This window comes from Brachypodium distachyon, chromosome 2 (genome assembly GCF_000005505.3).
Source record: "Brachypodium distachyon strain Bd21 chromosome 2, Brachypodium_distachyon_v3.0, whole genome shotgun sequence".
Lineage (NCBI taxonomy): Eukaryota > Viridiplantae > Streptophyta > Magnoliopsida > Poales > Poaceae > Brachypodium > Brachypodium distachyon.
In genome coordinates this window covers 21622369-21690415 of record NC_016132.3, presented here as the reverse complement: position 1 = coordinate 21690415, position 68047 = coordinate 21622369, and the positions used below count along the sequence as shown (strand labels likewise).

The window sequence follows — 68047 nt, the reverse complement described above, 5'->3', positions numbered from 1 at the left end:
GTCTCGCCGCTCGGGCCGCGACAGCGGCCGACATTTACTGGGCTCATCACGGCGGGCGGCACCGCCCCCGCGCCGCCGCTCCGGTGCCTGCCGCGGCGCCGTCCCCGTCCCCGGCGCCGTCTTCGAAGGCTGTCCCGCCGACGGCGAGCCCGTCCATCGCGCCCGCACCGGGCCCGGGCTCCCCCGCTCCGTCACCCGCGGCCGAGAACAGTAATGCCGCTGCAGCTGCTGCCTTGCCGCTCGCTTGGCCGGCCGTGGTCGTGGTGGCAGCGGTGGCTATGTTTTGAGCCCATCGTGTTGGGTGTCTTCTTCGATGCACGTCCTCCGGCGCCGACGCAGGAGTCGCATCGTTGGTCTCTCTGAAGACTCTGAAGTCCGTACGTTGTCCGGATCCGGCAACGGGGCAGGATTTGGAAGTTGGAGCCAGTTGTGTTTGCTTTACTGCACCTGAGTTTCTCGTTCTTTCATGTGTCAGTTTTTTTTTTATTTTCTTTACCTAAGTGGTGATGTCCACGAGACTGCGATGTGATGTTGTTATTTTGTCCAGAAATTTTTTAAATTCCGGCCAGACTTGTGAGAGTTGACTACTTACTGACTACTGAATGATGCACTGATGCCGTGGTGACGAACTGACGATTGACCAATGACCATCGCTTACAGAAAATGGTAATATGGCGGGTAGTGAATCTTGCAAGGTAGCAGACCGAACAAAATGGGGATACGAAAACTGAAAACGTGAACAAAATGGCGTCCACGGACATTGTGGAGCCGAAACCGGAAGACCAGGCGGACCAGCCAAACCTGAAAGGCTGAAATGCAACCGCTGCCTAGGCTTCCTCCTCTCTTCTTCCTTCCTTCCCCAGTCCCTCCTTCCGTTCTCGCGCATAGCACGAAGGAAATTACAACATCTGATCCACGTACAGCACAGCACGTATCCAGGCACCACCGCAGGACATGCTCGCTGAGAAACGCAGAAATTAACGATGGCAGGTTCAACAGAAGCCGCTTCGTCGGAGGAAAGGCCAACGATTTTCGAGCCCTGCAGAAGTAGCAGCAGCAGCAGCAGCAGCAGCGAAGATGACGAGCTGTCGGAGCCCATGGCAGGCATCGCGAAGTCGCAAGAACAGCGACATCAACAACAGGTCTGTTCAGGGCTAGCACGAATAGGCGTTCCTCAGAATTTGCATGCCTGCTCTTCTTTTCTTTTTTCTGAAAGGGTGCCCAACTCTATTTGAGACGGCCTTAGTTCTGAAAGGTGAAGGAGGCATGGAGGCTCAACGACGGGGGTGAGCTCATGTCCATGATGATGGTGGCCGGAGGGTTTGCAGTAGCCGTCGCTGCAGCTTTCATCGCCAACAAAAAGTGCTGACAAATCACAACATCACCGGCAGCCGGCGCAGGAGCTGCGGAAAGACCTTCCTGTTTTCACCCAACCTTTTGGCTTCCCATCTGTATGTTTTCGCCGTTTAACATATCAAAAGGAGCACTGTATTATTACAGGAAGATTCCTTGCAACGCTTCAAGGATCGATTACATATGTAAAAGCATTAGCCTAACTGTGCTTATTCGTGAATGACACCAGAATGGCAGAATTACATTCATTCGCATTACTACAGGTAGATCAGTAGGAGGGATCCAGCCCGAGATGTATATTGTATTCCAGTAAAACTCATGTGATATCGTTTTCACCTATAGTTGTTTGCTAACATGGTACGATGAAAACAAACTGTTCCAGATGTACAAAGAATACAAGAATAAAGTTTTTCTTTGACATATCATCCCTACAACATTGAGCTATTGACACACAGAAGTACTAGGAAGATTGAAACTCCCTTCCCCTCTTTATTACTCCATGGTTATATCTCTCAATTTCAGCTGAGTAAGCTTACAGTCTACGCCATACTTCACATAATCTATGCAGTAGGTTGTTTGATAAGGAGCTAGCTGCCACTTTCTTCCTTGAGGATTTCTTCTACTTCCTCCCTTATACCCTCACGGAATGATATGAAACCTTTACCAGCGGTAAACCGTAAATCATCGACATCTTGCTCTTCGATAAGATAGTTCTCAAACAATGATGAATCATCTTGTCCTCCGCGGACGAAAGCAAGCTTTGGTGTTATACACCTGTCCTGCTTCAACACATTAATCTTTGTTCTCAAAAGACCTGCATGATATTTTTAGTCGCCAATAATAAGCAGCCGAGACAGGCAGGCAAAACAAAGGCATGTGCCCCACAAATTGTAAAAGGGTGTACTTACAGTCATGGGGTGGAGGAAAAGGAAGTGAAGGATCAGCAGTCGATGAATAGTAAACGATGAGGTTGGTAAATGCATCGAGAAGAAATATCGGGCTCTCGCTCATGGTTAGAGCAGCACGGCTCAAAGTGTGCCGTGGGAATGCTTGTTTATTAGGTGAGGAATATGAAATTAGAACGGGATATATAGCTTTAGCTAGGGAAGATGGATCCAGTGTGCTGCAAGAACAGTAAAAAGGAGACTTATAAACATGCACTGAGAAAATTAATACGCAATGATTCACAAGAAAGCACAGGATATCACTGGAGCAGCAGCAGCAATTTATTAAATCTTGCTCTAGTAAGTAAATCAACCACATAACTTTTTTTTGGACATTATATCATAGAACCACACGGGTAACCCCAAAGAAATGCAGCTTTGGGGTGTACAAAATTGATCCAAGACTCTGTTGCAAGAAAACTTGCAAGAGGCATTTGAACTGCATTATTGTTTGAAGAGAATTATGTACCTGAAAAGGCATTGCAGATATATCCTGTAATCTGGGTGAATCCCTTCTTCATGCAAGCGAAGAAGAGGGCTCCTCAACAATGCAAACACAAATTGAGGTACCATTTGCAGCTGTGGGCACTGTGAGAAGTCAATGTCAATGTGCGATTCTGGAGTTCGTGCATCAGCTCTCAATGCATCATTATACCGAGCTATAAGGATAGCCAGCCAATCATGCACCGAATGTCTGCCTTCTCTAACCCCGTTATCCAGTGAAACCAAAATAACCTGATCATAGTGTTCCAGATGAGATATCAACCTGTTGAACATCTTCAGGGGAAACCATGTGAATGATTTAAACATACTAAATATGGTTACCTTATGAACAAGGATATGTAGGACAGCCTCTGCATCAACACTGTCATAGATTTCATTGATATTCTTAGCAGGTCGATACTGCAATGTCCTTATTCTTAACCGTCTCTTGAGACAAAACTTGTAGCTGTGGAGATGTAACATTTTAACAACAAAAGTAAGTTTAACAGTGCATGTATCAGTTGAAAATTGAAAGAAGATGGAATGAAGAGATCCGGACATGACTCTGTATGATTCAGTAAGCACAAACTTTAGTTCAGATACACAAAAAATATTGACATCACAAGAGGTAAGACACCAAAAAGCTAGTTAAAACTTGATATACAAAGAAATGTCTTTTCAATAAATAATTACAATGCTTCGTACCTTGGATTTGATGGTGGTCCATAACCTGATGCCTCTACAGGCTCAACAACACTGTACTGAAAAGCGATTTGCACAACAGCAGGTTCTGTATGCCTGTAAATATTGTAAATTAAATTAATCGACCACTTGGTGACAGTCAATTATCACTCGTGTACATAGGATTATTCCAAGAATAAGGTGTCTTCAAATGGTAATAGTTCCACATTTTCATGTTATTATTGTTAAAGAGCATAGGCTCTCTTCGACAATCTCCATATGATCATCTAAGGAAAGTTATTTGCCCCTTGGCATGTTAAGGTGCCCTTCCATGTATGTGACCACAATGATTTGGCATTCCCCTTGGCATGTTAAGGTGCCCTTCCATGTATGTGACCACAATGATTTGGCATTTGATTACATTTCACATGATTCCACTGAAACAGAGTTTGAAAAATGACATTCCATTATGGCCATAAACTAAATTTTACTTCTTCACACAACTACCCTGTGCTAGTGTCTACCTTGATCAAACTAGAAAAATAACTGAAAGGTTTTGATTTTAGGAATTTCTTTCCCACGGCATCCTAAACAGCACAATCTGTTGCTGAAGAAATCTAATTTTACAAGAATATTAAATATCATATCAGAACTTCTTCACTGGTAGGATTAGGCATCTCAGATATCTGCACAGGTGCATGCACTTGGCATAGGTTCCAATTCCACATATTCATTATTCTGGAGGAATTAATACGTCGAAGGGTGAAGATAAAATAAAATACCTGGAGAATCCATCAGAATGGGTAAAGTCAAAGTCATAGGCATAAGTAGCAAAAGAATCACAGCAGATGATATGTTGCACATTTTCATACTGAGGATCAGGGAAGAAATGGCCATACTGCAAAAAGGATGGATGCATAAATGCATAAAAATTGGATAGACATAGACTATAGTTAAGGTTCAAGTCCTTATCTGCCACTGCAAAAATATGTAAACAATTATTTGCCTCATTGTATCGATGATGTGTGGGTCCAGAACTCCAGACCCACCAAGTCAGTGACACTGAAGGTGAGTTTACAAAATTTGCAGTAACATACAAAGGATGTAAACACAAGTAGCTTGATTGCTTACAGAGTGGCCAGGTTCAAAATCTGAAGATGTTCTCAGCCTAAGAACACAACCAAATGCATAGGGTCGACTCAACAGGCGATATCTGTCATGAGCAAAATGCAAGGCATGGAGGAAAAGACCATTCACATTTTATCAGAAATCTAGGCAATTGGAATTACAAGAATAAAATACAGAAGAGAGTCAAAAGATCGAGCTCACATGTCCTGAGGAAGTGTTGAATCATCCGTATTTGCATAAAGAAATAACGACCCGCCACTTTCGATACTTAAAAACTTCAATGAAGCCAAATCGGTATATTCATCAGTTACAGCAAATATGTCTACACATACTCCTGCTTGAACAGCAACAGCTGCCTGTTTCAAAATTTCACTAAGAACACTACAGGATAGACAGTGCGAAACATATGTAACTTTTTCTCACAAAATCAACAGAAACTTACTAGATCTCTATAGAAAGGTATCTGTTCAGGAAGCAACGCAAGGTCAGCATCTTCCCCTTTGCTAGCATATTGCTCACCATATCTCCTAGTGTCTAGTTGACCATCTCCATAATCTGGAGCACCAGACAGAAAAGCAAACACCCTAGCTGTTCTTGAATTAACAAGAAATAATATCTAGTTAGGCATAAAACCGGAAAGTACAGAACTCTCAGCAAAATGCAATATCTTTACAAATGTAATTGCCTAACTGGCAAGAAGCATATTTATAAATTGTAGAAACATAACATTTGTTAACTTACCCAAAGCAAAAGTAGACCCATACTCTGAACTTAGGTAGTCAACTAGACCAGACATGGCTGTTCCAAAACCCCGGCCCCCAGGCAAAACAGTATCAGCATCCTGCCCGGAGGCAGCACCTCTCTCCCACGAAGATGTAGGTCGCAGCGTCTCCAGGGCAGCGGCAATTCGATCCTTGCATGTATCAACCTGCTCATAGATTAACTTACAATTACATGTTATCCTCAGATGACTATACCAACTTGAACCGCTTCATATAGTTCTGTAACATACAGGGGCCAAAAAGGAAAGTAGTGGCATGGCATCTTCTAGAGCAACAGGCAGTCCATCTTCCTCTAAGTCTGAAGGAATGAAAACATTTTTCACAACAGGGATTGGACCTTGTACGTCATACAACCCAATCTTGTGGCTGAATGTCATAAGCCCAAACAGGGAGCCTGGAATCAGAGCTGTTGCACAGAGAAAATCAAAATCAGGAGAACAGGGAAATGGAAATATTGAATCACTAGAAACCCAATATTGTTTGGAGCAACCAAAAATTCAGCAAGTTACACTTGCTAACCTTCTAGGGCTGCCAAAAGTGCACTCTTGATGAGTTCCAGGAACTCTTCAGAACCTATACACATTCAAAAAGGGAAATAATTGATTCTTAGAATAATCGTAAAAGCAGAGCACAACCTTGAGAGACTATTCGAGGGTCCAACTGAAATTTGATCAATGCATGCTGAGCATCGAGACTCGTAGGTGCAAATTTTATCACATAAAGCAACAAGAATTTTGAGCCATACACATTCAGTCTAATTATTCCCGTTTTATTTCATATGTTTCCCTTCTAGTTCTAGGTGGAATGCTTGGATAAGACCGTAAGAAATGTACAACTTACAGGCAAATTTTTTTGAGAGAGATTTACAGGCAAAATTAGTTTCCACCAATACAGAATTCCATGATCAGGACACATTAAGCAACAGAATTTCACTTACAAGCAAGATCCACTGCTGCCACATACACAGGCCGTGCAGGCACGCCGTCACCTGCACCATCCACCTCGTCCACTGCATCCCAACACAATTCATTGTGCCACCAAGGCCATGAGAAACCAACTCGAAATCACAAGGCTCCAACACCCACAGTCGTGCGCGCACATCGGCACAGATGGAGGCAGGCGCAAGTACCCGGGATCTCGAAGTCGACGAAGGAGGAGTTGAGCTCAGGGCACGTTTCTGGGCGGTCGAGGCGGCGGAGGGCGTCGTCGTCGAAGCCGTTGAGGGTGCCGCAGAGGGCGCAGCCCCAGCCCCAGCGCTCCACGTCGCAGAAGGTATTGAAGTATGCCCAGCAGTGCTCGCAGCGCGGGACGCGGTCGCCGGAGGCGCCGGCAGCCGGCGGCTGGCCGCGCTCGTCGGCGGCGGCGAAGGGCGTCACGGAGATGCCCCACTGGATGCCGCACGCGTCCAGCGCCTCCTGCGTCACGGGGAAGCGGGAGACCGTCGAGCGCACCGCCATGGCGACAGGGACTTCCGGCTCCGGTCGGGATCGGCGAGGTGGGGGGCGGAGGAGGCGAAGGGCGCGACTTGCGACCGTCGCGATCTGACACACTGGGCCTGACGCCTGAGACTCGAACTCACGCGGTCACGCCGCACACAGAGATGGCTGCATTTCTGCGCTTCACAACGGGTTTTTATCTGGACCGTAAATGTATGATCTGACGGCTGTACGGGGTTTAAAGTACGTCACCATTCCATTTTTTTCGTTTTAGGGAAACGCCGGGATCGTTTGGAATGGGACCGTAAAGTAGGGGGGAAAGGTGTAATGCTATACATATGAACAGAAATTCAGCTAGAAGAAAACCGATTTTTTTTCCTTGAGAGGAGAAGAAAACCAATTAAGACTGTTGGATTGGATGTAAAAAAATATATAGGTTTTGTTGGATTGTTGTATCTTTCGTGAGAAAGGATCGATAAAATGTAACAATTGGTCACCTATATAACCATTTACACGTGAAAGTTTTAGGTTAAAATTGTTCTCTTTTTTGGGTTTTGCTAGCGCACGCAAAACATGCGATTTCTGTGCCGTTGATGTGCGTTCAGAGAAGCACACAGAGCACAGGCGGGTGCGTAACCTGAACGGACAGACAGACAGCTGCAGCGAACAAAGGATACAACAAAGGAAAGACATTTCCAAAGTAGAGGAATCACAGGTCGGGGAAGCACGTGGAATCAGGATCGATGCAGAATTCGTTGGAGTATTTTTCATATGATCGATCCCAATAATAACTTTTCATCTAATCAATGATCCAAGTTTGATTGTATGATTCTTGCCACGCACTATCTATTTTGACACGGACAGTTCGCCGGTAAAGTCGCCCGAGCTCAATGATGACGCCGCAATTCTCCAAAGGAACAGATGATCACTGGCCTCTAAAATGCCCTGGATGCGCTTGTGCCAAATGCTCATCAGCTCTTGTAGATGACACGAGTTTAACCAGACGTTTCTGTTTGATTGGCTAGTTGGTCATCATGATTACAGGCACAGCTCTCAACCTCGAGAAAATGTCCTGAGAAAGAATCCCTCTTTTTAGGGGAAGAAAAAAAAAGGAGTTCTTCCCTGGATAATATCTCTCCTAAACCAGAGACAGCCTCTGGTACATGACACGTGCACCAGAACAGAATTGACAAACATATGCTGCAGCGGAGTCAGGATAACATCGCTGACAAAGGGACAAGTGTAGGAGTATGTCAAACCTGGAAAGCGTATCTGAAAAGCCTGTCGTTACTAATTTTGCCATAAACACGTTACAATGTGGTAGGAGTAGTATGATTGTACGAATAACGAGCTTATAAAAACAACTGTTTCCCTTAAGAATATGTGTCTCGGCTGAACTAACTAGCAATGTGGAAAAGAATCAAGATAAGCTTACCCAATTTCATACTAGTACTGTATAAAACTGATCAAACTGAACTATCAGGCAGTGAACGAACAATACCAATCGTTCGTGCAATGTATATCTACTCGTGGATGCCCGGCGATCATAAGAAAAGTGCTGCAAGTAGTAGGACAACCACCCCCACCGGAAACGATGCCTGTAGGAGGGAACAAACGCGAAAGCATGGTAAGCTTACAGCGACAGAGCCAAGCATGGTCACGGTCATGTACAGTTCTTTGTTAACAGTTCAAAGCACTTCCACTTTTGGTCGACATGTTGGTACTTGGTAGGATTAGTAATCAATTAGTAGATGAGAAAATAGAGAGTTCTTGCAGACCGTCTTCTTCGTTTCTTACTACTTACCGTGATCGGCTTGGAAGAGGGAAACCCCGACGCGGCGGGCAACGAGCCGAACGACGGCGACGACGCACCATCATCAAACCCGAGATCGTAGACCGGCGTGCCGTTGGGGTAAAACAGACCGTAATTCCTCTCGGACGCCAGCCCGGGCTTCAAGTCCTCGTTGAACAGCGCGAACACGAACACGTCCACGGGCACGTCCGGCCTGAGCGGCGTCCCCTGCCCCGCGGCCACCCGCTTCATCAGGTTCCCGTTATACGCCGCCGCGTTCCGCACGCCGGCGCCGACCTCGTCCTCGTCCCCTTTCGACGGCCACCCGGTCTCGGAGACCCTCACGGCGACGTCGTCCGCGTGGCCCAGGCGCGCCATGGCCGCGTACACGGCGTCGATCTGCGCGTAGAGCATGTTGTCGTAGGTGAAGTTGTTCCCGGGGTCGCGCACGCCGGGGTTAGGCTCGAACAGCACGTACGGCAGCGACACGGTGCCCGGGCTGGCCTTGTACGCGAAGAACGGGTACGCGTTGATCAGGAACGGGGAGCCGACCTGGGCGAGGAAGTCCAGCATCGGCCGGATATACTCCACTACGTCCTCCCGGAACGCCCCCGATGACGGAGGGTAGCTGCTGGCTAGAACGTTGAGGGAATGCGACGTAGAGACGTGGACTTGGCCGTCGAGGCCTGAGTCCACCAGGGCCTGGTGGACCGCCTCCATGGCCGGGAGGAGGCTCTGCATGGCCGCCGTGTCCCCGGTGCCGGCGCCGGAGAGCACCTCGTTGCCGACGATGACGCACGTGATGCGGGTGGCCGGGAGGAAGGGCTGCACGTGCTGAGTCACCCAGGCGCTGGCCTTGCGCGCGTCGGATAGGTTCAGGAGGTCCTCGTTGCTGACGATGAACTCCACGCCCGTGCCGGCGAAGGCCGTGAGGACCGACGGGTCGGCGTCGTAGAGCTTCACACGGTTCACGTTCAGGGAATTGAGGAGCGCCGACACCTGCGTCGGGTGCGGGAGGTTGTTCGCTATCTGCCCGTAGTTGATGCCGAACTTCTGTGCTGCCGCCGTCGCCGTTGCCGCCCGTACGACGCCGTCATTGGCTGCAGAGAGATGTTTAAAAATGTTCAGAAGGTGAAAACATAACAGGATTTACGTGCATGGACTAAACTGAGATGCCGAAACAGAATTTGAGTTGGAGTAACGTTTGCTTCTGGAGATCTCTTGCTTCTGTCAGGAGAAGGAACAACTATTTATGATGTCGTTGTCAGAAAACAAAAACAATGAAGTTCCTCTTGCAAACTCATTAGTTAGAGAAAAAAAATACTGCTCTCTCTGATCAACATTGTTCGTATTAGTTTTGTCTTATACGCAGGTACGTACACAAATATAATGAGTCTAGACACATAGGTATGTAGACAAAGCTGCAACAAAGTAAGTGTACTTATAGTTTTTGTCCTAAGTCAAAGATATTAAAGTTTGATCAACTTCATTGGAAAACGTAGCAACATTTATGACACTAAATTAGTATATCTGTTTTGAAATATAGTTTCGTACGATTTGATGTCATATGTTGCAATTTTTCAACAAAATCGATCAAACCTACAAAATTTTGACTTATAACAAATCTAAAAGTATACTTATTTATGTACGGAGGGAGGAAGTAGGAAGCTTAGGGACAACAAATCAGATGAAATACTCTAAAATCAGTCTCCGCGTCATGCTAACAGCTGGCTCGTATTGCTTTCGGCTGAGGTCGTTTTCGATCGAAAATATACACAATGGTAATACTATTCAGGGATGCACATGCAACCACAGGAAAATACAGTATTAAAGAAGCGTCAAATCAAATGTGCGTGGTTTCAACAAGGGATCAGAGGATGATGTGGAAAATTTATTGTTTTTCTTGTCAAAGACACGTCGGACTAGCCGTCTCGCCGACTGAAATATGCTAAGTTAATCCTTAGAAAACGACATCATAGAAGAACACTCACGGCAGTTCGTTTTGAAACGCCAAGGAATATAGAAGTGTTCCGTTCTCAAAAAACTTGACTAACATTTGCCAACCCTCACGGTATTCAGCTCACTCTATAACCTACAAACTGAGAACCGTACTAACACTTGACTAAAGTTGCAAACATTCAAACATTATAAATTTAGGGGACGAGATTTTCAAAAAGAATTCAGTCAACTCAGTCTACCTGAGAGGAGCGATACCAGGAGGCAGAGCAGAAGCGAGGAAGAGGCCGAGGAGAAGCAGAAGAAGCGGGAGCAGACCCGCTTCATTCGCGCCTCTTCCCGTTGCTCGCCCTCCCTTCTTCAAAGCGACACGGGAGGCACTGCCCGGCCGGCTGTTACCTTCTCATTTAAACTCGACCGTTTCTCCTTTCCTGCGCATTATATAGGGAGCAATTGCAGGCTTGGAGCGGCAGGTTATGTTGACCTCTGCTGCTAGCTACGTTCCAAAGTCCAAATCGGCAAATCCGTGATAGGCGAACAAGAAAGTCCCTCTCTGCGAACGGCCCGCTCGTAGTCGACGCGCACGCCCATTCACATACGACCAATATACTGTTAGAATTAATCAAGAGTGTGAGTCTAGCTTCCTAGTTGAGTTGGACTCGGACGGTGTGTCCGTGTACATATGAGCAACTGAATTTTCCCAAATCTCTCACAAAGAATATCCAATTCCAAACAGACTTGAAAACATCTCAAATTTTTACACTGGAGCCCACTGTAGGGCGCCAGCTGCGCATACACGCCAAAACGACGCCACGTCTGCTGCACTGTAGCACCATTGTTGGAACCTGGAACTGGCGGCACGCAGCACATGGCCGGTGGAAGTCGCTAACCTATATCGGAGCATTCGCGTCACAGCAGATAGGGAGATTGATGATCTCAGAAAGAAAGATTGCTCGTCACTGAATTCATACTTTACAGACCAAACCAGGGCAGCTGTCTTTCGAGATTATCTGTGTCATGTTGAAGAAATTGATATTTCACGTCGAAAAGCAGATTGATTACATGAGTTTGTGAAAGGATCCTGCTGTTTGTATGCGTTTATTAATAAACATAGGAGGTCTGCTTAGCTGAGAAAGCAACTGACGAATGCAAAGTCCATGTGTTGTCCAATTTGAGCGATCTCTGCTGATTGATTCATTTGGTGTTGTAACATCGACCAACAGTTGGATACTATTCTTAGGTGAGAATTTTCTTAGAAGGAAGATGTGTGATGTATGATTACAACTTCATAAGAGTTAAGTTTGACTTTGATTCAGCTTGCCCAGTGGAAACTGAGCAAAGCAAATCTGGTTATCCAAGGTAATTTTCTACCAGAGACTTACTACTGCACACAGTTACGGGAAAAAACCGCAATAGAGTAAGAGTTCTACGGCCCATGGAAAGTTCAAGCAAATCAATGGAACGAGCTGGTTTTGTCTGCCGTAAAAAAAGAGCTTGTTTTGCCTATGGATACAGGTCCGGTTTTTAGGCCAACTTTTAAAACTGCAAGTCAAGTTTTGAGCAAATTTTTTGAACCACCAAGTCCCTTGTGATCTAAGCGAGACGTAAGTATGATCCCACATGCACTTAGACTAGAGTTGTTGTTAAGCCAATTAGCCAAAGAACAATGAGATGCACCCGAGGAAGAATATCCTGCAGATCCTGTAGTTTGGACGTATAACATCCATCTTAAGATTTAAAGCTGCCTTCTTGTAAGTTGTAACTGGAAAAAAAACACGAATAAAGGATAGAAAGTGTTGTACATCTACCATCTCAAGTTTAGTTTCTGAAATGCAACGTGTCATGATTCCATACTTCAGGAACCAAGCTAGTAGTCTTAGCTATCCAGACAGTTCACACTTCTGAACTCCTGCTATCACAGTCATCAAGTCATGTAACCAGACAGAGTGCAAACAGAGGACAGGCCAAATAATTCCTACTACAGGTGACCCACAAGTACATGTTCTCGAAATTTCCAACAGTGTGAGGTTCTTCGAACTGCTGCAATATGAGCAAATGCAGTTTGAATTGATAACATTGATTATTGCCACAACCCATATATCATGGTCTCACCGAAAGACCGAACTGATAGCCAGAAACGCCCACCTAGTCATCTCTAGATAGCAAAACTTAACAACAACGAATCCACCATGAAACTTGAACAATTGTGCCACAGAAGCATATGTGAGCCAACTAATAGAGTTCTTCCTCCTGGTGGGTGTGAATGACACAATCCGCCTTGGGGTATGAAATGCAGGTCAGAAGATAGCCCTCGCCCATCTGGTTCTCATCGAGGAAGGAACCCTCGGACTGATCGACTTCCCCAGTTGTCATCTTGCCCGCGCATGTGGAACATGATCCAGCACGGCAAGAGAATGGCAGCTCCACCCCAGCGTTTTCAGCTGCCTCAAGAATGTAGGTATCTTCAGGGGCTTCAAACTCATGCTCCTCTCCGTCCGGGCCTACGAGCTTTACCTTGTGCACGGCCGTGGCAGACACCCTGAACTTGTTTGAGATCCTTAAGCCTGATAAGTTTGATGTTTGTTTCGTGTAACCGACAAAGGAAGGGCTTCTGATCGCTGGAGAAACAGCCCGGCAACCAGCCCCGGATCTAGCAATGCGCACACATGGAGCCGTTGCAATTGACATCTTGCTGATTCTGAAGAAAGCACGAAATTAAGTCAAAATATAGTATGGAAGTGCAGATACAAGTATCAAAAATTCATTCTGCTGTGCGATTATCACTGGCTTGCAAACTATATTCTGTATATGATGATCAACTATCCTACTCCGTATCTGCAAAGCTTAAGACTGAGTGACTGACCCATTTCTCATATGGAACATCCACAAGTAACCCCATCCGATTTTCCTTGTGGACCAACATGAAATCACTCGTCGAATGCATACCAGTTCAAATTAGAACTCCCTAGAAGTCCCAAATATACCAGTTCAGATTATAAAAGTCCCTAGAAACTTAGCAAGTGGGCACCCTTGTACAAAAGCTTGTCCTAGTGAATATCGCTATGGACAGTAGCACAGCAATACGTGCAGAAACCATGGAGCAGACTCAGATCCGGCGAGCGCGTGAAACTCGCCAGCCGCCGCTGCACGACACCCGAACTGATGCCGGGGGTACATCACATCACGAACAACCAAACAAAGGCGATCTATGCTCGATGGCAATAATTACAAACGAACTCGTCGCAGGCCGCAACCGATGCAGGGGTGCGAGCGAAGAAGGTGGTGGGTCGACGCGCACGTACCTCCTCCTTCTCCTTCCCGACGAGATGGGCGGGGGGCGGGTGGGCTGCGGCGCACGCTGATCTCCCAGGCGAGGAAAGGCGAAGAGCCGGTTTGGACTTTGGATCGCAAGGTGGGAGGAGGTGAGGTGGCTAGCACGCGCACGGCGCCTTATTAATAGGGGCGAGTCGGACTCTGCTTCTGCTACTCTGCCCGGCTCTCGCTGGCCCTGGCCGGGGACGCACGCCTCTTCTTTGCGCTGGGCCGTCGGCTGGCGCCTGGCTGCTTGGGCGAAAGGACGCGGTGGCCACTGGCCGATGGGATACCACACTTTTGTGCCGAGACGACCTTGGCAAATTCTCATCTCCTTCTCCGAGATTGATGGCCTCCTGAGAGATTAGTTTAGTTTACGGCGTGATGTGATGGGGAGGTTTTCATTAGATTAGGCGGCGGCTGCTTTGCCGTGGGCATCAGCGTCCTTTGGTAGGGCTCAGGGGCCGGAATTGGCACGGGTAGGTGTCACGCAGCCACTGCTGACACCGGGGACCCGCGTGCCTGTTAGTTAGGACTTCGATCACTCACTTTAGACTTCACGACAAAAGGATTCCGCTTGAAAAGGAGAAGGCGAGGAGCAACTGCGCAGCCGTCAAAGAAACGCAAAACGTATGGCCGCACATCCTTGTTCAATGTAAGTACATGCATCCGATACGAGTCAAATCACATCAGGAATAACATAATAGAGTTCGGGGTCCATAAGCAAAGCAGATTTGATCACCAGGTAGAGACAACGTAGTGCTATAATACAATGAATCAGCCCGGTTCAAGTGGACTTTCATTTGGCGAGAATATATACATTAACAAGAGTTGCCACGCAATCAAAATCACACTGATTGTCGTTCTCACCGGTCTGGCAATTGTTGATTATGCCACATCATGAAGAAATACAACACAATGACATGTTTTGGACCTGTTAAAAAAAGTGGCAGTTTTGGTCCTTTTGGACCCCCTAAAATGACAATTAGCGGAAAATCCCACACTTCGATGCTGGTCACGCTACCGAGGAGCCAACCACAGCTCTCAGCTGCACAAAAAGGTCGGCAAACCTCTGTCTGCATGTCATGGCAATCCAACGCTTATGGATCCTTCTTCATCGGGAACCATCACACAGATTGATTGGTGAGATGCAACGCAGTGACTGATACATACAAAAGGGCACTCCCGGTGTGGTGTGACTGATACATACATAGGGTCCAAAACAAGATACCGGTCACGGTCATCTGGCATGCAAAACCAGCAAGCCTGTAACATAGGCGAAATTATGTCAGATGAAGTGAAGATCGATACGGTCTTATTAAAAAGTACCATCTTGGTTTGATGCAGCTAAGGCACTTCTAACATAAGCTATGTGAGCGGCAACAAACTAAAAAATGTACAAACTACTTGACCCCAAAAGAAAATTATACTTATAGAACATGATGGATCAGGAGTCCCAGATAATGGACTGTTAGGGCCTATTGTCTTAATTCAAATCGTGACCTCATCATCTGTGTTGTACTACCTCAGTAAATGCAATTTAATATACATATAGCAAGGAGTGAATGCTGATGTAGAGAGTAGTGAATGCCGAGGATATTGAAGAGTTTACGACCTTGGTGCTTTCACTCTCAGTAATGGAACATAATGGATAGTTGGATACCAGGAAAACAATACATAAACTAAAAAAACACCAAGCTGTTCCATTCATATTATTTAAAGTGTCCAAAGTTGTAACTGCAAATATTAGTGTAATTACATGAATCAAACCAAAGGGATATGGTCAATCATCGAACCTGATTACTTAAAAAGAGATGAACCATGGCAAGTACATACGACACAAAAAAACTCACCAAGGACAGCAAGTGCAACTAGCACTGCTGTTGCTACACGGACTTGCCGATAATTGTAGCGAGCAGAACATTCAGATGTACTTAATCTCTGCTTGATGAGCTCAGGCCAGCAATACATAGGCTGCAAGGAGTAACGATAGAAGGTCATGACAGTGAAATTTAATACACTACAAGATTCTTCGAAGAGCTAACAGCCAAAAAAAGGCGCTTAGATTGCAATATGTAAACAAACAGAAAATGGAGCAAATGATAGCATACCCTTCCAGATGTATGTAGATTGAACGAAGGTAATATATTTCCATTTCCTGTGCCACCCATAACCTCTCCATCTTTCCTCCTCTTTGTAAAGCTCTCACGGCCTCTCTTTGTAAACCACAAGTTTCTCAAGAAACTACGGTACTGCCTGCCCAGTTTGTTCTTGTAACGATGGTTCCTGCCAACCAAATCATCAGCATCAAGACTACACAAAATGCTATCGTTATGATCTCCTTCACAAGCACTTTCTCCGCATGAACATTGGAGTTTGGATACTCCTTCCACATCTGTTCCTGAATATCTCAGTTCATATGTTGTACGTTCTTGGGCAGAATGATAACCATTCACCGTAGGTGCACTGTCGTGCTTAAGTTCAGTAATTTCATCAGTATCAGTGGAGTAATATACACGACTATCCTTGTTGCCACCAGAAAGAAAAGATGCCAGTCCATCTCCATCCTGTTCACTTGAGTATGGATATTTCAAAGTTCTATTGAAATCTGTCCTGAGATTCTTCAAGCTTTCTTCCACCCCAGAAATTTGCTCAGTTATAGCTCTAATGAATTGCCTAAATTTTAGAATTGAATTTTCCCTCGAATTTGACTTATCAGAGTGTGCAGCTGCATCCACCTCCCTCTCAAATTGCTCCAACTGCGAGAGTTAGAAGAATAAAAGTCTAAGAAGAAATGCAGAAGGAAGTGGATAACCCAAACAGATAAATGGATGAGAATGGTCAAAGTATATGGAACTCAATTGTTTGAACCTGCCACTTGGTTGTTCCGAGTGCAGTAGTCACATCTCTCTCATACTGTATCGGTGTGTGAAATTTTGCATCCAAAGTATCATCCCGTATAGATTTCTTTTCGTGCAACAGCAAGCGGTAGACACCCTCCATCCTGTATACCAACCAAAAAATACACCGGACCAGTGCAGTCAGCAAGCTGCACAACACAGATTCCTAGCAGTATTTGCGAATAATGTTTCATACCCTCTGATACAATAAGAACTCTTTATAGTAGTGCTATGAAAATCTTAAACATTACATAATTCTCAGGCAGCATTCAACAAGCTATATTTCACTGAAATAAAGAAAAACATATTTTTAGGTATTATGATTAGATTTTAAAGCACGGTGCATCAGTGCATCTTTGTGCTTATATTCTTGCTGCAAGTTCTTCCTACCAGATAAAGGTGTATTGACATATACCAACTGTAGGATCACCAGTTGCCCTTCATTAACTGGAAGAGAAAAACCATATACACTAGCTAAGTGCACGGATGTTGCTGTGTAGTTTGTTAGTTATTTTTATTTTGAATGAAACAAATGTTTTTCATGTGAGAAATGTCTCTTTATTTATTTTTACATTTTTTTTCTTTATCAGACCTTAATTTTGGAAAACATCTGGTGCTACATAATGAATATGCTAATTTTATTAAATTTGAGGGAATGGGGCTAATTATTGGAATCAGGATATTATATTAGATTAGATTTGATTTGATTTGATTTGATTTGATTTGATGGGGGGAGGGTTTGATTTTGGGATGCGAGGAGATGACGTACCACGGTACCATCATCACCAACTGTAAATTAATATATAGTAAATATTCTTAGACTAATAAGAAAGATAAATCTCCCAAAATAACATACTGCACGGAGAAAAATACACAACCTTAACTATTAGTTTCTGTACATTGGTGTAAGATACACACAAAAAAGTATAAGGAGAAAGTACTTAGATATGGATTATGGAGTGTATGTGGAGCATATTGCTATTTACTACATAAGTACCTCTGTTCCTTTATGCTCTTATGGAAAACAGACTTCATAATAAAATTTAAGATCTGCACACAACATATATTAGGATAAAGCATAATTCCATTGATTCAGATTACTAGTGCAAGTTAAAAATATATATGTGGATACCATGCTATTTTCTGTTTCTGTGTCTACTGTCTACCCTGTTTGGTTAGGCTGAACTTGTGCTTTTGACTTTTGGTTTATAAGCCAAAAAAGCACCTATTTGTATGCTTTTGGCTTTGGCTTTTGACTGGATATTGTTACATGTTGGTATAAGGACAAAGCCAAAAGCAAATAAACGGTGCTTTCTTGGCTCATAAGCGAAAAGTCAAAAGCACAAATTAAGCCTAACCAAATAAGTCTAAGTTGTTGCTAATTTCGTTCTCATTCTGATGAGGATTTATGCAACTTAAGGTTCTGATTTCCAAATTCGAATAGATTTACAAACCTAAAACTTTTAAAATCCTAAAGATACTAGAAAACAATTCTAAGCTTCAGTAGCCACAGGACGCATGCAGATGGCTAGTTTGTACCACAATACTAAACCTGTTTATGTTTTTATGTAAGGTAAAGCAATGATCGAAAAAGGGACTTGTGCCGAAACCTAACTCTCAATAATAAGCTGTGGTTGGTGCTTCAAACTCAATAATAAGCTAAAGACACCACTAATTTCTTACTGAAGACAGACATGAAATTTGTTGGGTCGCCACTTGCAAATGCCAACCCACAACTTAGAATTTACATGGCCAAAGAAAATTTTGTCACATGATTCCCGAGCTTCAAAACTGGCACCACAAATTCACGTGAAACCCGGATTGGTTGCTGCTGTGCTCCACAATGCGCAACGAATCTCGCGAGATTTGAAACCAAAACTACGCGCGGAATATCAGCAGGCAGAAGATGGGGAAAGAAGGGGTAAGAGCGAAACGCCGTTACCTGTCGGCGGAGTCCTGGACGCACTCGGCTGCGGGGAAGAGCGGATCCGACTCCCACCGCCCGAAGCCCTCCGCCATCGAGCGGGATCCGGTTCGCGGCACCAACCGTCCACGAGCAGATTCTAATCCGCAAAAGTGGAGACGACGAGGAAAGAAGAAGATGAACGCGTGGGCTGGACCGCTGGAGCGCGAAGGGGGAATCAATTTTTCCGGTTAGTGGATTTCTGGTTCTGGACTGGTTTCCGTTGTGTTCCTCAACTTCCTCCTGTTTCCTGCCCTTTCCTCTTTCGTGGTCGTGCGCTGCTGCTGCGCCTTCTGGCCTTGGTACTTTTGCAGATGAGTTCCCGTAATAGTTCGTAATTGTGCGCTAAGGCCTGGCATGCTCAAAACTCGATCAATTGCGCGTGACGTGGGTGCGTAGTTTTTTTAAGAAGGAGAATTTATTCTTTCACAGCAAAGTACACGACGGAGCCGGTAAGAAACAGAGCTCTCAGAAGTACAAAAATGCCTTAGAGGACAGCCATTTGACCTATGAAGATCATTAGTACAAGAGATGAAGGGGACATTGTTATGCCTATTCCTGGCAACTCTAGCAAGATGATGTAATAAAGTGTTATTATCTCTAAGAGGGAAAACCATTTGAGAGTTCGGCCTATTATGAATATCTATTATTTGAGAGAGGTAGGCTCGAATGGACCAGTGTCTTGGAGAGTTGACGATATCTTTTTGTTGGCAAGCAACCGCCAGATTTTGATTGTCTGTGATCCGTTTAGCTTCCTACTGATTAAGAAAGAAAATGATGTCTGCAGCAAGAAGGCCACCCAAAGATTCAGCTTGCATAGCCGAGCTAACAGGAATACATGTAACTTGTAATTGTGCAATCCACCTGTTATGGGGATCCAGGGATTCAATAAAAATTTCAAGACCTGCAATTGATTCTTCACAAGCCTCAACTGGTTTCTTCCAAGCCGCATCAGAATAGATGTTAAAACCCTGTAAATGAGAGATCAGAGAGGTGGAAATGAGGTTAGTGCAGGAGATTTGATGGTTTCCCTCCTTGTCTGAATCTGCAGCAGCTTCCAGTTCCCATCCTGCAATTAAGCTTTTAGTATTTGGAAAGATTTGGAGAGGGGAATAGACCTTCGTGTTGAAGAGGGATTGTTCCTGGATTTCCAAATGCACCAAAGAAAGGTGAAAACATTCTGCAAAGAGGCACTAAGATGGCCACTTTGAATAATAGCTACAACGGTATTAGTAATTGAAGAGTTCTGAAGAGCATAAACATCTAATCTAATGTACCAAGGGGAGTCAAACCAGGCAGCTCTAGCAAAAGGGCAAAGGAAGAAAATGTGCACTTCATTTTCTACAGCTCCGCATCTGTTGCAGTGCTTAGAGATGTGCTTGGAAATTTTACCTGCTCTTTTACCTGTGGGAAGGCTTTCTGAATGAGTCTCCAGGCAAAAGTCTTTACCCTGGAAAGGAGGTGTTTGTCCTTACAGATTTCCTTGAGAGCAGAAACAACCTGTAGAGATAGAGAGGGGTAAGGAGAGGAGATCTGCATGTTTTGGGCACAAAATTTGTAAGCCTCCTTGGCAGTGCAAACTCCAGAAGCATTGTGCTTCCAGCATAGAATATCCTCCCCGTCTTCTGGAAGAATTGGTGTCCTGAGAATTTCATCAGCTACCGGATCAAAGAGCTGCAAAATTAAGTTAGTATTCCAAAGTTTATGATTCTCGATCCAAAGATCTTTAAGCTTGGCTGGGTAAATGAAGTGTCCATCCTGCATTTTTAGATGATCATGGACGATTTCCCACAAAGAGAACCAAGGAGTACTCCAGATGGAAATATTGCCCTCTCTGATTTGATAAAAATAGGAGTCAAGGAGAATGTGTTTTATTTTAGAGATGGAGACCCAAAAACCCGATTTGGGAGTGTTACCATGGGATCTCCAAAAGGAAGAGCCAGGAAAGTACTTAGCGCTTAGAATGAGAGAAAGATGGCTATTGGGCTCACTAGCAATGCGCCAGGCCGAGGAGACAAGCAGGCTTTTGTTCATGGCTTGAATATTTATGATACATAGCCCACCTAATTTTTTGGGTTTACAAATATCATCGCAGGCTTTAAGACAAAGAGGCTTGGTAGAACTTCCATCCCTGACCCCAGTCCACCAGAAATTCCTAATGATGGAGTGAGTTTGGCAAGGAATTTTCTGGAAAAAAGGAAATTAGACATGTAGTAGACAAGAATGGAAGAAAAAACCGAATTAATTAAGGTAAATCTACCAGCGTGGGAGAGACGATTAGCTTTGTACCCATTGAGTTTGGAATTGAATTTGTCAACAAGAAAATTATAAGCAGAGGGCCTGTTTTTGGCTGGAAGAATCAAAGGATGCCCTAAATGCAGAGTAGAATTATCAAGATCTTGGACAGGAAAGATGCTTTTAATTTGGGCAGCAAGATTGGGGTCCACCTGCTTGCTGAAAAGGATAGCAGATTTGTTCCAGTTTGGAGTCTGACCTGAGCTACAACAGAAATCATTGATGATACGAAGAATATTTGTTGCTTCCTGAGGAGTGGCCTGTCCACAAATCAGAAGATCATCTGCATACATTAAAGAATGAATAGGAGGATAATGTGGGCCAAGAGAGATACCATTCAGATGACGATTCTGTAAAGCTTCCTGTAAAGAAATAGACAGCTCATTGGCAGCGAGGACAAAAAGATATGGCGATAAAGGACAACCTTGTCTTATTCCCTGGCTGTCAGAGAATCTTCCAAAAGGCTGGCCATTAATGATAACAGAAAAAGTATGCGAAGAGATACATGCCATAATGAGGTTGATGAAATTAGCATGCAGCCCTTTACGTAGAAGCGCCCTCCGGATGAAGTGACATTCAAGGCGATCAAAAGCTTTGGCAAGATCAATTTTAAGCATAAAAGCCTTATGGTTCCAGGAAGAGAGACTGAAGGAATGAGCAATTTCCTGAGCATTATACTTGAATTAAAAAAATCCTTACCACTTTGACGATGTCATCTCCAATCCAATCCCAAACCGCTGTGTAGAAAGCCACATTGAAACCATCTGGACCTGGGGAGGCATTCCTCTTCATTGACTTAAGAATCTGTAGATTTTCATCTTTGTTTGGAATAGAATAAGTATAATCATCAGTAGGAGCTTCAGGGAAGTCTTGCTGCTGGAACTCTTCCTGTTCAGTGTTAGAGGAGGCAAACAGAGAGACAAAGTAACTTTTGAAAATGTTAGCAATCTCTTCAGGGTCATAATGCACATTAACTGCCTCATCTTATATGGAGATTGTACGATTCCTCCTTCTTCTTTTGAGTACAACTTGATGGAAAGAAGTGGTATTCCTGTTGTTGTAGTAAAATAAAACCCTTGTATGGGCCGGGCCGTAAATCCTATGTGGCGATGACTAAGTCAACATTTTCCAAGCAAGAGTCAAGACGCCCACGTGGCGCGGTCAATCCTACGTGGCAAAGGAAGACACGTCAACAATTCAAAGCCCCTCATGCATGGCCAAAGGGTCAAATGAGTTAGACTAAGGGGCAAGAAAGGTGTGAGGAGAGGGCCCTTAGTCCATGGTGGACCATGGACCAAGCCCCACTTTTTCCACATGGTGCACACAAAAGTTATGGACCAAAGGAGCTACTTTTACCTTTTTGCTCCCACTTTTCTCTCTCCTTCAAGGGTAGCCATGGTCTTTTGTCATGAACCCCTAGACTATAAATACTCCCCCCATGGGGGCATGTACCATTCACTCTCGCTTGAATAAACTCAAGGGGAGAGGGTTAGAGTGCTCCTTCTAAGGTTCGCTCTCGCGCGCCGCTCTCGACTCGAAGTCGATCGGCCTCGAGGAAGCCTTCTAGGGGACTCTAGTTTCGAGGCTCCGAGCTAGCCTTGGTTGGCTCGGGATCGAAGGAGAAGCGGTTGGGTTAGAGTTCCGAGGGAGTCCTAACCTCGATACTTGGAAAGACGCGTTCGGTCCAAGTACGAGGCGGCCCCGACGAACCTCTCGCCAAAAGGTGTCTTGGGAAGATCCGCTCGGTCCAAGCCCTTGGCTAACAACCCCCTCGAAGCCTTTCCTAACATAGGATTAAGTCGCACCCGCAGGGTCGACCGAACATATTCAAAAAAATATCGACGTGTCAACTTGTCCAAGTGTACGACGACCTTCGCTATAAAGCCGGCGTACACGCCCTACTTTTATACTCATACCTGTGCCATCGAGCATTGACACCCCTTACTCTAATTGTTGTCGAGAACAACAACACCTGTCATTATTAGCTGCTCAGTGTTTCTTGGCTCTTTGCCTTTGCTGTTCAGTGAGCTTGGTTAGGGTTTCCTCATATTTGATGGCTAAGACCTCCTCTTTAGTGTGATCCTGCATATGGATAGGCTCCGACTGAATCTTCAGAATTTGGTCCTGTAGCTCATCTAATTGTTGTTGAAGGGGTTTTTTCTTCTTGCACCACTTCCTTAAAGCACCTGCCAGATTAGTAGATCTTGTGCAAAAATTCTGATGATGAGTAGCATTCCATTGAGATTTGGCAATATTCTGAAAATCATTTTCAAGAAGCCACCAGTTTTCAAACTTGAATTTAAGCCGGGGCCTCTGGAAATTAGAATCAGTAATAGTAAGGATGGGAGCATGATCGCTAAGCAAAATAGGGAGATTGTAAACATTAGTATTAGGGAAGCGATCACACCAACCAGCATTAGCAAGGCACCTATCAAGACGTTCAAACACTAGCTTAGAAGTAAAACGTTTATTGCACCAAGTATAAGCAGGGCCATTGAAGCCAAGATCAACTAAACCACACCTCTTCACAAAATGATTAAAGCAATGCATACGAGAGGTATTAACACGAGGAATACTTTTATCACAGGGCAACATTATATTGTTCAGATCCCCCATACATAAAACTAGGATATCAAGATTATCATACACAAAAGACTCGATTTTATCCCAGATAAGGTTGTCCAAGCGATGGTACGGGTCGCCATATACACAAGCGAGCGCAAAAGTTAGCCTAGGGTTACCACAGTCTACTAGGCCTAGAACTAAGTTACTAGATAGAAACTTGATCTGCATATCAACATCATCCTTCCACATCAGCCAAAGACCACCGGCACGACCAGAAGAGGGCCAGACAATGCTATCACAAAGATTAAAACGATTATTGAGTTGTAAGGAATTAATTTTGGCTATCTTAGTTTCAGAAATGAAAATTACCTGGGCTTTTGTGGAGGAGATCAGCCTGGCGAGGTGCTCCATCTTCCTACTGCCAAGGCCCCCGCCAGAACCTCGGCAGTTCTAGGCTATGAGCCTCATGGCGCCTTAAAGGCTGGCGCCAGAGCCTTCCCATCATCGTCTTGATTGAGTTCCACAGAGGCAGCATTAAGCTCCTCCAAATTCCTTCCAGTGGTGCTGTCCTGAGTCTGTACTTGAACCTCGGGCGTATTCCTTTCCCCCAGATCACCATCAACAGATACCAGACCCACGAGGGAGGAGCCACCATGTTGAGAACAAATGCCAAGCTTTTCTTGATTTTTATCATCATTCTTGCTCCCATGCTGGGCTGGCTGGCTAGAGTGTGGACCGGCAGTACCTGCGATTGTGTTGTAGCTGAAGCCGTCAACTTGCTTGCCAGCGACAGGAGCAGTGGGTTGCGGTAGAGGCTCCAAAGTGTTGCTGCTACTGTTGCCAACATTGCCGCCGACACCCATCTCTTCGGCCTGTGCGCCTCCATTCCCACCGAAAGTACTAACTCCACCGGTGTTGGTTGCCGTAGAAGAGGAATGACTACCTCCAGTTCTAAGAACAGGAGGCACATCCCATCCCGAAGATCTCCTTCGACTCTCCCTTGAAGAGAAGGAAGGAGAGCCACGGTGTGCTCCTCTTCTCTGATCTCCTCCACCTCCGCGTCCTCCTCTGCCGCCAGCTCTCAATGTCGGATTGGGGCTTATGTCTCCAGTGAACTCCCAGGAAGCAAACTCGATCTGGAGTGGGGATTCTCCAGATCTACCTCGTAAAGAGCTCGCAGGGGAGTAGAGCTAGGCCGGGATGAGCTCCTAGCTCCGGCGATGATGCCGTGCGCCCGCGCAGCATCTCCGAAGAAAGGACTGGCCGATTTTTTTGCCGGTGGGAGACCAAGGATGGAGGTGGGGGAAGGGTGCCTCTTGTATGTATGGGAGGGTTTATGGGGATTGATTGGCCTGGAGGTAGCTTGGAGCTAGGAGAAATTAACATCATTATTTGGGTGTAGAGGCCTCTGCGATGAAGATGCCATTGCAGCAGCAGATGTGATGTTTGCAGTATGAGCCTGTGGAGCTACCAGTCGTAACTGCCTAGGGGAGACGAGGGGTTTAGAGCTCATGTCTATTTTACCCTTTCCCTTGTGTGGGGGTGTTTCAGCAAGCGAAGTAGTACTCCATTTTGGTTCGGCAGCGAACCGTGCATCGAAAGGCTGCTTGACTAGTACCCCTCTTGTGCTTGAAGGACCAGGTTCTTTAAAAGTGTATACCCCTTTCTGTCTCTGTATTGCTTCTTGCTGCTTCTGCACCATTTCCTGCGAAATTCTCATTTCCTCTTCAGGCGAGTGTAGCAATGCTTCTAGTGCCTGCTGGGAGTTCTCTGGAACCTGAACTTGAATACAGTTACCTGTCTCTGCCATTACTTGGTCTCCCTTCTCCTGTCCCTGAGGCAGGTGTCGCTCAATCTGCATATCTTTATTTTGTAGCTTGAGTGAGGTGTTCTACATGCCCAGATCAAGGAGTAATTGCACCGACTGATCTTGAGTTACTCTCTTCAATGCGATTAGGTGGGTGTACAGTGTCATCTTCAACCTCTGTTCGTCTCTCCATGGCCTCTCTTCTGTTCCTGTTTACTGAAGAAACTTCCCCTTCATCAAAACCCAGCTGCTTCCTTGTCACAGTCTGCCTAGAATTTCTTGGATCTTCTCCTCTGTCATAGTTTGAAGCCTGCTCTTCCTCTGATCTGCCTGTCTCATGCTCAATCTCTGGATTAAAAAGTTTTCTGAATCTTCTTAGCATGACATTTCTGTCTTGGACTTCATATTCAAGCTTAGTTTCCTTAGGAATCTCCTCAACTATTGTCATCCACTTGCCATACCTTTCAAAGGGGAGATCTGCTGATGATTGCTTATTTGCAATACGTTCCATGAACAGATCGATTCTTTTCCTGCAGTGAAGGAATGTGTGGAACATAATACCACAGAAAGTACAGATTCTACCAATTTTCTCATAATGAATATAAGCAGTGATATTGGTAGACTCAGAAACTGTTAACTTAACTCTGTCTTTCACTGGCTTGTGAACATTCATCTTAGCTATTCCATAAATATAAGTGCCTTTAGCAAACAACATGCTTTCTGTCAAAGGATGAAGATCTGAAGGTTCTCCTACTTTTTTGAGGATTCCTTGAAGCAGACTGAGAGATCTTAAAGGCATAGGAACCTCATAAATTCTGATAGGCACATAGAGGGTATCAAATTTATAATCTTCATTCGATTTGCTATCTTCATTTGGATTAACCCATTCAATCAACAGATTATCTGACCCCATGGTCCAAGGTTGCTTAGCAATCACAAAATGCACGCTTCAGCAGAAAGAAACTGGGCCATGAACATATTAGGAGCTACTTCTGCTATTAAATGATAGTTTTTGTCCCAAGCTTTGGCCATGGCAATAGAAACTGCACGCTTGGAAATATTCCTAGGTGTACCTTCCGAGCAAGAAACTCTCAACAAAAATTGTAGTGTGAAGTAACTACATACCCAGGCTGCATTCACCTGGTGCAGAAATCTTCATTGCCTAGAGGTCCAAAGCAAGATCTTGCACGTCTGCTTCTCTTTCTCGTTGCTCCTCCTCAAATCTTGCCCTTTCTTCAGCTTCTGCGGCTTTTTGCAATTCCCTTTCACGTCGGGCTATCTGCGCTCTCTGACGAGCAGATCTTCTAGCTTCTTCCTCATCTTCAATTTCTGCCCAGGACCTGTTAATATTCCTACTAGGCATCAGACGTGTATGGTTTTGGTTTGAGGTATGGGTTGGGTTATGGTGCAGGTTTTCAGGTGGTGAGTTTAAGATGGGTGTGGGATTTGCAGATGGAGGGGGATCTTCGGGTGGCATGGCGGAGATCGGAGTGTGAGATTGGGGTGGTGAAAGCTTGGATTTGATTGCGGAAACTGAGAGAGATTGGAAGAGGAGGAGATGGAAGAAGGGAAAAGGGAGGAAAGTTTTACGACATAAAGCCAGTTACCTCTAAGGCTCCATCAAGATCAAATGCAGATCCGGCCGAACCTACTCCATGTGGGTGCGTAGTTGCTGCATAGAATAGGTACCTACCTCGATCACCATGTGATCCATGATTCAGAATTCAGATAGACAGCGACGCTTCACACCTTGTAATTTCCAGCAAATGAAAACAGCAACACAAGACATCTCATATTTTTTCCATGACTTTCTCATATGGTTTCATTTAACGTGCCCTGAAATGAAAGCTCAACTCGTAGGATTCCACTCACGTCCGCTATTATGATAGATCGGACGTCACTGTTTGTCTCGTCTTTGTGAATATCATATCAATGTTTGCACTGAAATCACGACAACAATTTAGAATCGGAGGGAGTACTTCGTGTATGTACGTTTCTTGTAAAAGTACGTCAGCATATCCCGATCCTAGAATACTTATTATGTTATGTTAGGGATGATTGTCGAATTGGTTTTAAATTGACAACTTGTACAATTAATCTTAGGTTAATCCAGACAACAATTTAGAATCGGAGAGAGTACTTCGTGTATGTACGTTTCTTGGAAAAGTACGTCAGCATATCCTGATCCTAGAATACTTATTATGTTATGTTAGGGATGATTGTCGAATTGGTTTTAAATTGACAACTTGTACAATTAATCTTAGGTTAATCCAGAGTACAATAGTGTTGTTCCGTTACAAATATTCATTGAGCCTCTGCCTTGCATCATCTATATCCACTTCCCGAATATGTCCTAGCATGCCTCTTAGAGCTCATCTGTTAGCCCGAGATTGTTTATTTCACTGGACGTCATATATTTGTTCCCACACGAGCACCAAACACAGTATTGTTTCCAATGGACTCGCATCATCGACAAACTGCGCCACCAGAAGAGCATTGCCACAGTGAAACCACAATCCACCACGGGAGACGAAATTGAAGAAGTTCTCCTTCAGCTGCACATAGGTCATCCCTGTCTGGAGTTGGCATACCTTGCTAAAGTGTTCAAACATAGTTGTCACAGTTGGGAGGCGTTATGTGCAGTAGCATGGTAGGACCTTCCATTGGAGTGTCGTTGAATCTTCATCATCCTTTGGGTCCAACTCCACAAATGCATCATTTTCCATGTCCACTTCCCCATCGAGCTGTTCCTCTGGCCATATACGTTCCACCAAGTCCCATTCTGCGCTTCCCAGTTGCTGCTTCCATCCAACCAGCGAACCATGGTTTTGTGCAGGGCCAACGCATCGCCACTGGACGACTTCAGGTGGGTATGTATCTCATTGGTCAGTAATCACCCCACATCGGTCACATCATCAGCCGAAACCATCAGTACAAGTTGCACATAAGAGAACAATCGCGTGGGTCAAAGGTTGAGTGGCGGCGCGATTTGAGGATGTGGTGTATCCAAACCCTTGGCAATACTTGGAGTTTTATAGATGCAAATGAGAGCGAACTCAGATTTGTGCCGCCTCGGGTCTCCATGAAGTTTCCCGATCGGTGGAAACTTCTAGACGTCTTGGACACGGATCATAATCCTTTCAGTGACATATATATATATATATATATATATATATATATATATATATATATATATATATATATATATATATATATATATATATATAGACACATACGACTCTTGTTCATTTGGTAGCTGTGGCGGCGTCGCCAACCCTAGGAGCGAGACTTCTCTCTATTCCTCTCTTAGTGAAAAGAATTGGCTTGTCTATCACCTTGCATTGCACTAAAAATTTGCTGAAGATTTAAAATTAGTGCTCATATTTGGCATGCATGCGCATCTGCGTCTAGAGTGGAAATAATTTAGCATCACCACGTGCTGTTTCCATCTGAAATAACTTAACGCTCGATATACCATACGTGTCCGCGTCCGTGTCTAACTCGAACTCCAAGGACGCGTCCGAACGTGCTGCCTGTCCGATACTCCGATGTCCACTGCAACCCGGCCGGCAACGGCAAGCTCTTGCTTCTATATAACCGTCCGTCCGGACACGTCGATGTAACGCAGCTTGCCCGGCAGGTTTGTATTGTAATAATCAAGATGATGGGCATGGGAGCAGTGCTGGAGCACCTCCGGTCGTCGGCGTGGTACTACGTGACGCCTGTGGTGGCGGCGTGCGCCCCGATCGGCGTGCTCCGGACCTACTTCAACCACCACCTCCGGCGGCCCGTGCGCCGCCTCCTCCCGTTCCTGGACACCTTCGTCACCATCGACATCGTCGCCTCCGACTCCTCCGCCTACTCGTACAGCTACCACCGGGACAAGGCCAAGTCGAGCGACGCCTACGCGGAGGTGCTGGCGTACCTGAGCGAGGTCTGCTCCCGGGAGGCGCGGGAGCTGTGCGCCGAGGGCGCGGAGGAGGGCAACGGCTTCGTGCTCAGCCTCCGCCAGGGCCAGGAGGTGGCCGACGAGTTCGAGGGCGTCACCATGTGGTGGTCGGCCGTGGCCGGGAACAACAGGAACTCGTATGAGCCGGACAAGTGCTGCCGCTTGACGTTCCACGAGCGGCACCGGAGGCTCGTCGTCGAGGATTACCTGCCGCACGTCCGGCGCACCGGGCAAGAGGTCACGTTCCGCAACCGTCCTCGCAGGCTCTACTCAAACAAGGCGGACATCACATACATGTAAGTAACTTAACTCGATTAATAATCACCCTTCTCTGCTAGCCGCAGAGATTTACTTTAGCTTGCTTTGATTAATTTGACTAATTTGCCACGAAATTAATTAATAGTTCGTCGAGGGAGGACGTGTGGAGCTACATCGAGTTCAATCACCCCACCACCTTCGACACCCTGGCCATGGACCCAGCCAAGAAGAAGAAGATGTCAGCTCCGACTACTCACTCGAGGAAGAAGAACACACGCGAGTACTAGACACAGAGATTTTTGTGCAGCGAACTCACTGCTGCTTTTCGGTTTTCTTCCTTTTATTCCAGCGATAACAGAACACGAGATAAGCTCGCAACAACCACGACGTGATCCCTGCCATCCCAAGGATCGGGTAGTTGGGCATCTCAATGGCCTAATGCCAGATGCTAAACGCACGGCACACACATCAGACGTGGGCTCGTGCCTAACTGAATATTGAAACAGTAAACGGCAAAGTAAACAACTAGGCTACTGCTACTGCTATGCGATTAAGTTTATTCAACAGAAGATCATGGACAACCTCGACGACTTCCGCAACAGCAGGGACTACTACAACCGCATCGGGAAGGCGTGGAAGCGAGGTTACTTCCTGTACGGCCCGCCAGGCACCGGCAAGTCCACCATGATCGCCGCCATGGCCAACTACCTCAACTGTGACATCTATGACATTGAGCTCACCACCCTGCGTACCAACAGCGACCTCCGCAAGCTCTTCATCGAGACCACGGGCAAGTCCATCGTCGTCATCGAGGACATCGACTGCTCCCTCGACTTGACCGGCAGCCGTGGCAACAAGCCGACGCGGACTCCTCGACCACGACAACAAGATGACGGCAGCAGCAGCAACGACATGGCGATGCATTTCTCTAAAAGCATGGTGACGCTATCCGGCCTCCTCAACTTCACCGACGGGCTTTGGTCGGCGCACAGCGGAGAGCGGATCATCGTCTTCACCACCAATTACGTCCACCAGCTTGATCCGGCGCTCATCCGCCGTGGACGGATGGACATGCACATCGAGATGTCGTATTGCAAGTTTGAGGCCTTCAAGACGCTGGCCAACAACTACCTTGGGCTTGACAAAGTGGTCGACGCGCACCCGATGTTCGACGCAATTAAGGAGCTGCTGCAGGTGGTGGAGATAGCCCCAGCGGATGTCGCCGAGTGTCTGATGGCGTCCACGGGCAAGGAACGTGATGCAGACACTTGCCTCCGGAGTCTGCTTGACGAGCTCAAAAACAGGGCCAAGAAAAAGAAGGCGTCCGAGGCCGAGAAAGAAAGGGAAGGCAGCCGAGCTCGTAAACAAGGCCAAGACAAAGTAGGCGGCCAAGGACGACGTCCTTTAGTGAAAACTTAAAACTTTCAATCCTGACGATTAGATCCAAAATAGATGGATCAGATGGAATGTGGAAACTCTAATCACTTAAATACGTTTTATTAAAACCACCCCATGTGATTAGAGGTCAAGGGTTTTTTCATAAAATGTGTTTAAGTGATCAGATGTACCCCCTTTCGTCTCATCCCATCCGTTTACTTAGGATCTAAAGGATACAATTAAGAATAGAGGTTTTCACATATAACATGTCCTGATATAGAGTTTGGATTAAGTTACGTCCACATTTATTCGTACAATTTTTTTGTGTGTCATCTGAATAATGTACACGATTCACTATTTAAGCTGTGATATATCTTTTTTTCATGGGTGGGGGTGCGGGGTGCCGCCTGGTGCAATGTGTAGTTACTAGTATTAGGAAGGAGGGCGTACTGGTACTCGAGAAGGCTGGACCGTTCTGGGCCATATTTTGAATCTCGATTTTTCCAGTTAACCGATAACCGAATTGACAGAGATAATTTCGCTTTTTTTATATCGCTAACCGACTTTAGGATCAAATTTTCCAGTTTCGGTCTAGGGGGTTCAGTCCCAATTATTTCAGTTTGATAGATCGGTTCTGGGTTAATATGCTCACCCCTAACCGTGGTATGGGCAGGGGGCAGGTGATTTCATCCAGTCTATCTATCTTGATCCGACGAATCAAAATGATTGGACAAAAAATGGAGATGGAGAAAAGGTGCCTTTATAGTACGGAGTACTAGTAGATACAGAGATAGACTAGGGCCTGTTTTTCAAGAATCGGCTTGTTTCTTGGAACAAGAAAAAGAAATCCTGTGTTCCAAGAGGAAGCCTCGGACGCCTGAGAAAACACATAGCATGTTTACACGTTGATGAGATACGGTTCAGATGTGCTCTAATGCTGCCAGTCTATTATCTAAAGCTTGCAACGGAAGAAAACAAAGGAGGGAACATAAGTACGATGCTACAAGAAACGAGAATGAAGAGATGAGCTAAACTGCTGGGGTTTTAGCCTCTGGAAAACCCTGAACGTCCTTTCCTTTGTAGGAACTCTGGAATCTGCAACTTTGGGCCTTCCTCCTGGGAGGATGAAGAGAACCAAGTGTTGCGACCATGATTGTTGTCACCTCCAACCTGAACATGCAAAACTCGCATTAGAATACAGAACATAAATGAGCAGACAGCAGTCGAAAGATGCAAGAGAATGTTACCTGCGCAGATCGGCTTTGACCTTCCTCCTGGCGCTTGAATCCAGTTGCAATCAAAGTTATGCTCACCTGAACAGAGATATCATGTTATTGACATGTGCAATACCAGGGTTGGTTTCGATGACAGTTCAGTGTAAACTACTTGTTTACATCAGAAAAGTAGTACCCCCTCTGAGGGAGTAGCTGTTATGTGATATACATTTACTTACCTGACCAGTATATGATGGGTCTATAACAGAGCCAAAAATCAGATTTGCACCAGGATCGACAAGATCATATATCACTTCAGCTGCTGCATTCACCTAAAGAAAATGATCACCAGTGGGGTTCGGTCCAAATGTAATTCAAAGTTGGTTGGCAAAAACATGCAATTCAAAAGAAGCATTTGAAAATTTAGCGATGCACTTCCATATAGGCTCATTCCGAACTCCAAGTTATTGAGGTATAAAACCTGATCTAGAAATATGACCTTCTAAATTACCTAAATGCAGAAATTATCCATTAAAGAACAAATGCATTTGCCTGGCTATGTTTGTCAAGACCAAAACTAGCATGCGTGACAAGCCATGTACACACACCTCTGTCAATGTTAGGTCACTTCCTCCAGTGATATTCCAAACGATTCCTGTTGCTCTTTCAATACCAATATCAAGTAGAGGAGACTGGATGGCATTGAGTGCAGCATCTCTTGCTCTTGTTTTACCTGCAAACAGGCCAACAGAAACAGCAGGACAAAAACGGGAGGGTAAGAGGCTGCTGGTGTGTAACTTTTGGCTCTGATGTTAGGAAATGCAACATCAGCAAGCTTAGGAGTTAGGATTCAATATAACGATATTTAGAAAAACTCAATCAGGGGGGGAGACCCCCCCCCCCCCCTTTGACGTTTTCAATTAAGAAGGTGAGTCCTTAACCAATATAACGGTATAAGACAACAGAAAATGTGATAACATGTAGTACACCATACTGTTTATATATAATGAAGTGGAACTTTGTCTTTAGTTACAAAATTCTCAAGAAATTGCATTCCACTTATTTTAATAGCATGATATCCTTGGGAGTTTCATTAGAAGTATTAGTGGTACATGAACACGAGGCAGTATGCATATGCATGCAGCTATTTCATGCTGAACAAATATGGTTCCCTGAAAATTTACCTGTCGCTGTTCCAATGCCCATCAAGGATGAACCTGCATCTGACATAACTGATCGAACATCAGCAAAGTCAACATTGACCAAGCCTGGCACCTACATGCGAAAAAAAGGTGGCAGTAAATCATGTGTCTAAAAAATGTATGAACTTTCATACTCGTGACTTAGCAATGCGAATGGCATGACAAGATGACAAGCAGAGAGGCACACAATGGTGTGTGAAAGGATAGCTAGAAAGAATCAAAGAAACAAGCGCAATGGTCAACAATGGCATTCTAAAATTATTTCTGCAAGTGTATGGACAATGGTCAAAACTAAGATAAAATGGTGTAGCTTGGATATATTTGGAGCATAAATAATGTTGACTTGCACTAAAGCAAATATATAGGATGGATACATCAGGAAGGAACTATGAAATAGTGACAAAAATACTTAAAACCTGATACATGGTGAATGTGATATTTTTGAAAGAAAAAATGATGAAGGAAATGATCAAGGGCGTTTGTTAATCCCTAGTTGCACGATTGTGTAAACTACTATACTGTAGCCAGACTTTGTTTTTAAGACATCACATATGCCGCTTCTTCAAAATCATACTTGACAACTGCAACATAGCTAACATAAGGTATATCATATTCTCTTACAGTGATGATATCTGAGATTCCACGAACACCTTGCCGAAGAATATCATCTGCCAAATTGAATGCTTCTGTCACAGGAGTATTTGGGGAAACAGCAGTCAGTAACTTGTCATTTGGGATTACTATCAGTGTATCAACATTGCTTCTCAAGGATGCAATTCCTTCTTGTGCCTGAAGTGCCCGCCTTCTTCCCTCGAATGAAAATGGAGTTGTCACAATTCCGACAGTTAGTATACCCATGGATTTTGCAATCCCAGCTATGATGGGCGCCCCACCAGTGCCTGTACCACCGCCCATTCCAGCCTGCAAATTGAATCTAAAGGTTCAAAAGCGACCAGTTGAGCATATATCAACATCATATTTGTTTCAATAAAAGCAAAAAGGCACATAAATGTTCACATTTTTGTAAATTATGACTTAATATATCTATCTAGGATATCATGACTATCTAAGTTAGATCAATTAAGGATATGATAAATCTGTACACTAAATGCCAAGAAAAGTGTGCCATTCACTAATTCTACACCAATCAAGCAACAGCAAAAGCACAATTTGCACAGGTAGCAGGGCTTACCGTCACAAACACCATATCAGCACCAGAGACTGCCTGTTCTACCAACTCCTGGCTTTCCTTGGCTGCGTTCATGCCAATTTCCGGGTTCCCACCAGCACCAAGACCTCGTGTCAACTCCTGACCAATCGGTAACCTATTCTCCGGATCAAGGGGCGACATTCTCATAGCCTGGAAATCGGTATTCACGATCCAGAATTCGACCCCCTTCATGGAGCTCTCAATCATCCTGTTCACAGCATTGGAGCCACCACCTCCAACACCAATGACTTTAATCCGGGGCTCATTGTAGCGGTACGTGATAGAGGTGTCTGGTAAGCTTTCAGTGGCTTTTCCGATACCCTCCTCCTTGCTTGGGGCGGCAATTGCACCATTATCCTCTCCATAAAGCATCGAGATCTCAGGATGGAGGTCATACAGGGTATCCTTGGTGCGCCGTGGCCCAGACGAACGCGGATTTGCGGAGCATTCGAGCCGCCGACTAGGGCAACCAGAAAACCGCTTCTTTCTCTGATAATGCTTTGCACTCGCACCAAGAAACATCTTCGCAGGAACAGGAAGGGGCGGATCTAGATGGTGTGGCGGGTGTGTGCCGGCACACCCAAAATCTGTGGAGAAGCTCATACCTCGAAACCCCAAAGTCCAAGATTGCAAACGGGGCGGAGACAGCAGGAGCGCGGTGAGGTACAACGGAGACGGCGATGGAGGAGATGCGCGTGAGCGTCTGCAACTCTAGGGCACGGCGGTCGCAGGAGAGATTTCAGAGCCGCCTTGTTTCGGCCTGGATATTTGGGCAGTAGGTTAAGCAAAGCTACGGGTAAAGTGGCGAGGAAAACTCTGGCTGAAGTGACGATGGTTCAGATCGTTGGCTGGGGTGGGGCGTGGGTGGACGGAGAGTCCGAAAGCGGAGATTCCACAATTTTGAATTTTTGACAGCTCAGAATTTACGGCAGTTCGATTTGACAGAAACAGAGTACTCCCTCCGATTTCATAATTTTGTCGAAATATTTTACATGTATCTAGACGTTTTTTAGGAAGAGATACATCCATTTTTTGGTAAATTTAAGACAAGAATTATGAAAGGATGTAGGCCTGAGCAAAAAGATCGAAGTTCGATAATCTTATTGAACGCTCGCTAACTCAGTTCGTTAACTATAGAACCAAACATGACTTTCTTTTTAGATCGTTAAGCTTAACGATCTTAACGAGCGAGCTCGGCGGGCGCTCGTTAAGCTCGTTAGCGAGCTCGTCTCGTACATCACTTGTGAGTGGATACGGAAACTTATTTTGTTGTTGGAATTATGTTATTATTTCTCTTCTGTTGTGTTATTTCTAATCTTTATAAATTTGTTTAACTTTTGATATATTTTGATTGCTGCCAAAATTTATCCCAAGCAAATAGGTAATGCCCAAAAAATTTAGATCAGCATGCCATCTATTATCTTAACGAATTTTTACTTTTTAACGAGTTTAACGAGCGCCTCGCGAGCTCTTAACGAACCGAGCCGAACAATGGTTTCAGATCGTTAACGATAACGATCTTAACGAACCAAGCTTAACGAACCGAGCGTGCTCGTTAGCCAGCCCTAAACGGAGGGGGTAACTTTTAAAAGGGTTACAGCAGAAACTTCCCTTTCTGCTTGACATCATGCCATGGCACAATACAGAAAATATACAAATTTAACAAAAAAAAAATTCCGAATCGGAGCTACTCCCCATTTTCCATTCAAACGAGAACGGAAAACAACATTGTTTGGTACAAAGAAGGGGAGCGAGGGGAAAGTAGCGGAGCCCGATGCTGCGTTATTTCCTAGCGAATTCATCTTGGTTGGTTGAAGATATCGTGACTTGAGAGCCCGGTAGCGGCCGATACGTCAACCGTTGTCTTCGTTAAATGTACACTTTAGCCGTATCATTTTAATATTTGGACCGTATTATTTGCTTTCTATTTTCATCATTTGTCGCTTCACACAAGTCAACTTATCTAGTAAAAACTTATGTCAAGTGAAAACTTGCAAACTTCCGTAGTGAGCCGTTGGGTCGAGAATATAAGGTTCAGATCAAAAGTAAAATTCCTCGGAACACTTAAATAGATTTTTATGCAAAACCCTTACCTAATTCCACACCTTAGAAACGATATACAAGAGAAAAAAACGGTTCGCAAAAAAGAAAAAAAGAACTCCCGTTCCCCCCCTCTCTCGAAGCGGATCTGGAGGCGACGCTGGCGACCCCCACCTCTCTCCTCGCGCTAGCTCTCCACCCCACCCCTCTCTCTCTGTCTCCCCACCCCTATCCTTCCTAGCGCGAGTGGCCGGCGCCCCAATCCTCTCTTGGCAACAGCCAATCGGAGGCCATGGCGGCACTGGCCCATGCTATGGGCGATGGTGCGGCATCCTGGCCTGGCGGCGGGGCCGCGGCTCCACGCGGTGTAGGCGGTGGCCACCGTTCGGCCGGGCGCAGTGGCAGACCTCCGCGACCTGGCGCTGCCCCCACCCTATGGCCAGGTGCAACGACGGGGACCTCCTCGTTCTCGGTCATGCTGCCCGCTTAGTACTGCCCCCAGGTGACGACGAGGGCCGATGGCGTGAGACGATTGAATTGATCGGTAAGATCAGAACGACACATTGCTTCCCATCTGAATCGTTATGCGCAAGGGGGTTTTGCGCGCAAAAATCCCTTTTAAGCTGCGTGAGAGATTCCCACCTTTGATCAAGGGTTTACGACGAAAGTTCGCAAATTTCACTGGACTCAACCTTTTTTTTAACACTGATGAAGAATCGGATTTACTTTTTTTTTTAGAACATAGAATCGGATTTACTCGGATAAGGAGTTCAGACTGCTCGGACTGGGCCGAACGGTGGGGTTACGCCCGTTGCGCTGGCCCAACAGAATTGGGGTGCGGGTGCGTAGAGTCAAAATCAGCAAGATTAAGGTTTAGGCTTCAGCTTCAGCTTTGGATGCTTCTAACAATCTCAAAAGCACTTCTTTCGTTTATAAATGAAGCTGAGAAGCATTTTTGTGAAACTGAGAAACACTTTCGAACGTGCATGCTTCTCAGCTTCACGTGTAAACGAATGTTTTTTGAAATTTTAAAAGATGGAGCAGAAGCACTAATAAACAGTTCCTTAGCGCCATATAGCGGCTCGGTCGCGGTCCAAGTCCGACGTCCAAGAGAGACCGGACGGCCGCAGACCGCAGCACTCAAGCCCACAGTCATCACACGCCAACGGCACCGCCCAACGCCGAATTCGATCGTCGGCGTTTCCCCCCCTCCCTGCGTGGCCGCGTGCGTCCTCCACGGAAACCACAAAGTCAGTATGCGCCACCGGGACCCGCGAAGCAGAACTGAACCTCCACAAAATCGTTTGCCTCCTCATCACCACCGCTTCTCGCCGCCTGAGAACCCTACCCGCCTTGTCCCCGACCGCGTTCCATCGCCCCCTTCGCAAGGTACGGTTTCCTTCCTCCACGCCGCAGCAATTTTTTTTATGTACTCCGTATTTGTTTGCACACAGTAATGTGTCTCAGTCGAAGCCGCATCAGTGTGCTGCTCATTATAGGTATCTGTAACCAGCGTGATTTTTTTTTAATTTTTTTGTTGCACTTTTATTTCCGCGTTTCCACTGTTTAATTCGGTCGGAATGTCGATCGAGCTAGTACATGAAATCGGTTTATCTGGGTCAAAATTTTGCTGTACCAATTGGGCCCCTTAGTACTACTGTGGAAATCGCGTCGTTATTTGCATAACTTGCCTTGTTGAACAGTTGAAGTCTTCAGCAGTCATCTCACATAGTCACATCTCGGTGGTCCACATGGCGTGATTGGGGACCCTCAGCAGTATGGCAGGAGGCAGAAGCAGAAGCAGGAGATGTTGGATTTGTATTATAATCATGATCTCAGGTCTGGAACTGATCTATCAGAGTCTGCATCCCTTTCTCCAAGGGACAGCATTTCACCATGGGATTTTTTAGCCTTCATTGCTGCTTGCTGTATACTCTGATTTCTAATCCTCTGGCACATGCATTCCTATCTCCTATTCCTGTTGTTTCATAATCCTTCAAATCGAAAGAGGCCGTAAACTTTGATGTTCCTTTACACTTCTGGGACATCTTTTGTTATGACTAAGAGATAAACTTCTTCATCAAAGTATGCAAGGATCCTGATTCCTCTCCACTTGATAATGTGCAGGTTCTGGAAATGGGCTGGACTGGGCCATGAGTGCTGAGCCTTAGAATGATTTTGAAATGTCAATATCTCAAAGAACATCTCCCTCTTCACGCCTGGCCCCCTGACTTTGACTCCTTTGGCCCCCTTTATAGTTTTGTTCCTTGTTTCTTTCTCTTTCTTTTTCTTTTTGAGTCCCCTTGGGGCTCCTTTGTTGCCTGTTTGTACTTGCGCTTCTTGCGCCTTCTTCTTAATGAAAATGACACGCTGCTCGGCGTGTTCGAGAAAAAAAAAATCTCAAAGAACTTGTCATACATTGTGTTCTTTCTGAGGCAAAATTACCTAATAGGCGCAACCTTCACCTCACTTGAAGAGCTCAGAAACAATTGGGGTTTCATTTTAATGCGGCTGATTCTACACCAGCTTAACTCTATCCTAGTTATATGGTATTTTTTCTTGTTCTCTTATTAGGACTTCACATGTTGTTCATGACATTCTTCATTACAGTATAGTTTCTGCAGTGTTTTCTCAGCAGACTGGTTCTTCAAGCTATATGGTTTACGCAAATGTTTATTTATTTTTCTTTTTTCAATTGTTTGGTTCCATGGTTTTACATGTAATTTCCACTGGTACTGTTTGTGACAACATTTTTTACTTGGTTGGTACTGTTGCAAGTTTTAACTTTTAACCATGTACACAATAGTAATGGTTGCCAGAATTCGCCTTCTCTTCCAGTTCCACCATCACATATTTAGTTCAGTTTGCTACGAAAGAATACTCTCATTGGGCATGTCATTCTTTTTCCGATTGGTGGACATGCCTTTTTGGATAAACATGTATGCTCAGTTTGGCTTCTCCAGTAATATATGGTATTATCTCTAAAAGTCCATATTTTAAGTTATAGGGATCCTAAAAGTCACCTGCTAGGCCTTCTTCTGCTGAGAAATCTCCTAGGCTCTTGCGGCTTCAGCTTATAAAAGGCATAACAAAATGAAAAGCAAACCATCAATTGGACCTTAGTTCAGCTTATAAACCCAATATCTGAAATTTAAATTAAGCCAAATGAACCTTAAATTAATAGGATGATACACTGTGGTTTTCTCTGTGTTTACCTTTTATTGTTCCTTGTAACGAAAAATGTTATTCACATAAGAAAACTCAGTTGGAACTTACAAGCTGCAAGCACTTGCAATTCTCGATTTTTTTTTAAATTTCCGTTATCAATCCCTTATCTTTCTTGTTTTATGTATTTAATGATGATACCCATTTTGCAGTTCTGAAGTCTGAACCAGGTGATTTGATGAGGTCTATTTGATTTCCATTGCCTGACTGAGTTCTCAGTGGAGCTGCCATTATATTGAACTATCAGAGATGTCTGTTTGTAACCATGATTCCAGTCCCAAATGCACTTCCATTTCTGGGATATCCACCATGTTTTCACAGAGAAAATTTGTTAAGATGCAACATTTGATCTCCTGTGCAATTTTTGGTTGAAGATCTTTGGAGAGCCTTTTAAGGTGTTTGGTATTGTGGTGGATTCTCATAATCTCGGTTGCCCCGCTCACTTTCCCTATTCTATTGTTTGGTCAATTAATTTCTTTCTTTTCTCATGTGTATTTTCGCAGAGCGGATATTAATATAAATTCAACACAACACAATTTAGCAACAGAAAACTGCAAGTTGACATTGCATATTCTGTATTTCACACAAACAAAAGGAGAGGACTGCCGTACATCTTCAGAAATGATAGGTTTGTTGTTCATAGAAAATGGGTCTTTAGATGCTACTTCTTATGAATTTTGTGCCAGGATAACGCACAATATCCATAGAAGTCCAGTGTGGTTCATTCCATTGACTGATGCCTACAGCTCCTGGTTGCAGAAGATTTTGGGGAGCACAAAGTTAATGGTCAGGGATTGTATCACGAAGTTGTTTCTTTTCATCTTTGTGCTCCAAGCTTGCTAAGTTAATTTGCTTCTCTGTGCAAGTTTCTTTCTTTTTAGCCAAGTGCATATTACACAGAAATCGTGTCCTCAGAGGGGTGAAAGGCATGAGAAATCTGTGCACAACTCAGACCCCAGGATCTTTCGAGTGAGTATAAATGCACCTTCACTTCACCGCACCACACCGGCTTCTTTCACATATACTCGTTGGCCCTACTTTATCCAAAGTGTTAAGCACTAATAAGTGTTGATTAACAGGCAACTTTGTCAAAAAATATATTCTCATAACAGATAGTGATCCATAGCATTTCCAAACAGAGTGAAACGGCAATGCTAAAATTAAATTTCTACTTGAGGAGAAATCCTTTTAGTATTTGGTGCATGACAAGGCAATGATGCTGACCTATTAGCTATTTAGCTGGGGGTAAGGATTATCTCAAACAAGCCCCATTTCCTGGCCCCCAAAATATACTTCTAAGCATTTACAGCAGAAAGATGGATGGATCATGGACGCGTAGAATTGCTCTCCCTTTTGTTCTTAGAAAAAGAAGTCTTGTGTTCCTCCTCTTACCTCTCTCTCCTCAATGATCCTTTTGCTGAGAGTACTTGCTGTCCCAGAAGCGAGGCCAGAGGGCACCCAATGAGGGATGTAAGGTGGTTACGGGCAGTATAGTAGGCGACAGAAATCCTGACAGAGAAAAGCCTACCACATCTTTCCCTATCCCTTCTCTCCTCTCTTTTCATCATCTCTCTCTAGCCTGTGAAAACTGAAAAGGGAAACATGCTCCTAGGGCATGTTCAAAAGGACACAATATCTTCTTCGGGGTACAGTAGTGGATGAAACTCCAAGGGCGATTCGATTTGACAGTGTGGGAGAAGACAGACAAGAAAGGAGGCAACGTCCTATCATATGGTATGCTCTTCTTTCTCTAGTTTCCGCCTCTTGAATATAGCATACTTTGAATACATGGTACATGCATATTCATATGCATGTGAACCTACCTAGCTCAATAGTGTACTGTTCACTTCTTCTAGCAGAGTTCTTCTACTCATTGTCATGGTGCAAGGTGAAGAGAGTTCTTGGAGTATGGCAAGCGATCGTGATAGAGCTGTACCATTCGGCCAAGCACTTGCATATGGAATCCAAGGCCATGCTCCCGCTGCACCACCTGCCAACTTCCTGTACTGCTGCTTCGCTCTCTAGTCTATCTATATCTCTGCTGTTTTTCTCTTTCAACTACTAGTACATGCGAAGACAACACAGCTAAAGTTCTTTTGCATCTTCTAGTTTTCAAGTCCAGCATTTGCTTGCTATAAAATATAGCCTCCTCCCCTCACCTCCTTTTAACTACCTTTATAACCAACTCTCCCTGCTATATATATCCAACCTTGGTCTTATTGGATTACACCTCTTCCCACGAACCAAATAGTTTCTTAATGCCTAAGGCCTGGATCCTGTAAGTGATTTCCTTACCCTCCTCCATCTTTTGGCTCTGATCCTTATCTCTTCACCTCTAGACCTCAGACTTTCTTTCATTGCCTTTACATTGAAAAGTTTTAGTTTTTATCAGCTCAGCCATATATTGCATACGGCTACCACTGGTGCTTAATTCTGTGCGCTACTGCTTGTTCCAGGGAGTTGCAACCTGCAGCCGCTGCTTACTTTGGTGAGTTGGGGGAGGCCCTTATCCATGGCACCTGTGCTGGTGTCAATCCTGTCATGATCGAAGGTGATGCCCACACGAAGTGTAAGAGACTTGCCTTTTCTCTACACCTCGATCTTCCTCTCTCTATCTCCAAACCTTAACCACCTACGAGAAAGGCTTCTGTCTTTGCTCAACTTCCCCCACAGCACCACATAGATAGGCAAAACATACTTTGGCTTTTGCCTTGCCAAACACAGCCATGAGCCCTAACCACATGTAATTTTGGGGCGGCAGCATAACCGGTGTGATCCCACAACTTCCCACGCCTCACCTCTCTCTCCTTTCTTTGTCTACATTTTTGCAACCTCTCGTGGGAGAGAGCTATTGACAAGGCCTTTAATTCCATTTGTATGTATGCAGCAGCAGCATATCTTGCAGCTAGGCCCCCCACACTGGAGATCTTCCCTTCTTGGCCAATGAGTCATCTACAGCAGCCGTACAGTGTAAGCACTGCTTCGCTCGATCATTCACAGGCTCCTACAGTTTCTTGCTGAACCCAACAGAAAAAAAGTTGTTCCTGGTTAATTAACTGCTCACTGTCTTCCTCTGCTTTTCTCCTCTTTTTTGTTGGATTTAATTGCTCCACAGGCAAACTCGCAGTCAGTAGGGAGCACTGACTCGAGCTCCGCTCAGAACACAATGTCACAGGCCGAGTTGGTGTCCCCAGTTAGCATGAGGACCGACTGTGGGCAGCAGCAGGAGGTGTTGATGGTGACCATTGATGATTACAACTACAATCAAGGACTTGGGCCGGCAGCAGCAGCGACAGTTACTGCGCCAAGCTTTCAGCAACATGCAGGAGGCCAAGATAAGGTAATAGTGACACGTAAACACTGTTTTTGTCGCCTTCATGGTTTTAAGGTTTTGGAGAAGCTCCTTTTTTTTACATCATTTTGGAGAAGCTCTTAGTTAAGCCTTTCCATGCAAACCAGAGCTTATGTTTTGGTAGGGAATCAGTTTTCTAAAACAGCTTCTTCTTCTTTTGCGCACATCTAAAACAACTTCTTTCAGAGTCATAAACTTGGTCAGAGCTTTGAGCTTAATTGAGCTTGCCTTTGAATAGAAAAATAGAGACTTCATGGTGGTCGTTTGGTGGGAATTGGGCAATGGCACAATTCTAGAACCACTACGGAGTAGGCAATACCGTATATGGTCAAGGCTGGTCCAAGGGGAAAAAAAGGGCTGCCAAAAGATGATTGGGGACATCATAATGGTTATATGTTTCTTCTTTTGATGGATAGAAGCAACATGATAACCACCTGAACTGTTCCTTGGAACATAAAACGACGGCTATAGTAGCACATGCTCCTCCAAATAGTTCACGAGTCACGATGGTTAGCTATTAGAAACTGCTACTATTTTAAGAGAGAGAGAAGCAGGAAACAGCTACTAGTGAATAGGTGCTCCAATGTGTTTATTCTTGACGTTGATAGGTATCTTCCTGTGTAACAACTCCCTCACTCCCATAATAACTGTAGTGGATTTGTACAAGATCTTATACAAATTCAGGACACTTATTTTGGGACGGAGGGAGTAACTAGCTAGCATTCTGCACTGTTCTAACTTCCAATTCGACCTTTCTGGTGTGCTCTGTTGCAGAGGAAGCATGGATCCACAAGAAAAGATGACAAACTGTTAGATCCCAAGGTGTGATTTCATTTGGTATAGTTATGTTGCTTGCATGGCCCTGGATTTGTTTTCTTTGTCATACTCTTACTTGTACCGTTGCAAATTCTCAGACAGAAAGGCGATTGGCTCAGAACAGAGAAGCTGCAAGAAAGAGCAGGCTGAGGAAAAAGGTGCACACCTATTTTTAACGACACAATGCAAAACAATTAAAATCAGTAAAAAGTTTTTTAGAAGAAAAAAACATTATCAAAATAATTTGCATGTCTTTGCAGGCTTATGTTCAGCAGTTAGAAACAGGACGGATTAGGCTTCAGCAAATCGAGCAAGAGCTTCAGAGAGGACGTTCACAGGTTCCAATTCTTGAGAAGCATTCCAACATCCGACCATCTAGTCGTATTCATCCGGTATCGCCATATGATATATAATGCTTTAATTGTTCAGGGTCTGCTCATCGGAGGATGCAGTGCGCCTGGAGATACGAGTCCTGGTAAATATCTAATTCGTTACAGCGTATCTACACAGCGTTTAACTGCATCAGATTCAAAAACTTGATCTGCTAATACAGGCGCTGTGATGTTCGACATGGAGTATGCCCGTTGGTTAGATGAAGACAGTAAGTACATGATAGAGCTTCAGAGTGCACTGCAGGCCCACATCCTCGATGGGAACCTTGGCACCATCGTTGAAGAATGCTTGCGGCACTATGACGAGCTGTTCCACCTGAGGGGTGTGCTCGCTAGGTCCGATGTTTTCCACCTGATGACTGGCATGTGGGCGACACAGTCCGAGCGCTGCTTCCTCTGGATGGCTGGGTTCCGTCCCTCAGAAATCCTTAAGGTCTAGCAACACAAATGGATTATCATTTATTTTTCTTGTGACCCCTGCTGAGTCTTTGTGCTCTTTTTTTATCAGATGCTGACACCGCAGCTTGATCCACTGACGGAGCAGCAGCTGCTGGGGATGTTTAACCTGCAGCAGTCATCGGAGCAGGCTGAGGAGGCGCTGGCACAGGGGCTTAAGCAGCTGCACCAATCACTGGCCGATGCAGTGGGCGCTGGTCCTCTCAACGACGGTGCAGATGTTGCCAACTATACCAGTCTCATGGCTCTAGCGCTTGATAGGCTTGACAACCTTGAGAGCTTTTATCGTGAGGTTAGTAGTCTTCATTGATGTTAAATTTTGTTGTTCTTGTGTGGTTAACCATTTTATGAACATATACAAGATTAAATTATCTTCTTCGATCTGCTGAATGATAAGTAAGCTGATGTAACTACAATAGTTGAAGCTGAAAACTTAATTAATAGACATGAAAATATACTGGTATATTTTAACATTCTTAAGCTCGTAGCTTTATTTATTAGAAAATGTTGAAATGCTGGTCCTACAGAATGTTGTCTTACTTTTCATATAAATAGAAAGGTACTAAACTACTAATGATATAAGCTGTAGTCATGTAGCATGGTCAACTTTGTTTGAGCGACTGCTAGATCATGCAGGTAAACATCATTAGCTCTTTTCAGCATGCATAATCAGTCTGTTATAAACTATCATGGCTGATGTTTGTGGACCAATTATTTGGTGTTTCCTTGAGGAATTGGCTGAGTCTCAGACAAGGTTCTTTCGTATCACATAAAACAAATATCTTGCATAAACACCTCTCACTATCCATATAAAGCCCAAGTAGGAATGTGACGGTCACCTTTTTGGCTTCCATAAATTATTCTGGGTCCCTATCCACATTCTGGCCATGTCTTGTTTATTCTCCCCGTCCCCTTGTTTGCTGGTAGTTCAACAGATGCACAGACATATATGGAATAGCTTGGATGCCATATATGGTGTTGCACTTCTTGCAAAATGCGTAAGGGTTCAGTCCATCAGTTGCAGTCAAGAACACAAGCTAAATCTGAGCACTTAGAGATGAATCGGAGGAGCCTTGCATTAAAGTAGGATCATGCTGCCTCACAAAAAGAGTAGAAAAACAAGTGGTTATCTTTCTGTAGGTTCTCCTCTCTCCCGCATCTGAATAAAAGGAGATTGAGACATCCAATTGCTCTACTTTTGTTTTCCTTTAAAGATACTTTGATTTTGGTTTGTGGATAAACTTCGGTGGAGTAGATAGCTATGTATTTCTTGTGGTGATAATTCGCAGCAATTTAGACATCCAAAGACTTCATAAAGAAACATAAAATCACCTTTATAATTTCGGGCTACCAAGATCCTTTTTTTCATACGACCTTTCGATCTGGTTCCATTATCGAAATAACGTAACAGAGGGCTACCAAGATGTATGCAGTATATATAACATATTAGTAAGTTACAGAAGAAAATTGCATCACACTAGAGATGTACAATGTGCAACAGCAGGAAGCTTTCAACTAGTCCATGTCTGAGGCAAGGACATTTATTTGAACCTTTTATTGTCATCTGATGCTGCCGCCACCAAACATGACAACTTGCTTGCCAATTACGTATCAGTTTTTGTAACTGACCCAATATTTGACATGACATTGCAAGCGAAGGCTGATAATCTGAGACGGCAAACCTTGCATCGCATGCGGCAGATTCTAACCACCAGACAAACAGCTCGGTGCTTTCTCTCCATCGGAGAATATCATCGCCGCCTCCGTGCTCTCAGCTCCATATGGGCGGCCCGTCCTCGCGAGTAAGACGCTCTCTAATCCTTAGTGCACTCATCAGAACTTATGACATATTTTTTTTAACATCGCATCTCACACTCAGCGTACACCCTTCTGCAGGAACTTCATTATGGCGGAGAATGTCAGCTCTACAGGAACAGAATTTCAGGTTCATCAATCTCAGCAAAATCAGTTTTCCGGCCTTTGAAGCATCCGCAGGAGGGTACAAATTCGGCCAACAATGTGTGGAGATTGTATTGTTTTTTTTCCTCTATCGTTATTAAGATATTGGCCGAAAGGAATATCACTAGGGTAAAGAGAACAGCAAGTTGTTAGGCCAGCGGAAGAAATTGGTCTGGCTCTCTTGATATGTTCTGATGGCTCTTGAACTGAATGAAGGGTTAGCACTTTGCAAGAAATTTGGTGCAAAGCAGAGAGAGTATTAGGAAAAGCAGGAGCAGGTGAGACGTGGACTCGCTGCATTTGGACGAGTAGGTCGTTCCATTTGAGAAATGGGCGGAGAAATAAACAAATCTGTGCAGTGCCAAACGACACAGCCACATAAACCGACCGTACCTAATTTACGATATTACAACTTGCATTAAGGCCTGGAGTAGGACAAAATCACGCGGAAAATATGGTTAAGCCTGAAAAACGAGCTGTGCCTTTCGAGATCATTATTTAACCCTTTTGGCCGTGCATGCGTGCCGGCTTTGCAGTGTGGCGAATCGAGCACACAAGTGCGGGTACGCTTCTACATGCTTCTTGTTTGCCACACCTTTTTGTTCAGAATTGCTGTTTGCCGCACCAGATGTTGCGTGCTGCGCTGCTGGACCTGACGGAGAGTGACCGCTCAGAGGGCTAGAAATCGAAGAACAGCACAGCTAAACCCAGCAACCCCCGCGTGATTTCGAGCCAAACTTTGCTTCTTCTTTTCCTTTTGTCGCGGCACCATCAAACGGGATGAACAGTCGACAGACCAAGAAGACAACCACCTAAATGACAAATACACCTGGCCGGCCCAATTTGCTACTACGGCCCGGACGCCCGCTCGCAAGTCTCGTATCGTGGCTGTCTGGGCTATGCGTGCCGCCCGCGAGAGACCAGGGACATACATGGGCCGCACCCACGCGACCCCCGCACCACAATCTGAGCATGTACAATGGTTGATAAGACTGTCTTATTTTAGCTCTGATGCGAGAAAAGACAACAAAACATGTTGTACAACGGGTTATCTCTTATTATTATATCTTAAAATTAATTCTTATATGAATAAAAATAACTAAATAAATGCTAAAAAAGACAAAATATAGCACAATGGGAAATTTGCCTTATCTTTACCTTATCATTCTTGTGAAGTGATCAACTCTTAATTAAGAGAAGACTTGTGCCTTTTCTTAATTTCTCTCTCTTCCACGTCAGATTTTATCCTACGTGGCATCGCTAAGAGAAGGCTGACGTCACCCCATTGTACACGCCCTAACCCGTCATCCCCGTTATTGCCGGCTGGCCGGCCGGCCTGGCAAACGGTCCGGTTTTGAATGGGTGCAACTGTTTGGACTCTTGAATGGATTTGCTTTGCGCGGGTGAGAGGCTGAGTTCACAAGCGAATCGGTCTAATCAGCAGAATACAACTGTCATCGTGAACGACGAGCAAGCCCTAGCCGCCAGGAACTAGATGGAACCCTAGCCATCAGGAGTTTCGGATTAGCGTTTTTCTTCCGGTTCCCCTCGTCTTCGACCGCTGATTAGGCATCGGGTGACGAGGGAAACCATAAATCAACGTCTGGTTGCAGTTTGTCTACCTTCTTTGTGAGGTTTTGTGTCCTCGCGACGGCGTCTTGGTGGAGGAGGCGACATCACATGGAATATTAGTCTTCCGGCTCCATCCTCTTCCTGCTGCAGTCAACACGATCTACTCCATAGAGCTAGCGGGTCTCGCGGTTTGTTTTTTTAGTCTTCTTTCTAGTTGGTTCGGTGACGAATCAGCAAATTGACAACCTGCCTTGCAAGGTGTGTGTCCCCGGCCAGAGTGCGTTCAACGATATTAGGTTATCATCGGTTGCGGTGAGCGACTCATGCGGCTATTCAAAACCTATAAGGTTAGTCCAATTTGTGCAGTTTTGGTATTCTGCAATTTCATCACCGAAGACATGGAGAATTTTCAAGATACAGATGACGGATCAAGAGTTGTTTACTTCAAAGAATCTTGATATAACTTTTAGTTTCATTAGGATTTTGTGTTGTTGGTTTTCGTTTCAATATCGATCGCTTGTACTTTGAATCAATAAAGATGTTTCTTGAAAAAAAAACCTATCGGTCTGGTCTCTGGTGCGGTTTTTAGTCAAGTGCTGTTTGGTTCGGTTCGGTTGTGGAGCCAAATAGCTCGGTTCCAGGTGGGTTCAACCCGTGGGGTTTCGATGGGTTCAATCCATGGAATTGGGCTAGCGTGAACACCTTCCGCCGCCGCCTACCCTCTTGAGGTGCTCCTCCGGCGGTGGTATCCTCTTTCCGCCTCGTCGTCAAGTGTCACCGACTCCCCGCCATCGTCTTCCTTCCGATTTGCTCGCCGCCGATGTTCCCCAGGCTTTTCTCCACCCACTGGAGACAGCGGGCCTAGGTGCTCGTCCGTGGGGTACGGGCGCGTCGGGAGGAGACCGGCCCGTTCCGTATCAGGCCGGACGACAAGACGCTGTACTTCAACCCCAATTCCTGCAAAAAGGGTGCGCAATCTTGTCTTCTTGAGCCCCAATCTACTGCACGAGACGCTCGAATTCTTGGCCGCCTCATTCAGGCTATGTTTTTGTGTTGTGTGATTGCAGCGGCCAATTTGCTCTTCTTGGACTCGCCGACCGGCGTGGGGTTCTCGAACTCAACAGTCCACCACATCTTTCTCCTACTACATCCAATTGGTGAGTAAGGTCAGGTCTGACTAACTTTTCCCTGTATTTGTAAGAACAGATCCATGATTACTTTTATTTTGTGAGGAAAGGTTGCTTATAATGTTGACACACTCGACTCGTATTCATTTTAATATTGTGTTGTGCAGTGTGGAAATATACCCTATATACGTGTGTAATCATGAACTCCTATAATGAAAGCTCAGACCGTGGGTTTAATAGTTCTTGTCTAAACGCATTTAGACTAAATAGGTGTAGCTTGATTATTAGTTTTACCATGGCTGGACTTGTTCTTGGAACCTGAAGAAATGCTTGTGCAGCCAACATGCATTTCTGCAGGAAGCTTTCCCTGTCTTGATTAGGTTCCTGCTAGCTTGATTACAAGTCATGATGATTTGGCTTGGTTTACTATGTAGTCATATTCCCTGTCTTGATTAGGTTCCTGCTAGCTAGCTAGCTGTTACCTTGCTGGGGGTTATTGACTGGGTACAGTCTTGCATTTTTCGTTCTTTGAAGTCTATGTTAGATAAGCCTTTTACTCCTAGCCTTTTATGGACTGTATCTTCCTTAGTTGATACTCCCTCCGTTCCTAAATACTTGTCGTGGTTTTAGTGCAAATTTGCACTAAAACCACGACAAGTATTTAGGAACGGAGTTTGCACTAAAACCATGACAAGTATTTAGGAACGGAGGGAGTATCATTCTATCTGTCATGTGATTATTAGTTATTACCATTTGTACAAGCCTGTCTATTTGATCAATTTCTTCTTGCCCAATATCCCTATGTTTGTATGTAGGTTGATTAAAAAATAGCGTAATTGATTCTTAATTAGTATACTTGCTTGCATATTATATCCCTTTTGTTTAAACTAATGTTTTACTGAATGGCCCATGGATGCAGGTTTTATCGAGAAACATGTCATTACAGATGGGGGATAGCTCAGATGTTGTTGAATCGGCGGGTGATTTTTCAGAGACACCTCGTAGCAAAAAGTCCATAGCTTGGCAGCATTTTGAGGAAGAGTTGGTAATGGTAAATAATGTGCCGATGGCTGTCTGCAAATACTGTGGTCTAAAGATGAAAGCTACTGCAAGGTCTGGCACTAGTAGTTTCAGAAACCACATTGGGGAGTCATGTCCTAAAATTGGAGATGTTGAGAGACGCAAATTCTTAGCAGCAATAAAGAAACAATCAACAGATGCGTTCGTGTTCGATCCAGAAAAAACACGCGAGCTTATTGCCATCTTCTGTATAGATGGTGAGATACCTTTCAACAAGTTCAACAATCCATATTTCCAAGAGTTGATGGCCTCAATGCAGCCTACCTTTTCTGTCCCTGGTCATCATGTTGTTAGAGATGATTGCATTAGATTGTATGAGAACATGAAGAATGATTTGCTTAAGGAATTTGAGAATCTTGATTCCCGTGTCTGCCTCACTTCCAATCTGTGGACTTCAAATTAGAAGCTGAGATATATGTGTGTAACAGCACATTACATAGATGCAAACTCTAAGCTTCAGAAAAAGATCATTTCTTTCAAAAATGTCAAGTATCCGCATACTGGTTTAGCTATTGAAGATGCACTTTCAACATCAATTGCAGATTGGGGCATCAAAAGGAAGTTGCTCACAATCACTTTGGACAATGCATCTAACAACACCAAGACAGTGACATCATACTTACAGAATGAAGATCATGGTCTTTTGTTAGATGGAGTAGACTTTCATGTGAGGTGTTCTGCACATATTCTGAATATTCTAGTCCAAGACGGATTAGTTCATGTTAAGGAAGCAATAAAGAAAATCAGGGACTTGTATAGACATATTGAAACTTCACCTTCTCGCCTGCAAACATTCAATGCAATGGCTGATCTCAATGGACTCCCAAAGAAGGCTGGTTTAACTCTTGATCTTCCACGTCGCTGGAATTCTATCTTTGACATGATCAATGAAGCTCATCCGTACAAAGTTGTTTTGAATAGTTATGCAAATCAAACTAAGGAAGTGCCTGCACCAACTGAAGAAGAATGGGCAGCTGCAATGTCAATTGGGAAAGTCCTTAAAGCACTTGAAGAGGCTATAGTATCAACCGATAGGAAACCATCAGCCCATATGTTTTTGAATATGGTGTTGTGTATAAAAAATGCTTTACTAGATGTGGCATGGCATACCGATCATGTGTTAAACACTCTGGCTGAAAGTATGTCTATAAAATTCAGCCAAGTACTGGACGGAGGCTTCAGTGAACACGGCACTTGTGATTGCTGCTATTCTGGATCCAACACAAAAAATGGATTATGTGGAATTCTTTTATACAAGAATGTGTTTGAGCGAAGATGTCATTGAAGACAACATAGCATTTACAAAAAAGACATTGAAGCGGTACTATTATTTCTATGCAGAAAATGTGAAGAGAAATGTTGAGAAGTCAATATTCTCGTCAATCGGAGAGTTTGTTGGGTTCAGCGGTTCTAGGCAAAAGGAAGCTTGATGAGGAATTTGCAAGGTACAAGGCAATGAGAAGAGCGAGGAAGGAGCCCGTTTCAGAACTTGATGCTTATCTTGAGGAACCAGCTTTGCTCATTGTGAAGGACTTCGATGTCTTGGGATTTTGGGAACAAAACACGATAAAATACCCTGTACTCGCAGCAATGGCCAGAGACTTCCTCGCAATACCTCTAAGTATTGTTTCGTCGGAATCGACATTCAGTCTTAATGGTCGCATCCTTGAGGACACGCGAGCCTCTCTAAAGCCTTACAGTCTTGAGGCCCTTGTATGTGGAAAGGATTGACTGATCAAAGTCAAACAAAAGGTAATTTCACTTAGCTTGGCTAATCCCTATTAGTCCATGCTTGCGGTTCGCATGCTGACTATTTTTTGTTGCCAATACAGTAGCGTCGGTGAGTGAGATGGCCTGACAATGTTTAACAGTGGGCTTGTGGGTAAGTATCATTCAGAGTCTATGTCTCTACTTAAGTCATGAGCCTTGGTTCTAGTGTGCAGTCCATAAACAGATTCTATGTCTTAATTTCTCTTATCTTTGTGTGTGGATAGAACCATTCAGGATGGATGGCCATATAGAGTTTAAATGGAACTGCAGTTTCTATATATGTTCCTTCGTTCTTGTTCAGTACAGTAGATAGCGGACATGATTTTAGACATTAATTCTAAGGCAAAGTACCTCCTATTACTTGTGACTTTCAGACATTATTTTAGTAAATTCTGCCTGCTGCCGGCCATTGCTGCTGCTGGTTGCTGTGCACTGAAGTGTAGTCATTACTACTTTCGTTTTTGCTGTAGGAAAGTATTATTGGTCTCTTCAGTAGATAGCTTGGGTCTCTCTATGCTGTAGTTTGGATAGGAGCAGCAGTAGGAGGCCCATGCATATAAATAGATTGCAAAAGAAATATTTGAGCTAGAAACTAACATTATAGGGTAACACAAGATGTGTGTACCAAGTTCTATGGATGGCAATGGGTACCCGAAACAAGATGCGGGTCTGAGGAAAAATCAAACCCGCAGCTCTGTAAACGGGAAAAATCAAACCCGCGGGTCTGGTAGAGTCCTACCCGTACCCGAAAACCCGACTCAAGATATACACATTGTTGCAATTTGGGCCAACCCACTGAATCACCCTAGCCCATCACGGACGGCCAGGCTCACACCTCATTCTCTCTCTGCCAGGGCCCAACTCCCTCCTGATCCCATGATCCCATCCCCATCCCATCTCTCGGTCTCTCTCTCTCTCCCAGATCCCATCTCTCAGTCTCTCTCTCTCAGATCCCAGCTCCTCTCGGTCTCTCTCTCTCTCAACAGGTCCCAACGCCCACGTTCTCTTCTCCTCCTCCCCGAGTCCCCACACTCTGCCGCCACTCACGCGCGTCAAGCAACTGCCGGCGACCGGCAACTGACGTTCAGGCGCCGACTGCAACCCTTCCCGAAGTCCTCTTCCGCCCGCGGACGCTACCAACTCCACTGCCAGATCGCCATGGACTCCACGGCCTTCGCCGCTGCCAACTTCCTCCCGTTCGCCGACCTCGACTCCTCCCCGCGCCTCTCCCCGCTCCGCGCCGCCCCCACCGCCAACCTCTCTTTCTCCCCGCTCCCCACCTCCTCGCTCCTGACACTCCAATCCACTGGCGGCATTTTTGCGGGTCGGGTTTACCCGTGGGTACCCGAGACCCGAGTCGGGGCCGGGTCCGGTAAATTTTCAGACCCGGTACCGGGTCCCGGGTCTGGGGCGGATGGCCGGGTCCGGGTCTGGTATGGCTTGACCCGGCCCCGAACCCGCCGGGTGCCATCCATAGTACCAACAATTTCTCTGGGTAAGCAGGGAATGCTAGTTCAGAACAAGCTAACTAGGTTAGGCTTTACTTCCAAATGATTCCTAAATCTGTACCAAATAAATTGTATTAGTCCAGTAGTAGCCTATCTTTGTACACCCATGGTAAAACGAATGATAAGCTACAGCTATTTACGCCGAATGTCCTTAGACAAAAACTTAAAATAATGTCAATCCTGCTACAAAAGTTACTTGTTCTAGGATCTAAAGCTAGTATTAACAGCTAACTACTCTGTCCATGCAGTCCGAGAATCAGTAGCCCAGGTTTCAGCTTATTCATATCTTAGTTCATTATTTTGTAATGTGTTCATTTTATTGGATATGTGACTTGAATGTAATCGGGGAGTTATCTAGTTGTATAGCATTATTATCACTGTAGTTACTGATTTGTTCACTCTGTGAAAATAGATATCTATATGATTCAAGGTAGTCCACCACCAATCCTCATCTGACTCCTCCGTTGGTGGCGACTGCCTGTTGTGAACACGTGGCTCGACTGGACATCCGAATTGAAGGCTCAGCTTTTGTTGTGTGTGAACTTGAGAAGTTGCTGCATGTTGTCATCTGTGAACTTATCTTCATGTGTCACTGTGCTTGGCTTTGTGTAAGAACGGACCAGTACTTGTCTCATCAGTTACATCTAGTGCATTCAGTTACTCTTCTTCGACTTTTGAACATGTCTCTCTGTCTGCTTCTGTTACTCCTTTTCTGGTTCACACTCTAATTCAGCAGTGAATATTCTACAATGTTCTGTGTAAAGGAGTGGGAGCAATATTCTGTAATGCTTCGTGTCAGGAGTTGGAGCAACCGATCAAGCAAAGCGGTTTGAAAACTCGTACTAGAAAGTGCAAAGTGTTGTTACGGTTTCAAACCGAATTATAAAACGGTTTCAACCCGCATGAAGTTAAATGGAGAGGTGTGGGTTGGTTTGAAAACTGACGCGGTTTGGTTTGGTATATTTTGTGGGCCGGAGTGGTTCGGACCGAAAAAAAAAATAAAGCTGTGGAACGGATCGAGTTTGGTGCGGGTTGTAACCGAACACCAGGCTTTGGGCCACGGCTGTTTCGGAAAGAGCACCAATGAAATGATGCTCGACAACAAATTACCTTGAATTTCCTTTTGGTTTAATTTACACCCTGAATCTCTGAAATAGTTAAATTTAGGTCTGGTTCAGTTCCTACCATTTATGGCAGGGATTGTTAGGATTTTAGTTCAAATCCCGTTCAATCCTTTACAATCTCCACCGGTACTTCGCTAACCCAACGAGGCCTTAGTGTGTTTTGGCTGATTTTTAAAGATTTTTAAGAAAAGAATTTGTAAGGACCTAACATCCAGATATGCATGGGGACGAGATTTGGACTTTTTTCATAGAAGACCCGGACGGCGCCGGCCCCGCTGCGTTTGCCCACGCGAGCAACCGGCATGGTTCGAAATGCGGTCGCTTAAGTGGCGATTAGGGTGAGGCACTGGTGTTCCGGCCGCCTTGATTTGGGCTTGCCCTGGCGATTGAGCGCTCTCTTAGGACATGTACAATGGTCGATAAGACTGTTTTATCTTAGATGTTCCACGTCATTTAGAAAAGACGACAAAATATGTTGTACGATGGCTTATCTTTTAGTGCTATATCTTAAAATTAATACTTAGATGAATAAAATTAACTAAATAAATGCTAAGAAAAGAAAAAATCTAGTACAATGGAAAATTTGACTTATCTTTGCTTTATCATTCTTGTGAAAAAATCATCCCTTAATTAAGATAAGGCTTATGCCTTTTCTTTAATTCTTTCTCTTCCACGTCGGATTTTATTCTATGTGACATCGTTAAAAAGATACTGATGTCACCGCATTGTACACGTCCTTAGCGTCCGCTTCCACGCGCCGGCGTTTTGGGTCGGGGCAGGGAGGGAAACGGAAATTGGGGATATTACGGTTAGGAGGCTGGAGGCATGCGGGCACGGTCCACTCGTCCCGTCCTCCACGAGTGGAGACAGAGAGCAGAGAGTGTCCGTACGGTGTACGTATAGTCGTTTATGTCGTATGTCCTCTAATCGGTGACTCACCATGACGCTTACCGCTTTTCTGAACCTAGCCGATACATGGCTGAGACCAGCCGCCGTATCGCCATGTGCGCGCGCCAGTGGACCTGCCGGGAACCGATCACGCGCGCGTGTACGAGCGATAGGCACGACTCCGAGTCCCCGCTCTGAGAACCTTGCCGGCCGGCCGATCCGTCAATGCACGCGGGACCGACCCGTCGTGTTTGATCCGTTCGATGTAACCTAGCTAAAGCCACTGGAGTCGTACCACCAATTAATTTGGTCCGGTCAAGCTGAATTTAATCGCCGACCCACCACACATGCATGCATCGCCTCGCGGGTCCTCCCGCGGACCCCGAGTTTGACATTTGCCCATTCACTCGACCGATCGCCGGCTGGGCTGCCTTTCCCCGTTCCGCCGGTCCATATATCCACACGGTATCGCGACCTCCACTAATACTTCGATCGAAAAAGGAGGCTGGCAGGCAGCCCAAGCCAAACCCACAGCTCACCAAGTTTAGAGCAGCTAGTCGTGACACTTCTAGATACGTAGCAGTCTACCACATAGCTCGCGCGATTCAGACATTCAGTTGTACTGCTAGCTTACCTAGTTGCTGCCCTTTTTTACATGACACGCTAAGCTTACACTTTCTTCTCGTACGTGCACACGCACAGATGTCGAATTGTCAACCGAGAGCATTATTTTTCTGTGGCGCGTGGTTGGCCGTATGGTGATTATTATGAAATCGTCTTTCTGACGAAGTCTAGTGCATGTGCACACACCTTCGTGGTTTATTCTGAAAGCGGTTAAAGCTGCACCTGACGTGTGAGTGACGGCCGACTTGAATATTAATTCCACGACTTCTTTGGAAAAAAAACATTTTAGGTTTAGACGTCACAAATTTTGGATAGATTGTGGACATGGTGAGCCAGGATTTAATGGCTCATTCGGTATCAACATCTAGGTTTCAAATTGAGATCGATACAATGTGAATTTTTTTTGCTATAAATTGGTCAAAGTTTGACAATCAACACAAGTTGTACGTTCTATAATTTGAAACGGAGGAGGTATTTAGTTGTACAAGATTTCTAATTGGTGCCTCTTGCCGAGATTGTTCTTCTCAGATGGTTCTTCTCTTAATCTCAAAAGGTAGACCACATAGACGAAATGATCAACTCAAACTTAAAAAGTTCTCGTTTTGCATGACTGTCGGTTAAGACTGAGGGGATGTTTAGATGGTGGCCGGATCAGGCCTTACCAAAATTTTGGTCATAACCGGAATGTTAATTTGTTGCAAAAAATTTGGTAAGCTGCAAACTTGTCAGCTGTGAGCTTGCATGCGGGCAAGGGGTGTGTAAATCATGACTGCAATAGCTGCCTTTAGGTTTTGTTTGGCATTGTGGTGGATTATCATAATTCCGTTTTTTCAACAGCTTTTTACTATTTTCATGTTTGGCTAATAACTTTTCTCTATTTTCACGTGTATTTTTCCACAGCAGATTATAAAATAAGTTCAGCGCAACACAGTCTTCCTATAAACTCTATACTTACTAATAGATTTGTACCTTTAAATTCTTCATAACCTTTAGTTTGGAACCCAAAACTCATCTTATCAATAAATTCCTTCACAGGTATCATTAAGTCTGGAGCTATATAGGTTATTAATCTGTTTTCATTCATATCTCCTTCCATAAAGCCTAATGAAGCTTTATCTACTGATCCTATCTTTTGTCTAATAATGTTATTAACACCTTTGCTCCTAATTTCTTTCTTGTCATTCCTTTAACTCCTATGATATACATACCTTGATGAATATATTTGTACCCACAATATTTGAGTTCATTTTCAATATTCTTACTCACAATTCTTAATTCTACTTGATGTGTTAACACACTTAACTCTACTTCTCTGGATATTCTATATAATCCACCTCTCCCTTCAAACAAACCCATGTGGTATACCTGCTGCGGTTTTATTTTTCTCAATGTATCTTTTTGATACCTTTCCAGATCTCTTTCTAAGTTTATAACTTCTTCTAAACTATCGATATCATCAGCCTTGCTGCATGACATCCTATGCATCATTGTTAGCGGCTTTGAATCTTGTCTTATTAATTGGAGGTTTCTGTCTCTTCTAATGAGGCTTTTAGATAAGTCCATTTTTCTGAATTAATATTCCTTGGTGATGCAATTATTTCAGATGATGCTAACACAATATCTTTGTTACTTTGTTCACTATTTAGCTTATCTAAAATCAGAATTAATAACTGCAGGATTGTATTGTTTTGTCTTATTATTATTTTTGAGTCTTCCTTTGGAGAATCGTGGTCAGAAAAGCCAATTGACGGCGTTAAATATTTTTCTACTTCTTTTAATGCTTGGCTATATTCAGTCATACAAATTACGAGAGGATCAAAGTTTTTACCTCTTGTACCAGTTTTTTAATTTCAGTTATATCTTGTCTTGTTTCAGTGCTTGGTAAAGAGTCTTTATTTTTATTTAGACAGTGCCCTATGCTTTTTCCAATGGATAACACTTCTTCTTTAATGTAATCGTTATTCTTACAAGCTATACTTTGTTTTGTTTTGGCTTCTTCTAGCTTATGCAGAACTATATCAATTTTATTATTCAAACTATAGTATTTTTCTGCAAGTTTTTGGTATTCTTTAAGTATATTATCAAATTTTTTGTCTAGATTATCTTGCCTTTTTCCCCAAGATATAAAGAAATTATATATTAAATCAACAACTGTATTTAGCTGACTATGAGTAGAATGCCAAATATGCTCTTCAGAGGAATTTACTCTGCACGTTATATCAATATTTTCTTTAGTATGTATAACTTTACCTGCGCTAACTTCTAAGTCTAGATACTTTAATCTTTCAATGATTACAACCTAGCTCTGATACCACCAAAATGCAAAATTAATAAATATTAGCTACGTTAACATTCAGATTATTTAGGCTAATATTAGGTTATATGATAAATTAAATATTTTAATATTATGATTATCTTTTGCAGGATCTTAAGTGGCTGGTGAGGCCAACGGAACTACCGACGGTTTTCGCAGTGATGTAATAATCCTACTCAGTACTCAATGTATTTATTACTATATTGCTTCAGGAGTAGCTAAATTTATTTCCCTAGGTGTCTTTAATCAGGTTTATATGGGTGATTTCTTATCGTCTTCCCAGACAGTTCCACAAGGGAACACTTCTCTACGGTTACAAGGTTCTTATTTCAACGGCATACACTCGGCTTAACAGAGAACTACACGCAGAGGTTTCTCCTATAGGATCCCTAGCATAAACACCCACCCATATAAACATGCTAAAAAGACCGAGGGAAAAACTAAACTACTTCATTTCACAATATAGCTTACATACGGTTTTTCCTTTTGGGAACTCCCGAAGGGTTCACACAAAGATAAAGAAATTATCTTACTACCTTCCCAGTCTTATGTTACAAATGCCTTGATTACCCAGGCTTTATTACAGTGGGAAGTGGTACTACTACTACTACTAGAGAGCATATAGTTTTCTAGCTAACTGCCATGAACTACTTGCTGCTCTGAAGGCTTGTGTTGTGCTCGATGGTTGTGTGTCCTCCAATGCTGCAAAGAGCCTCCTTATATAGGCACCATGGCTGGCTCAAATAGTGCTTCCATGCATTATTTACCTCACATTTCTCCATGTCCATGATGCACCTCCTTTATAGGTCTTAGGCTTCTTTTATAACCTTTGGATGCATGCATGCATGGTGATAAGGGGTCCTTTGGCTGCATTAGTACGTGGCTTCCTTCATACAGGGAGTTTCTTATACTTCCATGATGATGTCTGCAACAAATATGTCAGATGAAATGTAACCTTATCTTGTGCTTCCTTGACTATCTCCATCTGCGTACCACAATTCACGGGATTTCTTCTATTTGTGATCTTTCATGCTAATGATGAATCTTATATGATTATTACATGCTACGAAGGATCTTATATAATTGTATAGTTAACTAATTATTAATTAATTACTGTTTATTTATTTATTTATTTTTTTCACCTTACTTTTCAATTCTTACTCATATTCTTATTTAAATTGTATTATATCGATTATTCGAGTACTAGTGCTGCAGTATTATGTCCTCCCTGCCCGAATAATTGATAGTAATATCAATTATATATATACACATACCGGAGGTCCTAATTTTTTCGTAAAGGTCCCAAGTTAGTTATAAGTCTTTGAAACCGCACATTTGAGTCCAATTGTTTCATAAGTGGTTCAGCGCAGGTTTTATTGTGGTTCGGACGCATGCCTCTTTCCAACATGGCAATTTAGGCCCACATGTCAGATGCTAAGGTGGACATTTTTTCGAAAAAAAACCCCCGCTCCTTCATTTCTCTTCCCTGTGCCCCTCTCCTCCTTCGTTGCTCTCCTCCTCTCTTCCCCGATCCGGCGGCAGAGTAGCCCGGCGTTGATTCCCAGAGGCGGTGGCGGTAACAGCGGTAATTCCAATGGTGGTGGCAGTCATTCCTGGGGTGGCTTCGATCTCAACAGGCAGCGGCTTCGATCTCCAGTGCTGATGGGTTTGATCTCAACAGACAGCCGAGATTCCTGGAGGCGCCCAGCCTGTTGGGTCCAGAGGCAATGGATCGATTCCTCATACGATCCAAGCGAGCACCCCGAGCGACCTCACGATGCTCGTCTTCCCGAGTCCGGCCTCGATTCCTCCAGCGCAGCCGCTCCAGATCCGTTGCGACCGAGGCTTCTCGTCCTCAATTCCGGCGCAGGAGGGATCGCCTCGCTACTGCGAAATCACCGCTGCCCTCCCCCTGCGTCCCGGCTGCTCGAGATGCCCCTGCCACGGTGCTCCTCCGCCGGCTCCCGAGCTCCCCGTCGGCGGCCTCCTCCATCGCTCCTCCAACCCAAGCGAGCACGCCCTCAAGCTCGCCTCATCCCCGCGCACCTCGTAGACGAATCCGTAGCCCCGCACGACGCCCGGAAGCCTCCCCAACGCCGCTGTCTTCCTTGGTTCCGGCGACTCCACCGCCGCCATCGTTTTCGGCCCCCCGCCCCCGACTGCATCTCCGCCGTAGCCAATCGTCTCCTCTCAAACCCCTCCTAGTGAGCCGCCCTTCTTCCCATCTCCCTCTCCCCGCGCAGCAGTAGCTGCTAATCGCCGCTGCCGACAGGTCCGATGGTGGCTTCGTGGAGAAGAGAGGAAGAGAGCAGAGAAGGAGGAGAGGGGCGCGGTGAAGAGAAAGGAAGGAGGTAGATTTTTGCAAAAATATGTCCTCCTTGCCATCTGACACGTGAGCCTAAATTGCCACGTGAGCAGGAGACATACGTCCGAACCACCGTAGGACCTGCATTGAACCACTTATGAAACAATTGGGACACAAACTTACAGTTTCAAACAATTAGGATTGTTGTAGTAAAATAAAACCCTTATATGAGCTGGGCCGTAAATCTTACATGGCGACGACTAGGTCAACATTTCTTAACACAAGTCAAAGCACCAACGTGGCATGGTCAATCCTACATAGGAAGGGAACACAAGTCAACAAGTCAAACCTCCAGTCAAAGGGAAAATTGAGTTTGAGTACGGGGCAAGAAAAATGTGAGGAGGGGGCCCTTAGTCCATGGTGAACCATGGACCAAGCCCCACTTTTCTCACTTGGTGCACATAAAAGTTATGGACCAAGAAACTATTTTTACCATTTTGCCCCCACTTTTCTCTCCTCCCAAGGGTAGCCATGGTCTTTTGTCATGTATCCTTAGGCTATAAATAAACCCCATGGGGACATGTACCATTCACTCTCAACTTGAATAAAATTAAGGGGAGAGGGCTAGAGTGTCTCTTTGAGAGGAGCTCTAGTTTCGGGATTTCGGGAACCCTTGTTCGGCCCGAACCCGAAGTAGAGGGAATCGAGTTAGAGTCCTAAGGGTATCTCGACCTCGCTACTTGGGAAGCCTCGTTCGGCCCAAGTACGAGGCGGTCCCTTTCGACCTCTCGCTAAGTGATTCGGGGAGCCTCGATCGACCCGAAACACTTTGGCTAACGATTTCCTCGAAGCCTCTCCTAACATAAGACTAGCTCATACCCGCAGGGTCGACCGAACCTATTAAAAATATATCGGTGTGTCAACTTGTCCAAGTGCCTCGGGGGCTCCCGAGGAAGAAGGAATCATCACCAACCCGGATGTCGCCGCAAGCATGGTCGCTACGACGGAAGTCGCGATCGCCCCTTCGCTGCCGGTCATCCCAGAAAGAACCGAGGTACTCGAAACCGTCGTAGGCGGTCCCTCGACACTCAGCAACGTGGTGGCAAGGATCGGCGAGCTGCCTACGGTTGCCGCCCCCGCAGGGGATACGGAACTCCCACTTGTCAAACAATTTCACCGTGCTCCTCCCCGGCATGAGCAGCAAGTCGTCTCCAAAGCCGGAATGAAGCCTCAGGTTCACCGAACCGAAGGCGCTCAGGGTAAAGCCGTCAGGAGTGAGCGACTCCCTCACCTCCATGGTGAAGTAGAACAGCAGCAGCTTCATCGAAGGCTCCTCGCGAAGCACCATCTCGCACAGCCAGCGAAACACGTTCAACTTCACAATCGCCGAAGGGTGGAGATGGGCCAATTCGATGCCGTACGTCTCCAAGAACTCCAGCAGGAAGAGGTGGACGGGCACGCTCAAGCCGGCATGGAACCAAGCCGAAAACACCACGGTGCACCATGGACGCTGCTTGTGGTCGAGCTTGAACTCCTCCCCATCGGGCAAGATACTGTCCCCCTTGGGGAAGTATCCCGCCTCCTCCAGCTGGACAAGGTCCTCGGGGCTCGTCAAAGACGAGAGAAGGTAGTCGTGAGCCCAACAGCCCTCCGTCGGAGCCATCGGGACCACCGGAGGATCCCCACGCGGACGAAAGGCGACCTTCCTCTTCCTCGACGGTCGGTTCGCCGCGTGCTCCGCCGCGGAGCCCTTGGACGGCCCCCTCTCGGTCGCGGGCTCGGCGTCGGGACCCGCCATCTCACCTACACAAACAAGGAATCGACAATGGTTAATAGGGAGTGCGGGGAAATCTCAAAGAGACTAGCAAGCAACAAAAAAGGGGAGCCAAGCTCCCTGGGCCGCTCAGCCCGCGGCGATAGAAAAAAGAGGCCAAGCCTCTCGGGCCGAAGGCCTCGACCTGCCCGCGCGCAAGGAAAAAAAACAGGGGGTGAGGGGAGCCCGGGCTCCATGGGCCTCCAGCCCACCAACTCCTCAGCCCGCCCGCACGCAAAAAAGAGAGGAGGAAGGGACGGACGGGTAGTCGCCCGCGCCCACCAAGCGCTCGACATAATGCCACACCCGCGCACGCCTCGCTCGCGCCGTGCCGTGCGCACCCTGCTCGCGCCGCCGTATGTGCATCGCTCGCGTCGTGCCATGCGTGCCGCGCCCGCGCCGTGCGCCCATGCGCGCCTCGCTCGCGCCGTGCCATGCGCCCCCCGCTCGCGCCCCGCCATGCGCCTTGCCACGCGTGTCCGCGCTGCGTCCAGCGTTCACCGCACCCGCCGCGCCGAACGGTCTCGAGGTGCTCCACGCCAACGAAGCACACGCGCCAACCCGTGCGCGCGACTCGGGGGCTCAAGGCCTACTCCCGCGCACTGCCGGCCCGCTCCGCGCTCGCCACGCCACCCCACGACTGGCGTCCCGACGCGCCCAGACACACGCACCGCGCCGGACGGCTTCGCACTCCGAGGGTGTTCGACGGATTGCCCAGAGAAGCTGCAAAGCTCAAACTCGCCGTGGCCGGCATGGGGCTGCTTCCTCTCACCTTCACACGAGCAGGGAAGGGTTGGCCGACGACGAGGGCCTCCCGGGAAGACTTGAAGGCAGCGCCTACACCTTGCTCCAAGTGGCCTCGCGCGCACGCCTTGTACCCACGAAGCCTCGACGACGACGAGCCTCCGCAGCGGCTCCTTGGCGGCCAAGATGATCGCCGTGACAACCAAGACATGGCTAAAAGCCCCTACGAACACCAAACCTCGGAGAAGTCTCAGACGCCGCCGAACGAGGCTTCGGCGCCGGAGAAATCAGACAAGGCCGGTGTGAAGCTCCACCACGGGCTCTTGTTGTAGTAAAATAAAACTCTTATATGGGCCGGGCCGTAAATCCTACGTGGTGACGACTAGGTCAACATTTCTCAACACAAGTCAAGACGCCAACGTGGCATGGTCAATCCTACATGGCAAGGGAAGACAAGTCAGCAAGTCAAGCCTCTGATGCCATGGTCAAAAGGAAAATTGAGTTTGAGTAGGAGGCAAGAAAGGTGTGAGGAGGGGGCCCTTAGTCCATGGTGAACCATGGACCAAGCCCAATTTTCCCACTTGGTGCACACAAAAGCTATGGTGCACACAAAAGCTATGCCGAAATTGAAGGTTTAATGGCCCCGACGAAGCCTACTTCATCGGGTCCCCAACTTGCCGCGAAGTCTACACGGTTGCAAACGAAGAAAGCAAGTGCCTCGGGGGCTCCCGAGGAAGAAGGAATCATCACCAACCCGGATGTCGCCGCAAGCATGGTCGCTACGACGGAAGTCGCGATCGCCCCTTCGCTGCCGGCCGTCCCGGAAGGAACCGAGGTGCTCGAAACCGTCGTAGGCGGTCCCTCGACACTCAGCAACGTGGTGGCAAGGATCGGCGAGCTGCCTACGGTTGCCGCACCCGCAGGGGATACGGAACTCGGCATGCCTCGCTCGATGGGCTTTGCGCCACCTTCCCTACAACCGGTAGTGACCCTGCCCTCAGAACCAACAAGAGGAAACAATGTGGCGTCGGGAGGATCCGCGCCGGAAAACCAAGGAGTCCCAGCCTACGACCGCTCCAACCCGGGATTACCTCCACTGGCGCTCGCCGCGATCGCCCATGAACCTCCTTGGTATCATCCTCATTAGGGGCTTGCGCCGCAAGGCGCTCTCCAAGTCGCACACGCTCAACATCAACCTCGCTTTGCGAGTGCCCCGCAAGCGCCCCTTGCTCCCCCCGTCGGGGTCGAGCAAGGTGGCAACCAGGTACCACCTCAAGCTGCACCTCACGGGGAACGAGACCCCAGCGTGCATGGGAACGAGCAAGTTGCGGAATCCGGAGCCCATGCCGGCGGCGAAAGGAATTCCCGTCGACGCTCCAACCCTTCAAGAAAACGCCGAGATCATTCTCCAAGCCACCCCTCTAATGACGAAAGCGACGAGGGAGGACCTCGCCACCGAAGGAACCAAAAGAATCGGTCGACTTGCAACCCGCTCACGGGGGAGATCCAAGACGCACCTTTTCCGCCAAGGTTCAAGCCACCTACAATACGGCCGTACGACGGGAAATCAAATCCTTTTCAATTCTTGGATGTCTATCTACTCCACCGCCATACGGGCCGCCGGGGGAGGTCCTATCGAGATGTGCAACCTCTTTCCGCTCGCGCTCATCGGAATGGCGCAAATTTGGTTTTATAACCTGCGGAAGAAGTCCGTGCACTCGTGGGAACGTCTGCAAGAGAACTTCATCGCCAACTTTCAAGGAAACTTCAAAGAACCCGTGCAGGCTCACGAGCTATATGTCGTGAAACAAAAGCCGGAGGAATCGCTCCGAAGCTTCTTCCATCGCTTCGCGAAGGTACGAAGCCAAATCGTCAACCCACCGTCGACCACCGTGATCGACGCATGCATGCAAGGCCTTCTCCAAGGAGAAGTGAGTCGGGCCCTAAGTCGCAATCCTCCAAGGATGACCGAGGAGCTCTGTCGAATCTTGCAGGAATACATCTGGGGCGAAGACGGGGACATTACCAAAAAGGACGCGCCACGCGCTGCTCCCGAAGGAACTACCTCGTCCGACAAACCCCCTGCGCCTGCTTCATCTTCCAAGAAGAAGAGGAGGTGGGGAAAAAAGACCCCCGACGACCAAGCCCGGAAAATCTTCGCCGTCGAAGGACAAGCATCATTCCTAAAGACTTGACAACCCAAGAAGCCACCTCGTCCCTCCGAGGGAGGAACTAGAAGATGCTTCATCCACAACTCGGTGTACCCGTAGGGTCGACCGAACCTATTCAAAAAATATCGACGTGTCAATTTGTCCAAGTGCACGGTGACCTTCGCTATAAGGCCGGCGTACACGCCCTACTTTTACGCACTTCTGCCATCGAGTTTTGACACCGCTTACTCTAATTGTTGTCGAGAACAACAACAAGGACTAACTTGGGACCTTTACGAAAGAATTAGGACTTCTGGTGCATTTTAATATATATATATATATATATATATATATATATATATATATATAAATCCTAATCAAAATATGATTAGTTTACGATTCCTGTAACACATATCTTCAACACCCTGCCCGATCAGCATATAAACTCACGCAGCTCTCTACAGGGATAAGTACAGTCAAGGGCGTACATCAAGCCAAACAATGACAATAACTAGCTGCGTGTGACGCGTGCCCAACCAAAGTAAGGAACCGGCCATATCTAGAAAAGAAGATATATGTAGTGCATGGCGTATAATATTACGGAGAGGCAAGCATATCCTGATCTCTTGGCCACATGCAAGACTGCATATTATAGTAGCTGAGAGTAGTTTAGTGCATAATTTACAGCATATATAGAGAGCTAGAGGCGTATAGCCAACAATCTGTGTACGTACGCATGCACCTAGCTCGTTAGAAAGGGACGTAGCTGTTAAACACAAGTGTATTCTAGCAATCATTCTAGATAGCTAAGCCACCCTGAGATTTCAACTTTTCTGCTCCCTCGGATCTAAATTAATTATCGCAACTTTGTCTATACACGCATGTATTCGACAATTACTTTGGATCAGAAAAAGTATTAGCAACCATTACTTCGTACTCCTACAATTTACACGTGCAATCTATACCTACACAGTACCTCAAGCGAGAGATGTTTCACCGGCTTGGCTTCCAACCGAAATATAGGTAGCTGGCACACGTTTTTTCACATCCCAGCCTTGATCGATGGGGTAATCGAATTGACCCCCACTATAGCTTGATACTTGCCGCGGGAACCTAGTATCAACCTCCTTGCGGCAACCTGTACCCATCCCAAACCCAGAGGCGGCCGGCAGGCGGCTACGATGCCATACACATTGCACACACGGCCTGCATGCCTCTGCCGGGCGGGCGCGCACCACATTCCAATTCCAAGTCCACCTCGCTGTCACGCCTCTAGGCAGAGGCATAGATTCCCAGATTATACAGCTCGCTCATTCACACCCGACCACGCGCGCGCCTGCGGATGCAAGTCCCCAGCTTTTAAATTGCTCACCTCATGAACCGATCCCCTACATATACGCGCGCCGCGGGCAAGCCAGACAGCCTTCCAAGCTCCAAAGGGACGCGAAACACCAACGGCGCGCGGCACTCGAGAGCCTAGCTCGCTTTTTCCCCGTTTCTTCCCGGCCGTGACATGCACGGCTTGACATACCCAGGCGACCTCTCTCCACCGGAAACCTCAGATATATATACAGAGCACTCTGCAATTGTGTTACATACAGAGGGGGTCGGATTTATCTATGGTGCTGAGGGCTGCTTGCGCGATGGAGGGCGGCGCCGTCCCGTACTTCGAGTGGCTCAAGCCGGCATCCTCGCCGCCGTCCACGACGATGCCATCGACGGATCACCTGCAGCAGGCAGTACCCGGCGGCGAACACCGAAGTGCTACCATGATGTGTTTGCCACTCCTTGGCAGGCTCGGAGCTGGGGAGAAGACGAGTCCGGAGATAAAACCATCTGTCAAAGAAGAGGTTAGCAATATCACAGAGGATGACTGTGCTGATCTGAACATCGGCTTGCCGACGAGTGGCGGGTACAGTTCAGAAGAGTTGCCCGCCATGGCCGTAGATGAGGAAGAGGAGGAGGAGGATGATGAGGAGACGGAAGAGGAGGAATTGGAGGAGGAGGAGATGCCAAGGCATGAGATTGAGATGCGCAAGGTGGAAGCTGCAGGTGAGGGAGCAGTAGTACACGGTGAGATGATGGTGGAGTCGGTAGAGGAGAGCAGCAATGGCGTCACACCCTGCCGCGACCGGCCGTATTGGATCCCGACGCCGGCGCAGATACTCACCGGCGCCGTGC

General features: G+C 45.7%; 9 protein-coding genes and 1 long non-coding RNA gene across 30 annotated transcripts in view; 5 read left to right on the top strand and 5 right to left on the bottom strand.

The window, feature by feature from the left end:
* Nucleotides 1-760: 760 nt before the first annotated feature.
* LOC112270869 lies at nt 761-1752 on the top strand. The gene is made up of 2 exons (XR_002963407.1): nt 761-1142; nt 1256-1752. It is a non-coding gene; the product is annotated as an uncharacterized LOC112270869 (long non-coding RNA).
* On the bottom strand, nt 1653-6960 carry LOC100830730 (protein transport protein sec24). Its single transcript, XM_003568307.4, has 14 exons — nt 6501-6960; nt 6309-6380; nt 5891-5944; nt 5602-5777; nt 5331-5517; nt 5032-5177; nt 4791-4945; nt 4593-4674; nt 4244-4359; nt 3486-3578; nt 3123-3246; nt 2767-3032; nt 2262-2476; nt 1653-2167 (listed from the first exon to the last, which is right to left on the bottom strand). Exons 1-14 carry the CDS (start codon nt 6826-6828, stop codon nt 1941-1943), a joined length of 2241 nt encoding a protein of 746 aa, XP_003568355.1. The 5' UTR covers nt 6829-6960; the 3' UTR covers nt 1653-1940.
* Nucleotides 6961-8058: 1098 nt separating this feature from the next.
* Nucleotides 8059-10989, bottom strand: LOC100820891 (glucan endo-1,3-beta-glucosidase 14). Its single transcript, XM_003566157.4, has 3 exons — nt 10798-10989; nt 8612-9699; nt 8059-8405 (listed from the first exon to the last, which is right to left on the bottom strand). Exons 1-3 carry the CDS (start codon nt 10880-10882, stop codon nt 8352-8354), a joined length of 1227 nt encoding a protein of 408 aa, XP_003566205.1. The 5' UTR covers nt 10883-10989; the 3' UTR covers nt 8059-8351.
* Nucleotides 10990-12499: 1510 nt separating this feature from the next.
* LOC100830420 (ferredoxin-6, chloroplastic) lies at nt 12500-14213 on the bottom strand. Its single transcript, XM_003568306.4, has 2 exons — nt 13858-14213; nt 12500-13253 (listed from the first exon to the last, which is right to left on the bottom strand). The coding sequence occupies exons 1-2, from the start codon at nt 14196-14198 to the stop codon at nt 12788-12790; spliced, it is 807 nt and encodes a 268-aa protein (XP_003568354.2). The 5' UTR covers nt 14199-14213; the 3' UTR covers nt 12500-12787.
* Nucleotides 14214-14587: 374 nt separating this feature from the next.
* Nucleotides 14588-19019, bottom strand: LOC100830107. Its single transcript, XM_003568305.4, has 5 exons — nt 18710-19019; nt 16739-16871; nt 15979-16626; nt 15721-15841; nt 14588-15133 (listed from the first exon to the last, which is right to left on the bottom strand). Exons 1-5 carry the CDS (start codon nt 18784-18786, stop codon nt 15108-15110), a joined length of 1005 nt encoding a protein of 334 aa, XP_003568353.1. The 5' UTR covers nt 18787-19019; the 3' UTR covers nt 14588-15107.
* Nucleotides 19020-29058: 10039 nt separating this feature from the next.
* Nucleotides 29059-31128, top strand: LOC100846391 (AAA-ATPase At3g28610). The gene is made up of 3 exons (XM_010234910.2): nt 29059-29642; nt 29750-29832; nt 30167-31128. The coding sequence occupies exons 1-3, from the start codon at nt 29059-29061 to the stop codon at nt 31021-31023; spliced, it is 1524 nt and encodes a 507-aa protein (XP_010233212.1). The 3' UTR covers nt 31024-31128.
* A 591-nt stretch (nt 31129-31719) lies between these two features.
* LOC100829492 (cell division protein FtsZ homolog 2-2, chloroplastic) lies at nt 31720-35440 on the bottom strand. The gene is made up of 7 exons (XM_003568303.4): nt 34590-35440; nt 34019-34318; nt 33380-33470; nt 32804-32928; nt 32435-32527; nt 32229-32294; nt 31720-32151 (listed from the first exon to the last, which is right to left on the bottom strand). The coding sequence occupies exons 1-7, from the start codon at nt 35208-35210 to the stop codon at nt 32026-32028; spliced, it is 1422 nt and encodes a 473-aa protein (XP_003568351.1). The 5' UTR covers nt 35211-35440; the 3' UTR covers nt 31720-32025.
* A 1333-nt stretch (nt 35441-36773) lies between these two features.
* On the top strand, nt 36774-47094 carry LOC100828688 (transcription factor TGAL5). Of its 18 annotated transcripts, none has more exons than XM_024459321.1 (16): nt 36775-37191; nt 38351-38486; nt 38775-39196; nt 40025-41606; nt 41729-41875; nt 42329-42441; nt 42760-42842; nt 42988-43212; nt 43999-44046; nt 44139-44198; nt 44301-44378; nt 44470-44515; nt 44594-44865; nt 44941-45180; nt 46548-46690; nt 46785-47034. In XM_024459321.1, exons 4-16 carry the CDS (start codon nt 41488-41490, stop codon nt 46870-46872), a joined length of 1662 nt encoding a protein of 553 aa, XP_024315089.1. In that variant the 5' UTR covers nt 36775-37191; nt 38351-38486; nt 38775-39196; nt 40025-41487; the 3' UTR covers nt 46873-47034. The 18 variants fall into 18 exon arrangements, with proteins under 18 accessions (XP_024315093.1, XP_024315092.1, XP_024315089.1 ...); XM_024459320.1 differs by having other exon boundaries at nt 36775-38036; XM_024459325.1 differs by having other exon boundaries at nt 36774-38486; nt 42329-42423; nt 42763-42842.
* A 1949-nt stretch (nt 47095-49043) lies between these two features.
* Nucleotides 49044-54699, top strand: LOC104582646. 4 transcript variants are annotated; one of them, XR_001406518.2, is made up of 5 exons: nt 49044-49387; nt 49487-49585; nt 50466-52378; nt 52459-52508; nt 54317-54699. XR_001406518.2 is itself a non-coding variant. In XM_014899868.2 (2 exons), exons 1-2 carry the CDS (start codon nt 53012-53014, stop codon nt 54358-54360), a joined length of 924 nt encoding a protein of 307 aa, XP_014755354.1. In that variant the 5' UTR covers nt 52515-53011; the 3' UTR covers nt 54361-54699. The 4 variants fall into 4 exon arrangements, 1 of the variants encoding a protein (XP_014755354.1); XR_002963659.1 differs by having other exon boundaries at nt 49487-49590; XR_730503.3 differs by having other exon boundaries at nt 49045-49387; nt 49487-49576.
* Nucleotides 54700-67254: 12555 nt separating this feature from the next.
* Nucleotides 67255-68047, top strand: part of LOC100845582 (protein TRANSPARENT TESTA 1) — a 2385-nt gene continuing 1592 nt past the window's right edge. The window contains exon 1 of the mRNA XM_003566155.4: nt 67255-68047. This exon is cut by the window's right edge and continues 53 nt beyond it. Within this exon, the coding sequence (XP_003566203.1) occupies nt 67486-68047 (562 nt within the window). The 5' untranslated portion in view covers nt 67255-67485.

Coding starts and splice junctions, on each gene's coding strand:
- LOC100830107 (XM_003568305.4), bottom strand. CDS start 18,786: ATGGCGGAGGGCTTCGGGCGGTGGGAGTCGGATCCGCTCTTCCCCGCA. Junction 16,627..16,738: donor TCGGAACAACCAAGTGGCAG/GTTCAAACAATT, acceptor TAACTCTCGCAG/TTGGAGCAATTTGAGAGGGA. Junction 15,842..15,978: donor ATCTACATACATCTGGAAGG/GTATGCTATCAT, acceptor TACTCCTTGCAG/CCTATGTATTGCTGGCCTGA.
- LOC100829492 (XM_003568303.4), bottom strand. CDS start 35,210: ATGAGCTTCTCCACAGATTTTGGGTGTGCCGGCACACACCCGCCACAC. Junction 32,929..33,379: donor GGGCATTGGAACAGCGACAG/GTAAATTTTCAG, acceptor GCCTGTTTGCAG/GTAAAACAAGAGCAAGAGAT. Junction 32,152..32,228: donor GTCAAAGCCGATCTGCGCAG/GTAACATTCTCT, acceptor TTGCATGTTCAG/GTTGGAGGTGACAACAATCA.
- LOC100820891 (XM_003566157.4), bottom strand. CDS start 10,882: ATGAAGCGGGTCTGCTCCCGCTTCTTCTGCTTCTCCTCGGCCTCTTCC. Junction 9,700..10,797: donor CCTGGTATCGCTCCTCTCAG/GTAGACTGAGTT, acceptor ATCTCTCTGCAG/CCAATGACGGCGTCGTACGG. Junction 8,406..8,611: donor CCTCTTCCAAGCCGATCACG/GTAAGTAGTAAG, acceptor TCCCTCCTACAG/GCATCGTTTCCGGTGGGGGT.
- LOC100830420 (XM_003568306.4), bottom strand. CDS start 14,198: ATGAGAATTTGCCAAGGTCGTCTCGGCACAAAAGTGTGGTATCCCATC. Junction 13,254..13,857: donor TCGGGAAGGAGAAGGAGGAG/GTACGTGCGCGT, acceptor TGCTTTCTTCAG/AATCAGCAAGATGTCAATTG.
- LOC100830730 (XM_003568307.4), bottom strand. CDS start 6,828: ATGGCGGTGCGCTCGACGGTCTCCCGCTTCCCCGTGACGCAGGAGGCG. Junction 5,778..5,890: donor ACTTTTGGCAGCCCTAGAAG/GTTAGCAAGTGT, acceptor TCTGTGCAACAG/CTCTGATTCCAGGCTCCCTG. Junction 5,178..5,330: donor TGGGTCTACTTTTGCTTTGG/GTAAGTTAACAA, acceptor ATTCAAGAACAG/CTAGGGTGTTTGCTTTTCTG.
- LOC100846391 (XM_010234910.2), top strand. CDS start 29,059: ATGATGGGCATGGGAGCAGTGCTGGAGCACCTCCGGTCGTCGGCGTGG. Junction 29,643..29,749: donor AAGGCGGACATCACATACAT/GTAAGTAACTTA, acceptor ATTAATTAATAG/TTCGTCGAGGGAGGACGTGT. Junction 29,833..30,166: donor GGCCATGGACCCAGCCAAGA/AGAAGAAGATGT, acceptor TTAAGTTTATTC/AACAGAAGATCATGGACAAC.
- LOC100828688 (XM_014899769.2), top strand. CDS start 41,488: ATGTTCAAAAGGACACAATATCTTCTTCGGGGTACAGTAGTGGATGAA. Junction 42,843..42,987: donor ATCTACAGCAGCCGTACAGT/GTAAGCACTGCT, acceptor ATTGCTCCACAG/GCAAACTCGCAGTCAGTAGG. Junction 46,691..46,784: donor TGGGCGGCCCGTCCTCGCGA/GTAAGACGCTCT, acceptor ACCCTTCTGCAG/GAACTTCATTATGGCGGAGA.
- LOC104582646 (XM_014899868.2), top strand. CDS start 53,012: ATGTGTGTACCAAGTTCTATGGATGGCAATGGGTACCCGAAACAAGAT. Junction 53,892..54,316: donor AGTACCAACAATTTCTCTGG/GTAAGCAGGGAA, acceptor CTGTGAAAATAG/ATATCTATATGATTCAAGGT.